The sequence below is a fragment of the Neophocaena asiaeorientalis genome, unplaced genomic scaffold (assembly GCF_003031525.2).
Source record: "Neophocaena asiaeorientalis asiaeorientalis breed wild unplaced genomic scaffold, Neophocaena_asiaeorientalis_V1.1 scaffold62, whole genome shotgun sequence".
In the NCBI taxonomy this organism is placed as follows: domain Eukaryota; kingdom Metazoa; phylum Chordata; class Mammalia; order Artiodactyla; family Phocoenidae; genus Neophocaena; species Neophocaena asiaeorientalis.
The window spans coordinates 8,120,521-8,192,609 of record NW_020175191.1 but is presented as its reverse complement, the minus strand read 5'-3'; the positions used below and the strand labels follow the sequence as shown (position 1 = coordinate 8,192,609).

At 37.8% G+C, this 72,089-nt stretch overlaps 1 protein-coding gene across 1 annotated transcript; it reads right to left on the bottom strand.

The window, feature by feature from the left end:
- Positions 1-31,101: 31,101 nt before the first annotated feature.
- On the bottom strand, positions 31,102-59,845 carry LOC112413003 (dimethylaniline monooxygenase [N-oxide-forming] 5-like). The gene is made up of 7 exons (XM_024764807.1): positions 58,983-59,845; positions 48,043-48,247; positions 45,166-45,308; positions 42,065-42,264; positions 38,004-38,356; positions 32,313-32,385; positions 31,102-31,177 (listed from the first exon to the last, which is right to left on the bottom strand). Exons 1-7 carry the CDS (start codon positions 59,115-59,117, stop codon positions 31,102-31,104), a joined length of 1,185 nt encoding a protein of 394 aa, XP_024620575.1. The 5' UTR covers positions 59,118-59,845.
- Positions 59,846-72,089: the final 12,244 nt, after the last annotated feature.

Here is a 72,089-nt window from a genome sequence, read left to right as displayed (position 1 = left end):
GCCTGTGCTTGCAGGCTTCTTGGTGGTGGCAGCAGCAGCCTTAGCGTCCCATGTCCATCTCTGGGGTCCGCACTTTTAGCTGCGGCTCGTTCCCGTCTCTGGAGCTCCTTTAAGCAGCGCTCTTAATCCCCTCTCCTTGCGCACCAGGAAACAAAGAGGGAAGAAAAAGTCTCTTGCCTCTTCGGCAGGTCCAGACTTTTCCCCGGACTCCCTCCCGGCTAGCTGTGGTGCACTAACCCCCTGCAGGCTGTGTTCACGCTGCCAACCCTAGTCCTCTCCCTGTTCTCCCATCTAAGCCGGAGCCTCAGCTCCTAACCCCGCCCGCCCTGACGGGTGAGTAGACAAGCCTCTCGGCCTGGTGAGTGCTGGTCGGCACTGATCCTCTGTGCGGGAATCTCTCCGCTTTGCCCTCCACACCCCTGTTGCTGTGCTCTCCTCCGCGGATCCGAAGCTCCCCTCCTCCGCCACCCGCAGTCTTCGCCCTCGAAAGGGCTTCCTAGTGTGTGGAAACCTTTCCTCCTTCACAGCTCCCTCCCACTGGTGCAGGTCCCGTCCCTATCCTTTTGTCTCTGTTTATTCTTTTTTGCCCTATCCAGGTACGTGGGGACTTTCTTGCCTTTTGGGAGGTCTGAGGTTTTCTGCCAGCGTTCAGTAGGTGTTCTGTAGTTGTTCCACGTGTAGACGTATTTCTGGTGTATCTGTGGGGAGGCAGGTGATCTCCGCATCTTACTCTTCCACCATCTTCCCAGAAGCCTCCCTGTGCCATCTTTTGAACTGCAGCCTATCCCAAAGATTTACAACAAATGTCTTTAGCAGCAGGCAGGATCAACTCTTCACCAACAGTAAAGGGCTTCTTAGCTTTAGCAATGCAGTTAGCCACTAAGAATGATGTTCTTAGTGCAGACACTTTTGTTGAAGTGGTGGCCTTCAATAATTGCTTCTGTTCTTCGTGTTCATGGTTTTTTTTCTTTTGAAAAACTCTAAAGGCTTGTCTTTTAATGCAGGGCGCTTGGTCTCCATGTGGTGAAGCAGTTTTGAAGGTTTCATGGTTTCGTTGGATAGCCAGTCACCACATAATTATACAAAGCGGGCTTGGAGAATGTGAATCACCTGTTGCAATGAAACCATAGTTTAAGTAGGACTCGGTATTTTCTTTTAAATGCAGCTTTCTTTTTGTTGGCAGTCTTAGAGTATTCTGCTGTCTCATCATTGGTCTTTCCCCCTTTCAAAGATGCTCTCCAGCAATGTTTGTTTTTACTCATTTTGGCTAGGGTTAGCTGTGGCTTACCAAAACTGTGACTGAGACAAGTGTGCAGTGCAGGAAAGAGGCGCAAATGGAAGTGGTAAATAAAATAATGTGTGGGCCACATGTGGACTAAAATGTGTCGGATTCTGACTTGAAGCCTGCCACCAGATGCAGCTGTACAATTGAAGTACATCAACTCACTTGCCACTATAAAGCCTGCCTCCAGATGCAGCTTAATTGTCATTTGTCCCTCACTGATAGGGTTTTGATATGAGTGTGCAAGCAGTTGATGTATTATGGTCTCTGTGCAGTCAAACCTCTCTGCTAATGATAATCTGTATTTGCAGCCGCTCCCCAGTGCTAGCATCACCACCCCAGCTCCACCTCAGATCATCAGGCAGTAGATTCTCATAAGGAGCACGCAGCCTACATCCCCCACACGTGTAGTTCACAGTAGGGTTCACACTCCTATGAGAACCTAATGCTGCCACTGATCTGACAGGAGGCAGAGCTCAGGTGGTAATGTGAGCAATGGGGAGTGGCTGTAAATACAGATGAAGCTTCATTCGCTCACCCACTGCTCACCTCCTGCTGTGCAGCCCGGTTCCTAACAGGCCACGGACCAGTATCAGTCCCTGGCCCAGGGGTTGGGGACCCCTGCTCTAAGGTACAAAAACAAGCAATGGAAGACCCTGCCCTTCGTGAATTTCAAAGATGATTGGAAATACAGAATATAAACCCATTAAAAATATTTAAAGATACTTAAAAACACCATAAAAAACAAGAGGAAAATCTCCAATGAAGAAATGACTGGGTTCTAAAAAGTTTAATCAATTACTGAAAATCAGAATACATTTTCCCATAGGAAAAATGTCATTTTCCATGGTTAATGCACTGGAAATGTAAAAACCAATTGAAGCACAAAAGAAAATCAGTTAAAATTCTGGATCAGTAGGAATGGAAGTTTTGTGGTAATGGCTCATTCACATTAAGAACAGCACTCATATCTGATGAGTCTCTGGGGGCTCTTGTCCTCCCATTCAGTCTTCAGGCACAGGGTCCTTCTTGTGGCCTGCACATCAGAGACAGTTGAGACTTGTCCTAGGGTGAGGACAGGGGAGATCATGAGAAGGAGATGATTCTAGGTATGGTTCAGAGGTAGGATGACTGCAATGATGGATGTGGAGCAGAGGTGTCATACAGAGGGTTTTCTTGTGCACTTTCCCAGCCAATATCCACCTCCAGAGGTAAGCATTGTTTTTATTTCTATCACCATAAATTCCTTTGTTTTTGTTTTTTATTACTGAGATATAATTGACATGTAACATATTAGTTTCAGGTGTATAACGCTTGTATATATGAATATGCTGTTCATATATTGTGAGATGACCACCACAATAAATCTAGTTAACATTTGATGATTTTATTTGTTCTCAAACTTCATATAAATAGAATTATATAGTACGTACTCTATGCTTGGAATCACTATACAATATAGTATTTTTAAGATTTATCCAAGTAGTTACATGATCAGTAGGCTGCTCTTTTTAATTATATGAATATATAATTTGTTTATCCATTCTCCTATTGATGAACATTTGGGTTATTTCCACTTTTTTGTGTTATGAAGAAGATGTTTTATTCTTGAACAAGTCTTTTTCTGGACATCTGCTCTCATTTTTCTTTTGTGCCTAAGAGTAGAATTGCTGGGTCATAGGGTAGGTATATGTTTAACTTTAGTTGAAACTGCCAGAGGTTGTGCCATTTTATAAAATCACCAGTTATATATATAAATTCCTGTAGCTCCATAGCCTCTCAACACTTGGTACTGTTAGCCATTCTTGTAGGTGTGTGGTATTATCTCACGGTGTTTTTAACTTGAATTTCCCTGATGACTAATGATGTTGAACCTCTTTCTATTTAATTTCTTGGCCATTTGTACATCTGCTTCGCAAAGTGTTTGTGAAAATGTTTTGCCTGATTTTTAAAAGCTGAGTGGTTTTATTATTAAGTTGTAAGAGTTCTTGTACAGTCTGGTTACAAATCCTTTGCAAATATATGTATTTCAAATATTTTCTCCCAGTGTGTGACTTAACTGATCACTTTCTTAATGGTGTTTTTTGATGAGCAGAAGTTTTAAATTTGGATGAAATCTACTTTATCATTTTTTCCTTTATGGTTAATACCTTTTGCTCTTATTTAAGAAATCGTTGCCTACTCCGAGCTCATATAGTCTCCTGTGTTTCCAGCTAGAAGATTTATATTTTAGATTCCACATGTAGATCTGCAATCCATTTAAAATTATTTTTTTGTGAATGGTATGAGTGTAAGAGTCAAGGTTTTTTTTTTTTCTATTTGAATGCTGTGTTCTTCCAACACCATTTATTCTAAGACCTTTCTTTTCCCCTAGAATTGCATTGGTGTCTTTTTCATTGGTCAAGTAACAATATATGTGTGAGCTTATATCTGGACTGTATTCTGTTCCACTGATCGATTTGTTTATCCTTATGCCTATACCATAGTGTATTAATTACTTACCTTGAGAGTAAAATTTGAAAATTGGTAGTATAAATCCTCCATCTTTATGCTTATTTTAAAGATGATTTTGATGAGTCTAGGTTTCTTTGCAATTACATTTAAATTTTTAAATTAGCCTATCAATTTCTACAAAAAAAAGCCTGCTGGGATTTTGATTAGGATTGCATTGAATGTATAGACCAACTGGAAAGAAGTGACATTGTAACAGTTAAATCTTCCTCTGTGAAATAGGCTTTTTCTTCTTTCATTAGGTCTTCTTCGATTTCTCCTGTCTTACAATTTTCACTGTAGAACCCTATGCATTTTATTTAGTCCTGTGTACTTTATTATTTTTTAAATCCAATTGCAAATGGTATTATTTTTACATTTTCATATTTCAATTGTTTGCTGCAAGTATAAAGAAATACAGCTGATATTTGTGTATTGACTTTGTATCACATGGCCTTGCTTAATTCACCTATTACTTCTAGTAGTTTATAGGTTCCTTGGATATTCTATGTATACAATCGTGTCATTTATGGATAAAGATTGTTCTATTTTCTTTGCAATTAAAAAATTTTTTTTCCTCTTCTTATTGTACTGACAGGAACTCCAATACAATGTTGAATAGAAGTGGTGATAACAGATACCTTTGTCTTGTTAGGGTGAAGCATTCACTATTTCACCATCAAGTGTGATATTATTTGTATGTTTTAGGTAAATAATCTTATCAAATTGAGGAAATTTCTCTCTGTTCTTAGCCAACTAATAGTTTTTATTATGAAATAGTTTTTAGTATGGGTTTTGAATTTTATAAAATGTTGTTTCTGTATCTTTTAAGATGATCACATTGTTAAAATTATATTGTATGACTTTTTAAGTGTTAAGGCAGCTATGTCTTTTTGGAATAAACTCCCAAGACCATGATGTGTATGGTTCTTACATAATACTGTATTTGATTGTTAGTGTTTCATTAGGAATTTTTTTTTCCATCTGTATTTTTAAGGGATATTATTCTGTAATTTTTTTTTCTTGTAATGCCCTTGATGGATTTTGGTATCAAGGTTATGCTGGCCTCTCTGAAAGATTTTGTGTACAATTGTTAATATTTTCCTCTAATAGTTTGGTAGCATTTACCAGGGTAGCCATCTGGATCTGGTGCTTTTGTTGTTGGAATGTTATAAATTATGGATTTAATTTCATTAAAAGATACAGGATTATTCAAAATTTCTGTAAGTTGTGTTTTTATTGACATAAAGTTATTTATGAATCCTCATTTTATTTTTTTAACATGTGTAGCATCTATGGTGATGTTGCCTCTGTCATTCTTGATATTAGGTATATCTGTTTTCTCTCTCACTCTTTTCCTTGAACAATTCTGTCAATTTTATTAATCTTTATAAAGAACCGTCTTTTGGCTTCATTGACTTTCTCTGTTTTTTGTTTTTTAAAAATTATTTATTTATTTATTTGGCTGCACCAGGTCTTAGTTGCAGCACACGGGATCTAGTTCCCTGACCAAGGATCAAACCCAGGCCCCCTGCATTGGGACCACTGAGTATTAACTGCTGGACCACCAGGGAAGTCCTGACTTTCTCTGTTTTATATCTGTTTTCTATTTCATTAATTTCTGATTTTATTTCTTTCTACCTTCTCTTTTTTGTAGCTTGTTGATGTAGATACTTAATTCATCAAATTTCCATCTAAGAGCTACTATAGCTGCATTTCACAAATTTTGATATGCTGTATTTTCATTACTGTTACTTTTAAAACATTTTTAATTTCTATTGTAATTTTGTCTTTGATGAAGGATTATTTAGAAATAAGTTACTTAATTTCCAGATAATTTGGGATTTTCTAGATATGTAACCAAGCAGGCCCCTATGGGTCCTTCCCCTGACAGACCCCTCCCCCATAACCTCTGCTTTAGCTCCTCTGAAGTACTTAGATGATAGTATCCAAAGCACAGTTCCTGAGTTGTTTTACAGATGCTAAATCCCCCACCAAATGGAAGAAATTCAGTACTTGATGACCATGAGCACTAGCCTGCAGACTTACTGGAGCCTAAGGACTGATAATGTTAACCTCTGTGACATCAACCTGTTACCTCACCATCAACGAGAGAATTCTGCAGGAGCTCATCACATACCCTGGGATGCCCCTCCCTCATCTTGCCTTTAAAAATGTCTTGCTGAAACCCATTGGGGAGTTCAGGCTTTTTGAGCACTAGTTGTCCCATGTTCATTATATGGTGCCTTAAAATAAATGCTGCACTTTCCTTCACCACAACCTGGTGTCAGTAGATTGGCTTTACTGCTCGCAGGTGAGTGAACCCAAGTGTTGGTTCCATGAAAGATCTTATTGCTGTTGATTTCCAGTTTAATTTTTCTGTGGTTAAAGAACATATTTTGTATAATTGTAATCCTTTGAAATTGATTACTAGTTTTATGGTTCAGCATATATTTTGTTGAATGTTCCATATGCATTTGAAAAGATGGTGTAACCTACAGTTCTTGAGTATAGTTTTCTATAAGTGTGAATTAAGTTGCTTGGTATTGTTGCTCAAATGTTCTATATCCTTACTAATATTTTGTCTGCCTGTTCTATTGATTACTGAGGAGGTATGTTAAAATCTCTAACTCTGATTCTAGATTGGTCTTTCCCATACAGTTCTGTCAATTGTTTACTTCATAAATTTTGACGTTATTATATTATTAGGTGCATACACATTTAGGATTATGTATTTCTTCTATGGAATTAATCTTCTAATTATTATTAATTTCCTTTTTTTCTCTGTTACTTCTTCCTTAACATATACTTTGACCATTAATAATATAGCCACATTAGTTTTCATATGGTTACTGTTTTCACAGACTATCATTTCCCATGTTTTATTTCCAATTGCTTATATTTAAATCAATTATATTTAAGTGTGTCTCTTGTAGGCAAGATATTGTTGAGTCTTTTTAAAAAAAATAGTCTGACAATCTTTTTCTTTTAAAGAGTGATTAGTCAGTTAAATTTATTGTGATTACTGATATGGTTAGCTTTAAGTATACCATATTTGTTTTTTAATTTTTACCATCTGTTACTTGTTTCTTTGTTCCTCCTTTCCAGCTTTCTTTAGCTTATTCAAGCATGTTTTAGTTCTCCATTTTTCCTCTTTTATTGTCTTTTTACATATATTTCCTATATATTTACTAATTACTCTAATGATTACAATATACATCTTTAATTTATTAGTATCTGTCTTGAATTAGCACTCAATAGCTCCACAAACAACGTAAGAGCCTTACAACAGTATAATTTTATTTATCTTTTATGAATTTTGTTATCATTGTCATATATGTTACCTTAACATGTTATGCACCCCATAATACATTGACAGTATTATTGTTTTAGACAGCAAATAGTGTTTTAAAAAGAATATGAAGTGAAAATTTAAAAAATACCATTTACACCATATCAAAGTATTAAACTCCTGGGAATAAACCTAACAAAAATATACAAGTCCTCTATGCAGAAAGTGGGAAAAAATATTGGAAAAAATTAAAGAGACCTAAATTAATGGAGTGAGATACCATGTTTATGAGTTATGAATCAATATTACAAGTATGTCAGGTCACTGCAATTTAGTCTTCAGATTCAATGCAATGCCAATCAAAATCTCAATGTGTAGAACTGTGTGTGTGTGTCTGTGTTTGTGTGTGTCTATATGTGTGTAGCTGATTTTAAAATCTTAGCCAAGACACCTGAAAAAGAACAAAGCTCACCAAAGAAGATACACAGATGGCAAATAAGCATATGAAAAGATGTTCCACATCATATGTCATCAGGCAAATGCAAATTAAAGTGACAATGAGGTAACGCTACACACCTATGAGAATGGCCAGAAACCAAGAACACTGATGACACCAAATGCTGACAAGGCTATGGTGCAACAGATACTCTTTCATTGCTGGTGGGAATGCAAAATGGTACAGACACTTTGGAGGTTTCTTACAAACTATACATACTGTTACCATGCATCCAACCCTCCAGCAATCGTGAGTCTTGGTATTTACCCAAAGGAGTTGAAAACTTATGTGCATACATAAACTTGCACTCAGATTTCCATACCCCTACCACAGCTTAACTGAGGTATAATTGACAAGTAAAATTATATATATTTAAAGTGTACACCACGATGATTTGCTACATTTATCTTATATTTATATCAATTATGTTTAAGGTGTATCTATTGTAGTCAGGATATTGTTGGTTCTCTTTTAAAATAAAGTCTGACAATCATTTTCTTTTAAGGAGTCATTAGCCCCTTTAAATTTTTTGTGATTACTGATATGGTTAGCTTTAAGTATATCATACTTGTGTTTTTAGGTTGTTCCATCTGTTACTTGTCTCTTTGTTCCTCTTCTCCACCTTTCTTTCAGGTTAGTCAAGTATGTTTTAGTTCTTCATTTTTCCTCTTTTGTTGTCTTTTTACATATAGTTCTGATAGATTTAGTAGTTACCCTAATGATTACAATATACATATTTAATTTATTACTAGCTTGAATTAGTACTTAATTGCTTCACAAACAACGTAGGAGCCTTACAACCATATAATTTTATTTATCTTTCCTGAATTTTGTTATCATTGTCGTATATGTTACTTCAACATGTTATGAACCCCATAATACATTGACAGTATTATTGTTTTAAACAGCAAATAGTCTTTTAAAAAGAGTATGAAGTGAACATTTTTAAATTTTAAATTTCTACCATTTATACCATATCAAGATATCAAATTCCTGGGAATAAACCTAACCAAAGATATACAAGTCCTCTATGCAGAAAGTGGGAAAAAAAATATTGGAAGAAATTAAAGAGACCTAAATTAATGGAGTGAGATACCATGTTTATGAGTTATGAATCAATATTACAAGTATGTCAGGTCACTGCAATTTAGTCTTCAGATTCAATGCAATGCCAATCAAAATCTCAATGTGTAGAACTGTGTGTGTGTGTCTGTGTTTGTGTGTGTCTATATGTGTGTAGCTGATTTTAAAATCTTAGCCAAGACACCTGAAAAAGAACAAAGCTCACCAAAGAAGATACACAGATGGCAAATAAGCATATGAAAAGATGTTCCACATCATATGTCATCAGGCAAATGCAAATTAAAGTGACAATGAGGTAACGCTACACACCTATGAGAATGGCCAGAAACCAAGAACACTGATGACACCAAATGCTGACAAGGCTATGGTGCAACAGATACTCTTTCATTGCTGGTGGGAATGCAAAATGGTACAGACACTTTGGAGGTTTCTTACAAACTATACATACTGTTACCATGCATCCAACCCTCCAGCAATCGTGAGTCTTGGTATTTACCCAAAGGAGTTGAAAACTTATGTGCATACATAAACTTGCACTCAGATTTCCATACCCCTACCACAGCTTAACTGAGGTATAATTGACAAGTAAAATTATATATATTTAAAGTGTACACCACGATGATTTGCTACATTTATACATTGTGAAATGATTATCACAATCAAGTTAATTAACAGATCCATCACCTAACACAGTTAGTTACCTTTTGTGTGTGTGTGGTGAGAATGCTTAACATTTACTTCCTTAGCAAATTTCAAGTATCCAATACAGCTTTATTAACTATAGTTACCATGCTGTACATTAGATCCTCAGAACTTATTCATCTTATAACTGAAAGTTTATACCCTTTGACCAACATCTTTTCATTTCCCCTACCTTCTAGCCCCTGGTAACCACCATTCTACTGTTTACATGAGCTCAGGTTTTTTTTTTCCAGATTCCACATAAAATAATTCCACATCATACTGTATGTGATAGCATACAGTATTTGTTTTTCCCTTCTGATTTATTTCACCTTGCATAATGGCTTCTAGGTTCATCTATGTTGTCACAAATGACAGGATTTCCTTTTTATGGTTGAGTAATATTCTATTGTATGTATGTATAATGCAGTTTCTTTATCCATGCATCTGTTGGCAGACATTTAGGCTATTTTCATATCTTGACTATCGTGAATAATGCTGTAATGAATATGGAAGTGCACATATCTCTTCCAGATACTGATTTTGCTTCCATCAGATACATACTCAGAAGTGGGATCTCTGGATCTTATCACAGTTCTATTTTTAATTTCTTGAGGAACCTTCATACTGTTTTCCACAATAGCAGTACACATTTACATTCCCACCAACAATGTACAAGAGTTTCCCCTTTTCAACATCGTTGCCAACATTTGTTATTTCTTACATATATTTCTTTTGATAATAGCCATTCTAACAGGTGTGAGGTGATATCTCATTGTGGTTTGGATTTGCATTTCCCTGATGATTATTGATGTTGAGCACCTTTTTATGTACCTGTTGGCCATTTGTATATTTTCTTTGGAAAGATGTCTATTCGGGTCCTTTGCCCATTTTTAAAATCAGATTATTTGTTTTCTTGCTAGTGAGCTGCCTGAGTTTCTCATATATTTTAGATATTAACCCCTTATCAGATATATGATGCAAATATTTTCTCCCATTCTATAGGTTGTCTTTTCATTTTCTTGATTGTTTCCTTTTCTATACAGAAGCTTTTGGGTTGGATGTAGTCCCTCTTGTTTATTTTTGCTTTTGTTGCTTGTGCTTTTGAATCATCTAAAAAACATCATTGCCAATACCAATGTCAAGGAGTTTTCCCTATGTTTTCTCTTCTAAGAGTTTTATGGTTTCAGGTCTTACATTTCAGTCTTGAATCCATTTCAAGTTAGTTCTGTGAGTGGTATAAGATATGGGTCTAATTTCATTCTTTTGCAATGTGGATATCTAGTTTTCCCAACACCATTTGTTGAAGATACTATCCTTTTCCCATTTTATGTTCTTGGCACCCATGTCAAAGATTAGTTAACTGTATATGTATGGGTTTATTTCTAGCTCTCGACCCTCTTCCTTTGGTCTATGTGTCTGTTTTTATGCTAATATCATACTGTTTTGATTACTATAGGTTTTTAATGTAGTTTGAAATCAGGATACATAATGCCTCCAGCTCTGTTCTTTTTTCTCAAAGTTGTTTTGGGTCTTTGGAGTCTTTTGTGGACACAGACATTTACAGCAGTTTTATTTGTAATTTCCAGAACTTGGAAGCTACTTGGATGTCTTTCAGTAGGCGAATGGTACATCTGGACAGCAAAGTATTATTCAGTGTTAAGAAGAAATCAGCTACCAAGCCATGAAAAGGTATGGAGGAAACTCAAATGCAGCTTACTAAGTGATAGAAACTAAAATGAAAAGGCTACTGTGATGGTTAATTTTATGTGTCAACTTGACTGGAGTAAGGTATGCCCAGATAGTTGAGTGTGTCTGTGAGGGTGTTGCTAGATGAGATTTAGCATTTGAATTGGCAGACTGAGTAAAGAAGATCACCTTCACCAATGTGGGTGGGCATTATCCAATCCATTGAGGTCCTGAATAGAACAAAAAGGTGAAGGAAGGGCAAATTTGGTCTCTACTTGAGCTGGGACATCCATCTTCTCTTGCCCTCACACATGGTTGCTCCTGGTTCTTGGGCTTTTGGACTGGACTATGACTTAAGCCATTGGCTTCCCTTGTTCTCAGGCTTTCAAATTTTGCATTGGAACTATGCCACTGGCCTTCCTGTGCTCCATCTTGCAGATGGCAGGTCATGGGATTTCTCAGATTCTGTAATCAGTGAACTAATCCCTCATAATAATTCTCTTAATATATCTATATATCCTATTAGTTCCATTTCTCTGGGGAACCCTGACTAATACAGCGACATATATATGATTCCAGCTATATAACATTCTGGGAAATGCAAAACTATGAAGATAGTAAAATGATCAGTGGTTGCCAGGGGTTTGAGGGGAGGGAGGGATGAATAGGTGAAACATAGAGGATTTTTAGGGCAGTGAAAATACTCTGTATCATACTTTAATGGTGGATTCATGTCATTATATTTGTTCAAGCCCATAGAATATACAACACCAAGAGTGAGCCCTAATGTAAACTATGGACTTTGGGTGATAATGATGTTTCAGTGTAGGTTCTTTGATTGTAACAGATGTACCACTCTGGTGGGGGATGTTGATGATTTGGTAGGCTATGCACGTGTAGGGGCTGGGAGTACATGGGAAATCTCTGTACCTCTCAATTTAGCTGTGAAGCTAAAACTGCTCTAAAAAAATAAAGTCTAAAAAAAATGGAATCTTAAAAAACATTTTTTTCAATAATTCTCTTCATTAAAAAAAACAAGATGGAAGACTAACTGTACTAAGCTACAATTGTGTTGTGTTGGTATAAGAATAATCAAATGGGGACTTTCCTGGTGGTCTAGCAGTTACGACTCTGTGCTCCCAATGCAGGGGGCCTGGGTTAGATCCCTTGTCAGGGAACTAGATCCCACATGCCTCAACGAAGATTCTGTGTGCTGCAACTAAGACTGTGTGCAGCCAAGTAAATAAATAAAAAATTTTTAAGTAATAAAAAAAATAGTCAAATGGATTAATAGGACACCATAGAGAATCCAGAAACTGGAATCTACACAGAAGCTACTAGAACTTACAAGTGATTAGCACGGTCACAGTATAAAAAAGGTCAACATACAAAAATCAACTTCCATTTCCGTATACTTGTAATAAACAATTGGAATCCAAAAGTTAAAAGCAGTACCAATAGCTCATCATAAATGAAACACTAGGTATAATTATAATAGGATATGCAGGATCTTTATTTTTAAAATCAAAAAATGTTGATGAAAGAAATCAGAGAAGACTTAAATGAATGGTGAGATATACCCTTTTCATTGATGGAAAAATTCAATATAGTTAAGATGTCAATTCTCCCTAAGTTGATATAAAGATTTAATGCAATCCCAATTAAAATCCCAGCAGAATTTTTTGCAAATATAGAAAAGATGATTCTAAAATTCATATGGAAATGTGAAGAAGCTAAAGTAGAGAAAACAATTTTGAAGGGCAAGAACCAGTTCGAAGACTCACATTACACATTAAGACATTAAGATATATCATAAAGTGACAGTAAAGAAGACGGTGGTATTGGTGAAAGGATAGACACATAGATCAGTGGAACAGACTCCAGAAATAGACCTTCATAAATTCAGTCTATTGATTTTTAATGAAGGTACAGAGGCAATTCAATGGAGAAAGGACAGTCTTTTGCACAAATACTCCTGGAAAAATTAGACATCCATATGCAAAAAAAAAAAAAAAAAGTGAAACTTGACCTACATCTCACACTGTATAGAAAATGAATTCAAAATAGATAATAAACCGAAGTGTGAGATGTAAAACTATAAAACTCTTAGAAGAAAATATAGGAGAAAATCTTCATGACCTTGTGTAAGGCAAAGATTTCTTGGATACAAAACCAAAAGCATAATCCATAGAACAAATTGATAAATCAGACTTTGTTAAAACTTCAAACTTTTCTCCTCAAAAGACATTAAGAGAATGAAAAGACAAGCCATGGACTGGGAGAAAAGTTTACTAATCATACATCTGACAAAGTTTACTAATCATACATGACATACATCATGTTTACCTAGAATATATAAAGAACTCTTAAAACATGAAAAAAATACAATTTAAAAAAAGGGGGCAAAAGATCTGAACAGACACTTCACTTCAGGAGACATATGGATGGCAAAAAACACATGACGAACCCATTAGTCATTATGGAAATGAAAATGAAAACCAAATGGGAAACTCTTGGACACCTATTATAATGGTTAAAATTAAAAATAATGACAATACCCAGTGCTGGTAAGGATCTAAAGCAACTGGAACTCTCCTACATAGATTGTGAGAATGCAAATGTAATGATCATTCAGGAAAATATTTTGATAGTTTCTAATAAAGTTAAACACATTCCTACAATGTGACCCAGCAATTCTACTTTCTATGTATTTAGCCTAGAGAAATGAAAACACATGTCCACACAAAAACTTGTACACAAATGTTCATAGCAGTACTATTCATAACTGTCAAAAACTGAAGACAACCCAAAATGGTCCTTCAACAGATGGATAAACAACTGTGGTGTATTCATACAATGGAGTGCTACTCCTCAGTAAAAAGGAGTAAACTATTACTACACAAACAACATGGATGAATCTGAAATGCATTATGCTAAGTGAAAGAAGCCAGTCTCAAAAAGGTACATACCATATATTTTCATTTATGTGACATTCTGGAAAATATAAAACTAAAGTGATGGTGAAGAGATCAATGGTTTCTAGGAGTTAGGGGTGGGTTGAGAGACTGATTAAGGAGTATTAAAATTGTTCTTTACCCTGCTTGTGGTGGTAGTTATAGGAATCTGTGCATTATTAAAACTCATAAAACAGTAAACCAAAAAAAAGAGTGAATTTGCTGTATGTAAACTTTAAAATAATTAATAGATAAATAAGTTGAGATATATTAGAAGTTGGACTCATCGTCTTGGGGAAAACTGGAAGTATGCATAGCCTACAATTTTATGGCTGGTAGTGCCAAAAATAAGATGGTTGGTATTTATCCTCTCTGACCCCATATATGCCAGTATCTTTTAATGGTTTTCCACGGTTCTGTTATGCATAACCGACTCATTCTCACTCTGAAAACACATTTATTTTACCTTTTAAACCATATACTAAAGGTCACAGTAACATGCAGTAACATTTTTACAGTTGGAAATTTTAAAAATCTAGAAGAATCAACAGAATAACTATTTGTACTAAAAACAGAGTTCAAAGAAGGGGCAGAATATAAGATCAACACATGCAAATTGATGTTTTTCCCATATACCAATTTAAAAAAGTAATAGAATAAAAGATCCCATTAACAATAGCAGGAAAAGCTAAACAGTTCCTAAGAATAAACAAAACAGTAGTATATAAGACCTATTTGAAGAAAACAATAAAAACTGACTAAAAGACATAAAACATGAATTGGATAAATATCTTGTTCCCAGATAGGGAATCTTAGTATTGTACAAATTATTGTTTGCCAGTCTCCCAACATTAATTGGCAATCCAATCAAAATTTCAGTTGAATTTTTTATAGACCTTGATAAGTTGATTCTCAATTTTATATTGAATACTGAAAAAGAAAATGTGTCAAAAAATTAAAAGGAAGACAAAAATTGAAAAGAAAAATTTAAAAACAAACATTATGTTGATTGAAACAGTGTGGTATTGTGTAAAATGATAGCCTCATTTATATAAAATAATTCAGTGTGCAATTAAGATGCTGTTTCAAATCATTATAAGAAAGGATGAATTATCAATAAATGATGTCTATTATCTATTTGGGGAAAAAGTTAAAGTTATGTTCTGCCTTTGTACTGCATCAAATTCCAGAGATGGATATAAAAAACAAAACTAGAGAACTACTAGGAGAAAATATAAGAAAATATTTGTATAATCTGTGAGAAAAGGAAGACATTTATAAGTAAGAGACAAATACAAGAACAGAGAAGGAAAAGTTTTACACATGTAAATTCAAAACTTCTGAATATAAATAATACTAAAAAAGGAATTCAACAAAAGATTAAAATTCAAAATATGTGAAGAGCTTCACACAACTATTTTAAAAATACAAGACAATAGAAAAATAAGAAAGGATATGAACAGGCCATTCAAAAAAGAAGGACCTAAAAATGGCCAATTAGTTTATAAAATGATCTTTAGTCAGACATGTAACCAAAGAAATTTTAGGTAATGTGATATCTGTTTTTCTCATCAGATTGGAAACAAAATGAAACAAAAAGATTGGTCATATTCAGAATTGGAAAAGTGATGGAAGTGGGCATGCTCATCTACTGTGGGTGGAAGATAAATTGATTAAGCTTTCATGTGGAACAAGTTTATCAAAACTGTGAGTTCCTTTTACTACCAATTCCCTTTCAGGATTTCCTACAGAAATAGTTACACATGTGTATAAACAAAGATGTTTATTGTAGCATTGTTTGGGGTATAGCTTAGGTGCTGGAGCCGGACTATGTGGACTCTACCACTAACTACTATTCTGACCTCAGGCAACTTAATATTTTTGTGACTCAATTTTCTCATCTGTAAAATGAGGAATAGAATATTACCTACCCTGTGTCATTGTTGTAAGGAACAGAGAAAATAATATACATGTAAAGTGCTCAGCACATGGCCTGGCACAATGAGTTCAAGTTATCAGGTGGCATTAATAGTGAAAAATTTGAAATAACTTCATAAATGTTCATCAAGATGGGGAAGGACTCTATTACAGGACACCATACTATAGACCTATATATGTGTATATATATATATATAGGTATATACATATATGTATATATATATGTATATTTTTTAAAATTTATTTTGAATGAGGTGAATTTATTGTACTGACATGAAAAGATTAGCAAAGAGTTTAACCAGCACAGCCCCTGTTTGGTTTCTGTAGCTCTCTTGGCAAAGGGTAGGGACAATCTAAGCAAGCACAGTTAAAGCTTTAGCTCACATTGAGTACATCACATCCACTTGCATTCCACTGACCAAAGCAAATCATATGGACCCGGCCTATTGGGAGGCACTGAAGTCATATTAGTTAAGGGCATGGATGTACAATCATCTTACAGGGGACAAAGTGAATAGTTGGGAACAGTAATACCATCTACCAAAACTGGCTATCCACAGCCCCATGACCCCACCATTGAGTAGACATCCCACACTCTATGTGTGAGTGTGTGTTTTCTATTTAGCTTCAGAATCCGTATCTATGACCACACATATGAGAAAAACACTATGGAACATTTGCCTGTGGATTCCCCGAGCAAATGAGGTTACAATGGGACCTCAACAATGAGAGATAATTCCTGATTTCTTGTGTCTCCACTGGTAAGATGTAGATACTTAGGTGATCACCAGGCTCATTCCCAATTTAACTTTTTTGTTCCTTCACAATATCCTGGACATTCAAATTTGTGTTTTGTTCCTTGTAAAAAACTATTTCATTTAATTTTAACAACACCATTATAGGGTAGCTATTTTATCCTCATTATAAATTATTGTGTATCATAGGCCTTCCAGAAGCACTCTCTTATTGTTAAAACTCTGATTATGAGTATTAATTGTGCATGACAATTCTGAGTAGTTTGGGAGGATGGAGTTGGGAGACCTTCCTTGTATCAATGTTATAACAGTGTCTCAGGAATACATATCTATAACAGGTGTGCTCATTTTTCAAACCTAAGACCCAGCTTTGTGGGGTTAGGGTATGAGATGGCTTTGGGCTCTTGTCAACCACAGCAGAAGGGGGTTCTTGGGATTGTAGCCTCTGGTAACAAGATCACATTGTCTAAATTTATCTCAATGTAGGCTGAGTCATGAGAAATATTTGGCTTCATGATTTTATTATTGAGATGTCCTGTTACTTCTGTGGAAATATGTCATGAAGGTTAAATTCCAGAATTGGAAAACTCAAAAGGCTTTGGGGATTAGCTAGGTGGACTGCATAAACACTATACTACTGCTGGGTGGAGAACAGAAAGAGTGAAATTACATGTGACTAATTTGATGGTAAGGCATGACAGTCAAAAAGCATTTAATTAAGAAGGAAAACAAACACAGTCCTGTCAACAAAAGACCTATGGGCAAATTTTGGTTCATGGGTCAAGTTTACAATCTCTGAAATTATGCCCTTACCTTTGCCAGTAAGGGCTAGTAGCAAATAGTAAAACACATGAGGAAGTCCAATGCCATGATCTTTAATCAGAAGACTCTTCAAATGAGAGAATTTGCACCCAAAGAAATAGAGAAAAAGAATTCTCTGAAGAGAGTTTAAAATAAATTTATTTAAAGTCCTCAGGACTTCCCTGGTGGTGCAGTGGTTACGACTCCGCACTCCCAATGCAGGGGGCCCAGGTTCAATCCCTGGTCAGGCAGCTGGATCCCACATACATGCCACAACTAAGAGTTTGCAGGCTGCAAATAAGGAGAATGCCTGCTGCAACTAAGACCCAGTGCAACCAAATAAAGAAATATTTTAAAAAAATAAAAATAAAATTCTCAAGGAAGGGAAGATCCTAGTTTGAATACACCCCAGCTCCACACCAGTCTCATCCCAACTCAGTTTTCATAAGTCCACATCTGTAGGTTCCGGCAGATAGTGGAGACCTCAGGATCAGTTTGAGGGCTGACTGAAAGAGCAGGTATGGGTCTTCCTCACCTTCTGGCTAAATCAATGTTTCTCAAACTTTACTATGCATCAGAATTACTTGGAGGGCTTACTAAAACATACATGACTGGTGACCGGAACTTCTGATTCAGTAAGTCTGGGATGGGGTCTGAGAATTTCTATCAAGTTCCAGATGATGCTGGTGTTTCTGGATCAAGAACCAAATTTTGAAAAACACTGGGGCAGGCAACAGTCTGGAGACCAGTATTGGAGATCCCTAATAAAAGGCAGTGTGAGGAAAGAGTTAGCTGACTCTTGGAACCATAATAGTGCTTCCCATATCTCCAAAAATAAAGAATTAAAACCAACCAGAATATGGGCAACAAATCTCCTATACAGAAAAATTCCACATTTATGTATATATTGCCTTGTAAAGGAGGTGGAGCATAACTCCAGGCCTGAGATTGCTTATCCTTCAGAAGGCCACCTTGCATCTTTGGCTGATGGCTGGTGTCTGGGAATTTGGATTTGGGGAGGGTTCTTACCACCCTAACTGATAAGAGTTTGCTGTGCCTACCCTGTGCCTACACTGTGTTACCGTGTGGTTTATACTGAACACCTGCTCTCCTTCTGGGAGTCTGGAATTTGATATGTGCTGACAGAGGGTGCCTGTGTGACTAGCCCTCATTACAGACCTTGGGCACAGAGTGGAAAGATGTGAAAGTCTTCTGACTACTTCTACTTTCTTAGAGAAAAAAGAAGCAAGGTTTAGTGGTCATGAATTTAAGATGTCAAATGAGCACAGTGATATTTTTCTCTTGCCATATTTAAGTGTTTTAGTGTAGGCACATAACCAAAGGTAATGTTTAGCCAAGCAAGTACGGAGGAAAGGGCGAAGGAATTGAGAGTGCATGGTAGGGTATGATTATAATGTTGGCCCATGGCTTATAGACCAGGTGGGCTAGGAACTGAAGATAGAGCAGGTTGATGGAGGGCATGAAGTGGAGTCAAAAAACTGTGGAGGGGCTTCCCTGGTGGCACAGTGGTTGAGAGTCCACCTGCTGATGCAGGGGACACGGGTTCGTGCCCCGGTCTGGGAAGATCCAACATGCCGCAGAGTGGCTTGGTCTGTGAGCCATGGCCGCTGAGCCTGCGCCTCCGGAGCCTGTGCGCCGCAATGGGAGAGGCCACAACAGTGAGAGGCCCGCATACCGCAAAAAAGAAAAAAAATAACAAAAAAACTGTGGAGTTAGAGTAATGGAGTGAATGTGCTGAAAAGATAAGAGACGGTTTTGGAGAGTGGGTTGCTTGAAATCGAGATTTTGGTGGTAATGACATAGGTAGATTATAAAATCATTGGAATGAGAAGGTTACTGAAGTGAGAGGCCAGGTGATAAAGGCCTACCTCAACACTCATACTTATTCTCCCGTCCTCCTTAATAACAAGAGCCTTGATTTTACCTGGACACACTGCCTCTCTGTATAAAGACACATTTCCTAGGCTCCCTGGTAGCTAGATATATGTGACTAAATACTTCCAATGAGATATAAGTGGAAATGTTATATGGGACTTCTCGTAATTTTCCTTAAAAGGGTTGTGGCCTTCTTCTATATTTCTTTTTCCTTCTGTGTAGAATGTCCATATATTGGCTGGAGCTCCAGCAGCCATCTTGGACCATAAGGTAGAAGCCATATGCTGATAGTGGAGCAGAAAGAGATGCTGTGGAACTGTTATACCACTTCAGGACTATCTTCCTCTAGAGTTTTTCATATGAGAGGGAAATAAACTTAAACCTTGTTTAATCCATTGTTACTTTGGGTTTTTCTATTATATGCAGTGGAATCTAATCCTAACTAGTACATTGGATTGGTGAAAGTATTACCTACACAGATGTGAACTACAGAATAATGCTGCACATCCATGTTCATGGCAGCATTATTCACAATAGCCAAAACATGGAAACAACCGAAGTGTCTATCAGTGGAGAAATAGATAAAGAATATGTGGTGTATATACCAAATGGTATATTATTCAGCAAAGAAATGAAGGAAATCCTGCCTTTGCAGCAACATGGATGGACCTTGAAGTCATTATGCTAAGTGAAATAAGTAAGACAGAGAAAGAGAAATATTGTATGATCTCACTTCTATGTGGAATCTAAAAAACAGAACAAAGTACCTGAATTCATAGATGCACAGAACAGATTGGTGGTCGGCAGAGGCGGGGGGTGGGCAAAATGGGTGAAGGGGGTCAAAAGGTAAATACTTCCAGTTATAAGATAAACAAGTCCTGGGGATATAATGTACAGCATGGTGACTACAGTTAACAATACTGTACTGTATATTTGAAAGTTGCTAAGAGAGTAGATCTTTAAAGTTCTCATCATAAGAAAAAAATTTGTTAACTATTTGTGGCCATAGATGTAAACTAGATTTACTGTGGTGATCATTTCATAATATATATAGAAATCATTATATTGTACACCTGAAACTAATATAATGTTATATGTCAATTACATATCAATAAAAAATTGAGATTTACAAAACTGCTGGAAAAATTAAGTACAGGAGTAGTTATATATATAGAGAGGGGGAAAACTTGGTGCTAAAATCTTCACTGAATGAAGAGGAGTAAACAGGAGGTCCGTAAATAATTTCAAACAGGAGAGGTAGTGGGTGCTTTAAAGAAGCTGGGGAATTTGAGAAAGCAGGGAGAAACAGCAGTGAGGACCAAGGCAGCAAGGAGGATCGAGGAAGACACGCACCCCACCTTTGTTCCCGCGCTAAGATATTGCCTTTTAAAATCCTGTGTTTGATTGAGGAAATAAGATATGGATAGGACATGTCACTTGTGTTTCAAACCAAACAATATTAGAGATGGCATACTAACTCAGAGCAATGATCTATCCCAGATTATTTTCTGGAAGAACATGCTTGCCCCACAGACATTTCAAAATGTTAAGCACCCCATAATCTTCTTAATCACTTTTTAATAAAATAGTGAAGTATTATTCACTATTTTATTTACTCCTTTAAAAACTCATCCATACTTTTATCTCCCATGTTTAACTTATTCATGTAATTAATCATTAATTTACTGAGGTCTTACTGTGTTTCAGGTACTATATTAGGCACTAGGAACATACAAATTACAAAGTATCTTCATCAAAAGAGTTTACTGTTTCAAGGAGGAACTAGGTGAGAGAAACAATTGATATTCTATAGTGTGACAATGATTGTCACCAAATATAATTGAGCAATATACCAGGTGCAGTGTGAAGCATAAAGATAGGTCACCTATTTCATCCTGGAGATTTCTGAAATAGGTAACAGATTATGTGAATCTTGAAGGTGAAATAGGTTGGGCAAGTGGAAAATGTAACAAGAGGAGGGTACAGCATGAGAATGTGTGTAGAAGCATGGAAAAACAGCACTTTGGGAAATTCCAAGTAGACAGCCTGGAGGATGTTTGTATAGTATTATACATTATATTACTACTGACAAAAGTAACCATGCACAGATCCAGTATTGAGTAAAAGTATCTCATTTATGAATGTACTTGTTATTAATATACAAGTTTTTTTTTTTTTTGCTAGTGGAGACTATTGGCTTAATGTGCTCAGCTATAAGAAACAACTTACCTAAGTATTTCAAGAAAATGTGTCTTTTGACGTCATATTACTATTTTCTCCTCTCTACAACTGTAGTCTATACTTACTCAACAAAGGAACAAAATTGCTATAGTACGTAATAGTATGCTTTATTAGAAGAACGTAATTTGTAGAGTAATCAAGGGAAAAGATAGCAATTTAAATGAATGGTACTATCCAATATTCTTCCTCCTCTGAGAAAATTCCACCAGACTATGACTCTGGGTCAAATCCTGAACCAAAAGAATAAATTTCTTTTTTAAAAAAAAATTTTTTAAATTTTAGAATAGTTTTAGATTTAAGAAAAACTTGGGAAGTTAGTACAGAGTTCCTGTGTATCCCACACACAATTTATTTTATTGGTAACATCTTACGTTACAGTGCTACATTTGTCACAACCAATAAACCAATCAGTACCTTGTTATTAACCATAATCCATACTTTATTAATATTTCTTCCATTTTTACTTAATGTCTTTCTATGTTCCAAGATCCCATCCAAAATACATTACATTTAGACATCAGGTCTCCTTAGGCTCCTCTGTATTATGACAATTTCTCAGACCTTCCTTTTTTTTTGATGAGCTTCAGTTTTGAGATGGTCAGGTATTTTGTAAGATATTCCTGAATCTAGGTTTGTCAGATTTTTTCCTCATGGTTAGACTGGGTCATGGTTTTAGGGAGGAAGACCACAGAAGCAAAGTACCCTTCTCATCACATCATATCAAGAGTACATACTATCCACATGACTTTACTATTGATGTTAATTTTGATCACCCAGCTGAGGTAGTGTTTGTCAGATTTCTCCACTGTAAAGTTATTTTTCTCCCTTTACTGCTCTTTGGAAGGAAGTCACTCTATGCAGCCTACACTTAAGGAATGGGGAGTTATGCTCCAACTCCTGGAGGGCAGAGTATTCAGGTAAATTGTTTGAAATTCTTCCATATGGGATTTTTCTCTATTCTACCCCACTTATTATTCAATCACTTATTTATACCATTATGGACTGATGGGTATTTTTTATACTTTATATTATAATCCAATGCTAGGCTATTTATATTGCTGTTCAAATTGTTCCAGCTTTGGCCATTGGGACCACTTTCTGTTGGTTCCTGTGTCCCTGTGACATACCCCACCATCAGTTTGCTTTTTGAGCCCTTCCTTACTTTCTGGCACTACAAGAAAGCATTTTTCTGTATAATAAAATTGGGAAAATGATACAACCTTTTAATATAATTACAAAAGCAAGATATGGTAAATTGATGAATATTAATACATATTCACCAGTAGCTAGGGCTTTGTATCTTGAATTCTTTTGATTTCACTTTCCTATTCACATCCTACTTTTAGCTTGGATTAGAATTTAACCAATGATTTTTTTTTTTTTTTGGTAACCTTTCATATTATAAGTAAAATGAGAGCATCAGTGAATTTAGAATTACATGTTTTTTTTTTAAAGAGGAAACTGGGGTACTTTTTGCTGATAACTAGGAATTACATTATCAAAGGACTAATTCAACGACTTAAATGCTGAAAGAGGCAAATTTATTTGTTAAAAGAAGGAAATGAAAAAGAAGCAGCTTTCAATTTACCTTTGAATTGGAAGAGTCTGCAGATTAAAAGATACTAGGTCCATTTCAATAGAGGATAAATCCCCAGTATCGCAAGGATTATGGAAGAAAAAAGACCTTCTAATTCTCAAAAAGCATTTCCACAGGTGAAATTAGGTGAAATAGCAGGGAATTGTACACATAGTTACATGATTAGGAGGAAGTTGTAGTTCTCACATTTCTGGTTCTCTTATTTATTGTACATTGGGAAAGATAATGATTTCTAATGTTGTTCTTCCAGTTGTTCAAATTTATTTTTTGGTTAAGCAATAGGTAGCAATCCCAAATGTATTACACCACAGCTTATTTATGAACACAGTTGGCTGGTACATCCAGTTCCTTTCTTCATGAAATTAGGTGTGCCAGACATCTAACATTTAGTTAACTACTCTGACAGACAAGAAGAGAGCAAAACTTCTAGGGATGGGAAAACAGAATCAACAGCAGCACTTGGACATAAACTGGAGGCCCTGGTTTTCATTTCATTTGCTTTGTTTTTCATAACTACAGTGTGTGACATAAGAAGAACTATTATAAGCAGAATACCCCTATATGTAGTTGTTATCAATCCTAATTTATTACATAACTGACTTCTTTGAATACTTATTACTTAGACTCTCTGTGTGGGAGGGTGAGGAGGGGAGAAAGTAGGAGTTGGGAGGAGAAAATCCAATCGCATTTGTAGGCCACACCAGCAGTTGATGACTACTTATCACAGTTCTAAGATAAAGTCTTGTAGCCTAATATGGGAACTAAGAGATCAAAAAAGACTGGACAGCTCATTTAAAATCCCAAGTTTTCCAGCTAAGTTGAACATGTTGGCAGCTGGTAGATTTTAGAATGATCCATGAGCCTAGAAATTTGAAGGTAGTTTCTTCATTGAGAAAATAGAGATGTTTTGCTTAGAGGAAAAGAGTGAAAATGACAAGGTATCAGACACCCTAGTGAACAGCTAATGAAACAAAGTGTTTAAGTATCTGTATATCTTATCCTAGATATATACAACTGTTATAAATCCATTATTTCCCTTATCTCTCAGGAAAAATACATTTAGTTACAATATTAAAAACAAATAAAAGATTAAACTTCCAGTAAAAAACCAAATACTGTCAGAAGCACAGTTACATGGAGTCACCCATTTCTTATGTAGATATTGGCTTATGCTCCCCACCATATTATTTGATAAATGACAGCAAACATTTATTAAGCACCTACCACAAGGGAAGAGTCAAGATGACAGACTAGGAGGACGCAGAATTCGCGTCTCTGCACAACTAAGGCACCTACCAGGTACTGGTGGGGGACCATGGACACCTAAGGGGATGGGAGGAACCCCCAGCCACCGGGTAGGATGTGGGGCATGTGGCCTGTGAGGGGGGAGGAGAAGTGGAGGCGGGACGGGACTGGCACTCCTGAGGGGCGGCTGGGGGAAGGGAAGGGATCCCACTCCTGCAGGGGAAAATTGGTCATTGGGAGGGCAGAGGAGCAAAAGGAAGCGTGCCCAGGTTTCCCCTGCCCACTTGGGCTCCCGGGAGCCTGCTGAGATCCTCTGCACACTGAGGCCCCCTCCAGCCATGTGGGTCCTGAGGGAGTGGGAGGGAGGGAAAGGGGAGGAAAAGTAAAGGCCAGACCTACAGAACCGGCACCCCTAAGGGGTGGCTGGGGGAGGGGAGGAGTCCTATACCCAGTGGGACCCACCCACGGTTAGGGGTCAAGTGGGGATGGGGGAGAGCCTGGGGGAGACCCAGGGAGGGGGGGTGTGGAGGAATGGAAGGGAACCTGGCCAGTGTTTTCCCTGTGCACTTGGGTACCGGGGAGCTCCCTGGCCTAATTCTCTTCCCTCGGAGCCTCCCTCCTGCCGCACAGAGCCCGAGCCCCGCCCCTACACCCCACACAGGGCCCTACCTCTACACTTGGAGAGCCCCTCTGAGAGCCCCTCCAACCACGCTGGGCCTAAACCCCATCCACACACCCTCACCCACGGCTGTACCTCCGAACTCCAGAACTCCACATTCCAAGGGCCCTCCTTTGGAGGTGCTACCTCTCCCATTTCATGGGCACGTCCTAAGCAGGGCTCCGCCCCACGCTTGAACGTAACCCTGACTAGGCCCTGCCCCATGCTCAAAAGTCACCCCCACCACTGCCTAAGTTACACCCCTGCCTAAACTCTGACCCCCATAGCCAAGGCTTTTTTTTTCTTTTTCTTTTTCCTCTGTTAGATTGGAGTTCTGTTTTACCTTGTTGTTGATTCATTTATATTTTTATTTTTTCTAATAAATCTTTTATTTTTCTTATTTTATTTTATTGTTTATACTTTGTTATTGTTCTGCTCCTTTTGGCTTGTTCCCCCCCTTTATTTTCTTTCTTTTTTCTGTTGTGGTTTTGTTTTACCTTGTTGCAGTTGTTTCAATTATATTTTTATTTTTCCTAATACATTTTTTATCTTTCTAATTTTATTTTGTTTTTTATTCATTGTTACTCTACTGTTCCTTCTTTTCTCTCTCTTTTTTTTTTTTTTAACCATGCCACATGTTTTGCGGGATCTTGGTTCCCAGGCTGGAGGTTGGGCCTGAGCTCCTGTGGTGGGAGCTCTGAATCCAAACCACTGGACTAACAAGGATCCTCAGACCCCAGGGAATATTAATCAGAGTGAGACCTTCCAAAGGTCCTCATCTTGGCACCAAGACCCAGCTCTATCCAACTGCCTGCAAACTCCAATGCTGGATGCTGCAGGCCAAACAACCAGTGAGACTGGAATACACCCCACCCATAAAAAAAAAATACAACAAAAGATATGTTGCAGACAAAGTAGCAAGGTAAAAACCTACAAGACCAAATAAATGAAGATGAAATAGGCAACCTACCTGAAAAAGAGTTCAGAGCAATGATAGTTAAGATGATCCAAAATCTCAGAAACATAATGGAGAAAATACAAGAAACATTTAACAAGGATCTAGAAGAACTATAGAGCAAACAAACAGTGATGAACAATACAATAACTGAAATTAAAAATACTCTAGAAGGAATCAATAGCAGAATAACTGAGGCAGAAGAACGGATAAGTGAGCTGGAAGATAAAATGGTGGAAATAACAGCAGGGAGCAGAAAAAAGAATGAAAAGAACTGACAACAGTCTCAGAGACCTCTGGGACCATATTAAACACACCAACATTTGAATTAGAGGGGTCCCAGAAGAAGAAGAGAAAAATAATGTGAGAAAATATTTGAATAGATTATAGTCAAAAACTTCCATAACAGAGGAAAGGAAATAGTCAATCAAGTCCAGGAAGTGCAGAGAGTCCCGTACAGGATGAACCCAAAAAGAAACACGCGGACACACATATTAATCAAACTATTAAAAATTAAATACAAAGAAAAAATATTAAAAGCAACATGGGAAAATCAACAAATAACATACAAAGGAATCCCCATAAGATTAACAGATGATCTTTCAGCAGAAACTCTGCAAGCCAAAAGGGAGTGGTAGGACATATTTAAAGTGATGAAAGAGAAAAACTGACAACCAAGATTAGTCTACCTGGCAAGGATCTCATTCAGATATGACAGAGAAATCAAAAGCTTTACAGACAAGCAAAAGCTAAGGGAATTCAGCACCATCAAACCACCTTTACAACAAAATGCTAAAGGAACTTCTCTAAGCGGAGACACTGGAGAAGAAAAAGACCCACAAAAACAAACCCAAATCAATTAAGAAAATGGTAATAGGAACATACGTATTGATAATAACCCTGGATGTAAATAGATTAAGTGCTCCAACCAAAAGACAGACTGGCTGAATGGATACAAAAACAAGACCCTTATATATGCTGTCTACAAGAAACCCACTTCAGATCTAGGGACACATATAGACTGAAAGTGAGGGGATGGAAAAATATATTGCATGCCAATGGAAATCAAAAGAAAGCTGGAGTAGCAATACTTATATAAGATAAAATAGTTTTAAAATAAAGACTGTTACAAGAGATAAGGAAGGATACTACATCATGATCAAGGGATCAATCCAAGAAAAAAATGTAACAACTATAAATATTTATGCACCCAACATAGGAGTACCTCAATACATAAGGCAAATATTAACAGCCATAAAGGGAAATCAACAGTAACACAATAGTAGTGGGGGATTTTAACACCCACTTACACCAATAGGCAGATCATCCAGAGAGAAAATAAATAAGGAAACACAAGTTTTAAAAGACACAATAGACCAAAGAGACCTAATTGATATTTTTAGGACATTCCACCTGAAAGTGGAAAAATACACTTTCTTCTGAGGTGCACATGGAATGATCTCCAGAATAGATCACTAATCAAGCCTTGGAAAATTTAAGAAAATTGAGATCATATCAAGCATGTTTTCTGACCACAATGCTATGAGATTAGAAATCAATTACAGGAAAAAGAACAGTAAAACACAAATACATGGAGGCTAAACAGTGTGCTGCTAAATAACCAAGAGATCAATGAAGAAATCAAAGAAGAAATAAAAAAATACTTAGAAACAAATGACAACGAAAACACAATGATCCAAAACCTATGGGACACAGCTTAAGCAGTTGTAAGAGGGAAGTTCATAGCAATTCAAGCTCACCTCAAGAAACAAGAAAAATCTCAAATAAACAATCTAACCTTACACCTAAAGCAACTAGAAAAAGAACAAAGAAAACCCAAAATTAGCAGAAGGAAAGAAATCATAAGATCAGAGCAAAAATAAATGAAATAGAAACAAAGAAAACAATAGCAAAGATCAATAAAACTAAAAACTGGTTCTTTGAGAAGATAAACAAAACTGTTAAACCTTTAGCCAGACTTATCAAGAAAAAAAGGGAGAGGACTCAAATCAATAAAATTAGAAATGAAAAGGGAGAGATTACAACTGACACCACAGAAATATAAAAGATTATAAGAGACTACTACAAGCAACTCTATGCCAATAAAATGGACAACCTGGAAGAAATGGACAAATTCCTGGAAAAGTACAACTTCCCAAGATTGAACCAGGAAGAATAAGAAAACATAAACAGACAAAATACAGGTTATGAAATTGAAACTGTAATTAAAAATATTCCAACAAACAAAAGTCTAGGAACAGATGGCTTCACAGGCGAATTCTCTAAAACACTTAGAGAAGAGTTAACACCTATCCTTTTCAAACTCTTCCAAAAAATTGTGGAGGGAGGAACACTCCCAAATTATTCTATGAGGGCCGCCATCACCCTGATACCAAAACCAAACAAACATATCACAAAAAAAGAAAATTAGAGACCAATATCACTGATGAACATAGATGCAAAAATCCTCAACAAAATATTAACAAACAGAATCCAACAGCACATTAAAAGAATCATACACCATGATCAAGTGGGATTTATCCCAGGGATGTAAGGATTCTTCAATATACACAAAACAATCAATGTGATACACCATATTAACAAATTAAGGAATAAAAACCATATGATTATCTCAATAAACGCAGAAAAAGCTTTTGGCAGAATTCAACACCCATTTATGATAAAAACTCCAGAAAGTGGGCATGGAGGGAACCTACCTCAACATAATAAAGGCCATATATGACAAACCCACAGAAGACATCATTCTCAATGGTGAAAAACTGAAAGCATTTCCTCTAAGATCAGGAACAAGACAAGGAAGTCCACTCTTGCCACTATTATTCAACATAGTATTGGGAGTCCTAGCCACAGCAATCAGAGAAGAAAAAGAAATAAAAGGCATACAAATTGGAAAAGAAGTAAAACTGTGACTGTTTGCTGATGACATGATACTATATATAGAAAATTCTAAGGATGTCACCTGAAAACTACAAGAGCTAATCAATGAATTTGGTAAGGTTGCAGGATACAAAATTAATGCACAGAAATCTCTTACACTCCTATACACTAACAACAAAAGATCAGAAAGAGAAATTGAGGAAACAATCTGATTTACCATCGCAGCAAAAAAAATAAAATACCAGGAATAAACCTACCTCAGGAGGCAAAAGTCCTGTACTCAGAAAACTATAAAACACTGATGAAAGAAATCAAAGATAACATAAACAGATGGAGAGGTATACCATGCTCCTGGATTGGAAGAATCAATATTGTGAAAATGACTATACTACCCAAAGCAATCTACAGATTCAATGCAATCCTTATCAAATTACCAGTGGCATTTTTCATAGAACTAGAACAAAAAATTCCACAATTTTGTATGGAAACACAAAATAACCCAAATAGCCAAAGCAATCTTGAGAAAGAAAAACGGACCTGGAGGAATCAGGCTCCCTGACTTCAGACTATACTACAAAGCTACAGTAATCAAGATAGTATGGTACTGGCACCAAAACAGAAATATAGATCAATAGAACAGGATAGAAAGCCCAGAGATAGACCCATGCACATAGGGTCACCTTGTCTTTGATAAAGGAGACAAGAATATACAATGGAGAAAACACAGCCTCTTCAATAAGGGGTGCTGGGAAAACTGGACAGCTACATGTAAAAGAATGAAATTAGAACACACCCTAACTCCAGATACAAAAATAAACTGAAAATGAATTAAAGACCTAAATGTAAGGCCAGACACTATAAAATGCATAGAGGAAAACATAGGGAGAACACTCTGACATAAATCACAGCAAGATCCTTTTTGACCCACCTCCTAGAATAAGGGAAATAAAAACAAAAATAAACAAATGGGACCTAATGAAACTTAAAAGCTTTTGCACAGCAAAGAAAACCGTAAACAAGATGAAAAGACAACCTCAGAATGGGAGAAAATATTTGCAAACGAAGCAACTGACAAAGGATTAATCTCCAAAATATACAATCAGCTCATGCAGCTCAATATCATAAAAACAAACAACCGAATCCAAAAATGGGCAGAAGACCCAGATAGATATTTCTCCAAAGAAGACATACAGATAGCTAACAAATACATGAAAATATGCTCAATGTTACTAATAATTAGAGAAATGCAAATCAAAACCAAAATGAGGTATCACCTCACACTGGTCAGAATGGCCATCAGCAAAAAATCTATTAACAATAAATGCTGGAGAGGGTGTGGAGAAAAGGGAACCCTCTTGCACTGTTGGTGGGAATGTAAATTGATAGATCCACTATTGAGAACAGTATGGAGGTTCCTTAAAAAAACTACAGATAGAGCTACCATATGACCCAGCAATCCCACTACTGGACATATACCCTGAGAAAACCGTAATTCAAAAAGAGTCATGTACCACAATGTTCATTGCAGCACTATTTGCAATAGCCAGGACATGGAACCAACCTAAGTGTCCATTAACAGATGAATGGATAAAGAAGATGTGGTACATGTATATATATTGGAATATTACTCAGCCATAAAAGGGAATGAAATTGAGTTATTTGTACTGAGGTGCATGGACCTAGAATCTGTCATACAGAGTGAAGTAAGTCAGAAAGAGAAAAACAAATACTGTATGCTAATGCATATATATGCGATTTAAAAAAGCGGTACAGATGAACCTAGGGGCAGGGCAGGAATAAAGATGCAGACTTAGAGAATGGACTTGAGGACACAGCAGGGAAGAGGAAGCTGGGATGAAGTGAGAGAGTAGCATTGACGTATATACACTACCAAATGTAAAATGGATGGCTAGTGGGAAGCTGCTGCATAGCACAGGGGGATCAGCTCAATGCTTTGTGATGACCTAGAGGAATGGGATAGGGAGGGTGGGAGGGAAGCTGAAGAGGGAGGGGATATGGGGATATATGTATACATATAGCTGACTCACTTTGTCGTACAGCAGAAATTAACACAATATTGTAAAGCATTTATACTCCAATAAACATGTCAAAAAAAAAAAGAAAGCACCTACCACATGTCAGGAACTCTACTAAGGACTATCAGCAAGCTCATCCATGGTATCTATATAGTCTCCCTGAATGGTATGGCGTTGACTGTCCACATACCTGAAGCAGAGAAGACAGAAGCCATGCTTATTAACAATTCAGTCACTCCATCAATTAATCAATGCTTCCTATCTGCTCTTGGCTCAATATTGAGCTAGGAGCTGTAGAAAATAGTGAAGAAAGACACTGTCTCTATCCTTAAGGGCCTTATAGTCCACTGGACTAGATAAGATAGATACACATGAAACAGAGAAGAATGTAAGACTTTTGGTAAATCATGTGGTATTAGACTCCTAAATAGAAATGTAGAAGAGGGTAGTTAAAATCGAGCTATGATAAGTCCTTGAAGGATGTGGAAGAAATAGATAAGCTGAGAACAAAGAGGAAAGAATTACAAGTCAATATATATAATGTAGATTATATATTGTAGAAGTTTGGCAGTGAAAGGAAGGAGGAAAATAGGAAAGCACCTAGAAAGGGTATCAGGGTTAAATAAAAAAGTTCTTTCTCCTCCTTGCAGAAGGGAGAGTTATGCTGGTATAATCAATTGAAGAAAACCATGTCTTTGGGCATGGGATGATTGTGCCTCTGACTTTTCCACAAAAATTTAGGAACATCATCAACATCAACTTTGTTCAAATAAAGATCACCAAGTGAATAAGCACAAGTTCTGAAATTCAGATTGCTAAATGTGTCCACCCAAGCACTAAAATACTGGCTGGTGGTACCACCTTCCCAGATCCTATAGATTACTCATACCAAAAGCCACTGTGACCTGAGTATGTTGTCACATGACAGCCAGCAAAGTGGCCTCTGCAGATTTGTAATTTAACTATATCTACCTCTCATAAATTCATCACTGCCTTTCCTTTCTCTGGCAGCTCTAATAGCCCTTCAAGTAATCCTTGCCAAAATAATATGCCTGGTTTTCTCTCCATGTGCTTTTTCCTACTTGACTTTTCTTTTAGGCCCTAAACATAGACTTTTCTTAAGCTTTTCTCTCCTTTCCCATCCATATTCAAACCCCTTGGTGGTATTTCTCTATTCTATTGTCACAAACTATGATTTCCTTTTCCTTCAAAATATACTCTAAATCCTTAAACAGACACGAGGACAATAAATACAGTACAACATTGCTCTTATTAAGAAAGAAGTGGGAAAAAATAACCACCTATCTTCCTAGGAGAATTCTTACCTTTTGGCCATATCCTCTCGAGCCTTAGCTATTTCTTTTATCATTTCATTTTGTGAGGGCAATGTCTTTATCCCTAAAGAGAAAAATCAAAATTTTAAGTGTAAAATTAAAATTACCTCAGTATGAACACCAACCCTATTAACAATTACCATTTGATGGAGAATTCAAAGGAATACAGGCTAGTTGTCTGTACCAAGGAGGTTACACCTTCGCTTGATCACCTTACCCTACCACCACCAGAATATAATCATATTAACCTCAGTAGTTTACTCTTTTCTGCTTTGTCTTTGGAAGATATTTCTCCTAATCTGCTTTCCAACCAATACCTGCCTCCTCCCTAACATAGTCTTTCAATTGGGAAATGAAATATGGACATGAGGAAATGATAAATGGCCTTAAAAGTATACGGAAAATGAGGTACAAAGTAAAAGGGCGGGGGGAATATGGGAAACACACCTATACTTGTACTCTTAATAACAAAGAGGCTTTATACCACAGGGAGAAGGAAGTAAAAGTAAACTCTCAGTCCTGTTGTATGCCTACAGTTCCATGGAAGATAAGCCTTACCTTCTAAAATTTTTATTTACTGAGAGTGAGGGGTAAGGTCAAGGGCAACTCATAATACCCAATCTTAACAGATAAATTTAAGCACCAATGAACAGTTCCAGTAGCAGGAATTTAACACCAAGGACATGGCTAGACAAAGGTAGAATAGTATTTAAGTTGACATAGACAACTCTCAATTTAAATGATTAGCTTTATGCCTGGATTTACAGGCACTATGCTATGTAGAAAACTTTAGCCACACCCAACTCTAAAGTGTTATTCCACAAAATTCTGGAATGTGTAATTTTAGAATGGGAATATATCTTACCTAATACAATCCTTCTCTCTACAAATACTCTCAAGGGGTTATCTCATTCCTCCTTAAATATCTCTGGTGATGGGGATCTCATCACCTGAGGAGATGATTTAATTGTTTGGCTGCTCTACTTGCTGGAACATTATTCTTTTCATTGACCCCAGAACCTGGCTCCATGCAACTGGCACCAGTGGACTTAGCTCTGCCTTCTAGGGCCAAGGAGTCTAGTATTAACAAATGACAGCGTTTGAACCATTTGAGAACAACCGTCATAACTTCTTTAAGTCTTCTCATTATCATCCTTAAAGCCTTAACAGTTCCCCATATAACAGGTTTCACATTTTCTGCCACATTGGTTACCCTTCTCTGGGCACACTCTAGTAACTATCCTGGTGTGTCCCTCTTAAAACATGAGACAAATTCAACACTCAAGAAATAACCTTTTGTGTTTTGCCATGTGTTCTTTTCATTTTAGCCTTGGGAATTATTACGTATGTTCATAAGTCAATGAGGAATCACTGAAATGCTTCATTTGAAGTTAATCACAGGTCTTAAGATGCTCATGAAACACAGTTTGAGAGTTGATTTCCAAATTATTTCTTGTAGAACCACCGTAATTTTTACTTCTCTTAAGTAGAAACATTATGGAGGAGGAGGTCATTTCTTGCCTGTGACACAGCCAATTCATCCAAAAAACAAAACAAAACAAAAACCCAACCAAAGAAAAAATCACTATAAATTAGATAGGTAAATAGATAGGAATATATAAAGATGTGTACTGTATCTGGTGGTGCAGTTCTTAATTCATTGATACTGTTGTTGCAGTGTTTCCTCATTCAGGCACATGTCATTTTTACCATATGTATTTCCCTCCTTCCTATCTTGCTCCTCCTCTTATATTACCAGTTTACATCAATGGCCACAGCCCTGAGCAGATTCTTTTTCTCGCTTTCATCTCCAACATACATTCCATCCAAATCTTTTCAAATTCACCAATGAAATTTCATTCAAATTTGTCTCCTTGTATTCCTTTACCTTAGTTTAAAGCCCTCATTACGCCTTTCTTGGACTTTTGTCACAGGCTCGCAACTGACCTATTTCCCATTTCATTTCCCTCTAACACATCTTCTGAATTGCAAATCTGATTTGACTCTGCCTCTGCCAGTTAATCCTTCAATTGTTCTCTATTGCCTACATTGAATGTAAACTTCTTGCATGGCACCTAAGGAATTTTCTTGGTTTTGCCTCTATAAATATCTCCAGCTTCATTTTCTTTAATTCCTGTAATACTTTATTCTCCAGAATTCTGAACTCCTTGTAGTTCTCAGGACTTGGTTTATTTTGTCATTTTCTCTAACTTTGCATAAATATTACTAATTGTTTTCTTCTCTGGTCAAGATGGTCAAGATGGTCTTGTCCTTTTAGTAAACTCTTCTTTTTTACAGTGTATTTGCAGTTGTAGGGAGAATTGGGTATTTATTCCTTTCTGCTCCCATAGCCAGCTCCTCTACATTGTTATTGGACACTTGTTTAGGATATAGTAAATACCTGCTGAATGAATGAACACATTAAATGTCTGTTTACTTGTCTCCCTTGCTTGACTCTGAGTTCCGTAAAGATAGGAATTTTCTGTTTGGTCATATTTGCATCTCCAGCACCTAGCAGAGGGTCTGGCATACACTAAGAGGCCAGTAAATGTTAGCTGACGAATGTTGTTGAAGAACAGTGTGGAACTGAAGTTCAGAGATTTCCTAAGGGTTCAAAGACAAGGTTCAAACGGGGTGAGCCTGAATTGTAACTCTGTGGAACTAAGTCTTTCAGTCGGCTCTCAGGCCTAAGTCAGATTGTATTTATGTAGTCCTCACTAGTCCCTGCACTTTAAATGTAAAGACTATGTTACAAGAGAAAGGAGGTGTGGCTGCCATTCTGCTCTTTCAGTCCAGTCCAGCCTTTTACCATGACTGGAAATTGAGAAGATAGTTCATAAGCTGAGATCCTCAGATAAGAACTTTCTACTATAGAGTTTAGAAAACGTCCAAAACTAAACTTGCAGTCACTGAATAGAGATGTATTAGCTACCTCCCATGTGCTAGGCACTGGTCTAGACTTGGAAGACAAAGGCAAGTAAACATGATTCTTTTATTTAAAGAGCTTTCAATATACTACAGAGAGGGAGGAAATAAACAGGCTTTTTCCACACAAATAACGAGTAAAGGGGAGGCATACCAGGCAGAGAGAGCAACAGAAGCAAAGACATAAGGTACAAGAGTACCTGCTGTGTTTGCTGCATAGTGGGTAAGTCATTCAGTGCATCTAGAAGATTGTAGGATGGATGGTAAAGAGCTGCAAAAGATGGGCCTGAGAAAGCAGCCTGTATCCAATTTGTGGAGGAACTTGAATGCCATGCTATGACATAATGCTTCCTTGTGATCCAGAGAATTGGTATCATTTCATATGGTTTTCAAGGGAAGAAAGTTACTAAATGAAAGTGGAACACTTGCAAGGGCTCTTGAGAGGGCTACAAATGAGACAAAAGAATACTAGATTTCTGTCAAGGTAAGCAAGTGGGTTCAGTGTTCTATAAAAGCGTGGAATATTTTATTGACAAGAGAATAGTAATTCTAGAGAACAAAGGAAGAAGGGAAATGTGGCTTGGTGGTAAAGGACAGGCCAGGGAAGAAGACAGGCAGAGTTGGGCAGGTTTGAAAGAATGGGAGAAACTAGCTGATTCTAAGGTCTTAAAATTGGCACAGTGAAAGCAGAATTCAGAGATGAGAAAGCAAGGATTTGGTAAGCAGAGAGTAGAACAAAAACCTCAGGGTTCCTTTTGGAAACTTGATAAAGTTATAGGGATTCTCTGATGATTCCTTCCTTCCAAGTGTTAGAAGAAAGCTAGAGGGATTAGCACTAAGATTTGCTAGCAGAGGAAACTGGGCTTTTTGTGCATTTCCCCTAAGATCCCCTAATCCCATAGCCATAATGCAGAATCTTCCAAATACTCATTTTCCCTAATCCTCTCAATGGTTCACTTGGTCCTGGAAAAGAGTCTCAGTTGTTCAAAGTATACAAGATGCTGTGGCCTATTTTAATGCAACTTTTTCCTCTTACATAATTGACCCAGTTAAAAGATTCACTTTATATGACTGGAATTAAGCCAACTTAACGGGTTACTTGCATTGGATTGCTGGTCCAGTGCTCAAGGAGTACATGATCTACTGGATAGAATTAAAAGGAATTAAGAAATGAAAGAACTTTGGGACTTCTCTGGCAGTCCAGTGGTTAAGACTCCATGCTTCCACTGCAGGGGGCATGGGTTCGATCCCTAGTTGGGGAACTATGACTCCCACATGCCCCAGGGCACAGCCAAAAAATTAAAAAAAAAAAAAGAAATGAAAGAACTTTGGGGAAATTTGGAAAAAATTTTTATCTATCAACTCTAACATCATTGCTTCTTTTTTCTCTGCTACCATGAGGATCTTCACGAGGGAAGAAGAATCTGTAATTTCAATAATAACTCTTTTAAAACATATTTATTTATTTACTTGGCTGTGCCAGGTCTTAGATGTGGCACGCAGGATCCTCTTTGCAGCATGCTGGATCTTTAGTTGCGGCATGTGGGATCTAGTTCCCTGACCAGGGATCAAACCCAGGCCCCCTGCATTGGGGATGTGGAGTCTTAGCCACTGGACCACCAGGGAAGTCCCTCAATAAGAACTTTGAATAGTTTTAATTAAACATTAGTAATGGTACAAAGAACTTCTTTGTTAGAAGGAACCTTAAAAGTCATTTGATTTCTCCCTATTCTGAGGCTTGAATCTACTTCCTATTGGCCTGACCAAAGTTTATTTTTAATGTTAAGCTAATATTGTGCAAACCCTCAAAATTTCACTCCTTGGTTCTGGTTCAACGCTTTGAAGTGTTACTAAGCAAATATATAAAACCTTCTGCCATGGGGCATCTCTTCAGGTATCTGAGGGGAACTTTCATATCTCCCCTAAATCTTATCCTCTCCAGGCCAAACCTCTCCAGCTCCTTTAGTTGTACTTCAAATGGCACATTTTCAAACCCCTTAACCACTCTTGTCTCTCCCCTTTTAATGTACTCCAGTTTCACTTTTAAAATGTCTGTGGGTGTGGTCTCACCAGTTCAGGGAAGAACAGTTGTAAATTCCAGCACATTATAGTTTTTAATGATGCCAAATATAGTTAAGTCTTTTGGAAGCCACATCATTCTGCTGATTCATATTGAGCCTGCTATCCCAAACCCCAAAGTTTTTTCTCGTGTTTTCCTAGCCAAAACTTTCTGAAAGAGGGAACATAAAGAGCAGAAAGTAAGACTTTGAGTGGCTGAATCTTCTTCATTCTGGACTAGTCTTTAACCAGCTCTTAATTTTTGTCTGAAATGAAATCACAGCACTTCTATATGTGACTTTCTCTAAGTATAATGAAAGAAGATTAAATTCTTTTGCTTCACAAATATGTATCAGTTGTCTAAAATCTAGATGAGTGGATTTTAATCTGGAGTGCATATTGGAATCACCTGGGGAACATTTTCTCAGCAATCTTATGTCAGTCCCACACAGACTTATTAAATAAACACCATCAGGAAAAACATGTCTCTTTTGGGGAAACTTCCTAGGAGATTCTGCTATATGTCCATGATTGTAAGTTACTACTTTATATTCCCTCAAAAATTAATTTTTGAGCACTAATTTTGTGCCAGGCACTGTTACAATCATACATGCTGTCTCAGCTATTTATAAGCAAGAACATAAACATAATTAAACAAACCACTAAGTAATTTGGTAGTCATCTTGCATGGTCACTTACCTTTAAATACTTGAGTGACCCAGCGTCCTTGGAGCTCTGAAATGGGCATAATGGCACCCAAGGGCTGGATCAAGCCTATGATTGCAAGAGTTGGCTTTTCTAGGTTAGGAGGGAAGACCTTTTTATACAGGGATATCTTGTTTTTGACTACTTTGACAGAATCTTCAACAAAAGGAAAGGCAAAGCTATAGCCTGTAGCAAAGATAACAGCATCAATGTCATCCTCTCTGGAGCCATCCTCAAATATGGCCGCTGTCTCTGTGAATTCCTTCACATTTGTTTTCACCTTCACCAAGCCAGAAATTATACAGTTTGGCAGATCATCATTTATGGTTGGTTGCTGACTCAGAGCTCTGTGAAAGATGATAAAGAAGGAAAAATGAGAGAGATCATGAGAGAGAGAGATCATTGCCATGTAAATAAAATTCTATTTTGATTGAGGTGGTTAATCAATTTGCCAATAGTGTCCCTTTATTCATGAAGTTTGGGAAAGGTCTAATGTATACCAGCTTGATAAAGGTAAGGATCTCAGAGTACAAGTTGGACCCTGGGGCTTCCCTGATGGCGCAGTGGTTGAGAGTCCGCCTGCCGATGCAGGGCACACGGGTTTGTGGCCCAGTCTGGGAAGATCCCACATGCCGCGGAGCGGCTGGGCCCGTGAGCCATGGCCGCTGGGCCTGCGTGTCCAGAGCCTGTGCTCTGCAACGGGAGAGGCCACAACAGTGAGAGGCCCGCGTACCGGAAAAAAAGAAAAAAAGTTTGAGCCTGGATGGCATTGAAAGAGAAGCTGTTGGAGAAGTGAGGGAAGGATTGTTTTATTTGAAGAGTACGTGCATGGTTTCTCAAGGACTAATAATGCTCTCAGTGATATGATAAGTCCACAGTCTAGTAGCTTCTATCCATATATCAAGAAATCTGCAGAACTGGACTATCAGCATTCTGTTGAGTCTCTTCCTCTTCAAAGGCCCAAGAGCCAGGCTTGGACCATCATTTTCCAAAAGGTATAATAAATTGCATGTGTATAGTGACTTACAGTTATAAACTGTTTTTACATACATTAACGTATTTGAGTCTCACGCAAACCCAACGAAGGAGGCAGGACAGTTTTCATTATCCAGGTCCTATAGAGGAGGAAACTGAGGCCTAAAGAAGTTAAGTGGCTTGCTTAAGGTCACACAGCCTAGGATTTTAGGATTTATATCAAATGCTTTTTTATGAATTCCCTTGAGATACTCTAGGCATGGTAAGTAGTGTTTCCTCGAAATAACATAGGATAAGGTGCAGAATCTTGGACCTTTCTAAAAGCAGTGCGAATCCTTGGATCCTGTGTTAACAACTCTGGGAATCCTCAGCCCATGATGTTCAGACAGAGCTGGCCTCTCCTTAGGAACAAGATATGTTTATACAGTATTACTGGTTTGCTGCATTTAGTAATTCTTTGATGCAAACCTTTAGGTACAGATTCTGTTCTCATTCCAACCTCATCATTTCATCTTTCTCTCCAGACTTACTCCTGTTCACTAACAGTACCACCATCCACATTTTGTGGCCCAAGCCACATAACTGTGAGTCTTACATCTGGTCACCAAGGCCACACTTTCTCCTCTTAACACCCCCAGAATAGTTTTACTTATGGTGTTTCACCTGGGCCATTACAGCTGTCTCTAGGGCTTCCTGCTCCATCCCCTTTCAATCTATCTTCTACATCATTTTTGGAGTGATTGTTCCACAATGTATTTATTATTATGTGACTCACCTGCTTAGAATCTTTCAGTGGCTCTGGGCTGTCTTCATTCTAAACTTTTTATTTAGCAGAGCATACAAATATTTTCATATATCTGCCCAGTGAACCAGGAGATGTACTCAGTCACTCTTCATCTTTGCCTGTAGTCCAGCGAAACCAAACTATGTGCAGTTCTCAGAGCATAATGTATTTTTTGCTATTCCAAGACCTTGTATTTATAATTAGAATGCTACTTCCTTACCCTATTTGTTTGACTCTCTTCTATTATTCCATATAACCTCAATATATTTTGTGATCACCAAAGTTATGGATGCTACAGTTTCCATAATTGGGTGAAATAAATTCCTGAAATGTTGTTGGCAGGCACAGTCTCAAAATATCACCCCCACTGATTAATTTCAAAGGAAAAATATCTTTACAGTAAAGAAACCTAGTAGATACCACCTAATCCAAGTGATCGAATTTTACATCATTAATATGCAATAAGCTGCTATCATACAGCTCTTGATGTGATCCACCAAGAAGGCACAACATAACATATGAGTATTCACACCAAAATTGTTTAACCTAAATATAATAGAGGAAGAACTACTATGAAAGTCCAAATTTAGAGACTTTCTGCAAAACAAATGGCTTCAATTCTTTAAAAAAAATCCATGTCAAAAAAAGAGATTTATTTCAGACTGAGAGATTAAAGAAATATGACAACTAAATGCAATGGTGTAATACCTGACAGGATCTTGGATTTAAAAATAAAAAAGCTACAGGAAATTCCCTGGCAGCCCAATGGTTAGGATTCTGCACTTTAAGCCACATGGCATGGCTAAAAATTTTAAAAAGCTACAATATTATTGAAACAGTTTGGGAAATTTGAATATGCAATATATTAGGTAATGGTATTTTTATCAATGTTAACTTTACTAAGTGTGATAATTATGTTTATGTAGAAGAATGCCCTTTTTCTTAGGCAATATATGCTAAAGAATGTAGGGTAAAATGTCTTACTGACTGCAGCTTACTCTCGAATGGTTCAGAAAAAAAAATGTATGAATATATGTATGTATATATAGATGCCATATATGTATGGATCTATCTATCTCCAGAGAGAGGGAGAGAGAGAAAGCAAATATAGTAAACTGCGAATAATAGGCGAATCTAAGTGAAGGATATATGAGTGCTTATCGTACTTACTATTCTATAGCAAGTAAACCTAAACATTGGACTCCCTGTTGGCGCAGTGGTTAAGAATCCACCTGCCAATACAGGGGACACAGGTCCGGGAAGATCCCATATGCTGCAGAGCAACTAAGCACGTGCACCACAACTACTGAGCCTGCGCTCTGGAGCCCGTGAGCCACAACTGCTGAACCTGCATGCCACAACTACTGAAGCCTGAGCACCTAGAACCCATGCTCTGCAGCAAGAGAAGCCACCGCGAGAAGCCCAAGTACCATACCAAAGAGTAGCACCTGTTCACCACAGGTAGAGAAAGCCCACGTGCAGCAACAAAGACCCAATGCAGCCAAAAATAAATAAATAAATTTATGAAAAATAAAATAAAAGTCAGAAGGGAAAACAGCATTTAAAATCAGCCTTTGGAAATGCTATCACAGTCTACCTTGTAGGCTGTGTGAGGACTTCTATCCTTCATACTCTCATAGGACTCCATGCATTTCTTTATCATATTCTATTGTCTGTCTTCTTCTTAGAGTATTAAAGGAAACATCCATTCCTCCAGTTTGTCATTTATTACTTGTGTGATCTTGGGCAAATTAGGTTCTCTAAGTGTCAGTTTTTATATCTGCAAAATGGAGATCAAAATAGTACCAACCTATAGGGCTGTTGTGAGGATTAAATGAGATAATGCGCGTAACTCATTTAGCACTGTGCTTGTCTTATATTAAGTCCTCAAATAGGTAGGGTGTTATTATTACTATTAGTATTACTATTAGGTCTTTACTCTCGGTATTCTCATGCCAGTATAATGCTTGGCTCATAACAAATGCTCAGTTTGTTGGATGAATGAATGAATGATGCCCTGCCCGCTACTACCATTTTGTTGTTGCTATTGGGCATCACGTAAAAAGAACTGGTACCTCGGGGAATGATAAAAATGGTTAATGCCAAGGAGAATTACAGCCTGAAAATTACAGACCAGTAGATCTTGGACTTCTGTGGGGGAAAGGTAGAAATCTAATCTCAGATTCTGTGGACTTGCTTAATGTAAACATAGAGGTAACCCTACTATTAGCCTATGTGAACAGTCCTTATTCTTTGCCTTGGCTGTTACTGCCCACCTCCCAGCCTGGGAACATACCTGTGTTTAGGCTTCAGGCCAAACATTTCATGATCAAACCTTTGGTTCATCTTTTTTTCCAAAAATGTATTTGCTATTGATTGACCACAAATCTTCTTCATAAAATATTGAAATCGAGAAGTCAACAACACATCAAAAGGATATCCATAGTCTCCGACACGATTGAAGATCCAAGCCCCTCTTCTTGTGCTGAGGAAAACCTGAGGCATGGGGGAAAAAATGTTTGTTTTTGCCATTCTCTGACTCATTTCTCTGAAGGAATGGGAACCCAGTTTCTTCAAGATGAGTTCAGACTCATTAGTCTGGCTTTTTATTCCCTGGTAATATATTTATTTTTAAATTTCCTGCCATTTTCTTGTCAAACACTAAGCTTACAATTATATTGGTGTAGTCACTGACCAAGACTATGTCTTGCTCTGAACTACCAGTGCATTTCTGTTTAATGTCATTACGCCTCCCTGAAAAGCTTAATTCTCCAAAGCCTATTCATTTTTCAGATCCAGATCAAGTCTCCCTCCTCCATGAAGATACCACTGACTGTTCTGGCTGATAATTTTCTCTCCATCTTCTGAACTTCTCTAGCACTTGTCACCTGTCCAACTCATTTAAAATCGTGGAACAGTAAAGCTGAAAGCAACTGGACATCATTAATCCAAAACTTTCAGTCTTTATTTTGCCTTTCACATTGTTTACATTATTACAAAAAACGTATTTATATTGATATTTAACATTATGTATTCTTATTTTTTATCTTTCCAAATGTGTTTTCTCCAAGGCGGGAGGTAGAGCATATACATCCTTTAGTCCCCAACCTATCATCAGCATCACTTCCTTTTATTGAGAATTGTAACCTATAAGTCACTGTACTAGGTCCTTTATCTATATTTTTATTGAATTAATACAACAACCTCTTGAGGTAGGTATTGTTATGTCCTTTTTATGGGTGAGAAGAATGGAGAGGATAAATAACTTGCCTGAGATCATATAGCACTAAGTGGTAGAGCTGAATTTCCGACCTAAGTCTGACACCAAAGCCTGTGCTTAAGTAATGTTTCATCGATTATTTAAGGGAAATACTGAAGATTGCAAGTAGCACAAAGGGAGCTGGTCCGTTTTTCTGTTATCTGCTGGCTAAAGTCCACATTCAGAGCTGATAAAAGTTTGGTATTCAACTACCTGGCAAAAGCATCACTTTCTCTATATTTTAAAACTCTCTGGAGATAGTTTTCCAGGTTGTAAGCTATATAAGTACATTGTTTTATGGTGTTTTGTCTAACATTTCATGTTAAACGGTGACCTGTCTATAGAGGGCTAATTATGTACTTCATACATATATTCTCACTGATGGTGACCATAACCGCTATCATAAATAAGCACTTTTACATGTCACAATTGAAAGAGCCTGTGTGGTCTTAGAAATCAAATGGTTTTATATGCAGTCTATATAACTTTTTAAATATAGGTTATGAGTAATGTAAATGCTCAGAGTTTCAGTTAAAAAGTTCTCTATGTGTAAAGTAGTGACAAAAATACATAGGTCACAAATCTTTCTCAGACACAACCACCTTACCTCCACCTGCTCTTGCTGCCTTGTACTTTGGCAATTTACAATTCCTCAATGCTTGTAAGGCCCAGCTCCTCTATAACTGACCATTTAACAAGCCAATGGTGTTAAAGAAAGCTCATGCCTTCGGTCCCCACCACATACCTGGTACATTCTTTTATCATAGCACCCATACCTTTTATTGTTTACATACCTATTTCCTAATAAATGCTTGCTGAATTAATTCATGGAGTAATGTATGAAATCAGTTTTGTGGGGATAGATGGGGATAGACCTGGGAAGTGTTATTGAATGGAGTTTGTGGGTAAAGTTCATTTAACAAAGTTGTGGCATTAAACTTCTATTTTTAAAAATAATTTAAAAACAATTTGTGGAGAAGCACAGCTTAATTAAAGTTACTGAAGAACAACCAGGCATTTACCTATTGCCAACAAAATTATGATTCAATAAAGACATGCATAACAAAATATATTAATGATGTCTGTTTCTAGGAATTTATAATGAAGATACTTTTTTCCCAGTTCAAAAGTTATGATACAGGGCTTCCCTGGTGGCCCAGTGTTTAAGAATCTGCCTGCCAGTGTAGGGGACACGGGTTCGAGCCCTAGTCCAGGAATATCCCACATGCCACGGAGCAACCAAGCCCGTGGGCCAAAACTACTGAGCCCACGTGCCACAACTACTGAAGCCCATGCGGCTAGAGCCCGTGCTCCGCAACAAGAGAAGACACCGAAATGAGAAGCCTGCACACTGCAACGAAGAGTAGCCCCCGCTCACTACAACTAGAGAGAAAGCCCGTGCGCAGCAACAAAGACCCAACACAGCCAAAATAAATAAATAAATAAATACTAAAATAAATAAATTTATTTTTTTAAAAAAGCTATGATACAAAAAACAAACTAGGAAGCCAAAAAACGTCAAGGACATAGAAATTCCTTTAGAGTAAATGTTATTCTGTGTTACCTAATTGTATGCAAAGGCTGGGGAGAGCTGCTTGCATGTGCTACAATGTGGATGCTTTTCATACTGATACCCATGTTGTCTTTAGGAGGATTAGGCTGCTTCCTTTTTCCATTTGGGGAGTGAAGAAGAATGAAGAGGAAAATTCCCCAAACATCCTATGAGTTAAAAGCTTTCCATGACTGAGTACATTTTCCTTCAGATAAGAGCATAGCACTTCTGCTGGCCAACAGTTGATCCACACTCTGAATGCTGCATTCTAACAAGCTCTCCCAGCAATCACCTGGTCTTCTTAAAAGCCAGAGGCACACTCTGAAGAGACAGCTGAGTGAGATTATGAGCACAGTTTGTGGTCATGACCAAATTCCTTAGTGTGAGGCCAAGTGAATGATGGGAATCTAACTTGTAACCTTGGCTCCATCACATCATCAGTCAAAATGTTGCCAACTGAGGCAGTGAAACCAAGCCCTGCATTTGCCATTGGCACTGATGGGCTGTGTGCAGGTATCCACACGCTCTGCTGGGTCCACCTGCAGCTTCCTTGGTGAAGCAAAGTAAATAATTTACTAATTCAAACCTGCTTGGCTGTGTGGCTAACTTCCACAGCCAGATCGCTTCCAGAATTCCCAATGCCAATTATAATGACTCTCTTTCCAGTGAAACTCTCTGGATTCTTATAATCTCGACTATGGAAGTACTGTCCTTTGAACTTCTCAATTCCTGCAAGAGAAGGGAAAATTATTACTGGGTGATGGTTTATCTGATATCATTTGTTAAATCATTCATTTTTTCTGCAGTGTGTAGAGTTTATGCATATATTCTCTGTATGTTCTCCTTTTACTCAGGTGCATTCTTGCCTTTCTGAATATTTTTGCCTGTTTTCTTTTCCCATCACCTCAGAGTGGAACCTTGTGATTTCCTTATTATAAGTAGTCTGCTGAACTCAGGATCTGTTAGTGTTTTAGACCTGTGGACTCACAAATCCAAACTGCTTCAGAAAACCTCCATTCTTTTTTGTCTCTTCACCCTCTTTATTTTTTTTTTAATTGAAGTGTAGTTGACTTATAATATTATATCAGTTTCTGATGTACAACATAGTAACTTGATAATTATATAGATTATGCAACATACAAAGTTATTATGATATTACAGTCTTTTGATTATATTCCTTGTGCTGCATATTACAGCCCTGTGACTGATTTATTTTATAACTGGTAGCTTCTGTCTCTTAATCCCCTTCACCTATTTTGCCCATCCCTCACCCCCTCTTTTCATCATCTGTAAATACCTACTTCCATTCTAATTGGAGTATATATGTTCTTATATACACTAAACTATACACAGAGTGCTTTTTTCCTCTCAGAATGAAAATCCAGGCCAAAGACTGTAATTAAACTCGTTCTTTAAGCTTTCTTTTCTTCCTTAGAAACTCAATATTTCTGTTTATTTCCTCGATTGCTAAAAAAGCCCTCATTCAGGTTAAAGAAGATGTGGTAAATATATACAATGGAATATTACTCAGCCATAAAAAAGAATGAAATAATGTCATTTGCAGCAACATGGATGGACCTAGAGATTGTCATACTGAGTGAAGTAAGTCAGAGAAAGACAAATATCATTTGATATCGCTTATATGTGGAATCTAAAAAAAATGGCACAAATGAACTTATTTAAAAAACAGAAATAGACTCACAGATGTAGAAAACAAACTTATGGTTACCAGGGGGGAAAGGTGTGGGGGAGGGATTAACTGGTAGACTGGGATTGACATATATACAGTACTATATATAAAATAGGTAACTGATAAATACCTACTGTATAGCACAGGGAACTCTTCTCAGTACTCTGTAATGACCTATATGAGAAGAGAATCTAAAAACGAGTGGATATATTTATATGAATAACTGACTCACTTTGCTGTACAGCAGAAACTAACACAACATTATAAATCAACTATACTCCAATAAAAATTAAAAAAGAAAAATTCCCTCATTCAATCTAATGCAGATCAACTTTTATCCTTAAAAAACTAAAATTATTGTAAAACTAAATATAGAGCCTTGTAATTTTCCTGTAGTCCCCCCAATTACTGGTATCTCTACCTCCTAAATAGCGTTAATACAAGTTACCCCATCACCTTTCAGAAGAATATGCAGAATCAGGATAAGCTTTATTTCATCCCAAGATGTTGACTAATATAGATACCACTCTTGTATACCCGAGCCATCCTATACTATTTATTGTTCTTCTCGGTCATGTTCTTACTTTTATACAGTTCTTCTATACTATTTATTGTTCTTCTATACTATTACTTATCTTCTATAAGTATCATGTTCTTACTTTTATCCAGTGCTTCTGCCTGGATCATCCTTTTATTCTTTCTTCATTTGGAGATACTCACCCTTCAACATTTAGCTTGGGATTATCTCCTCTAAGAAAACCTTCCTGGTGCCTGATGCCCTGATGGGTTAAGCAACCCTCCTCTGAGCTGCAATGTATAGATTTCTGTGGCATTTATCACTAACTCTTCATTTTTAATAATTATATTTACAATGAAATTTCTCTTCATTTTTCTATCTCTATAACTAGACTGTGAATTCACTAATTTTTTTTGTTTTTGTGTCTTCACTGTTTAGTATGGTAAAAAATCTCCTCAATAAGTGTTTAAAGAAGTGAAGGACCACTAGGCTGTAAATGATTGACTTTGGAAGTCGTCACTGGATATTGCCATTTTAATTTTGTTGTTAAAGAGAAAGAGTCATGATTTAGTAGAATGCTCAGAAGGTAGAAGATTTGGGCTTTTTGCCAGCTGTCAGAAGTATTGATTCTTTTATGGTCATGGTTTAGAATGATAGGAGTATCACAGAAGACTTTACAGCAGGAAGGAACCAGTGAAGTGATCTAGTACAGTCATCTTGTTTTACAAATAAACTGAAGACACATCAGCGTTGAGGAACTTACTTGTCTGAAGTCACAAGTTGGTTAGTGGTAGAGCAAAGACTAGAACTCAAGGTTTTGCTTCCCAATTCAGTGTTCCTCGCTCTACGCCAGACTTAACTTATTTGTTCCCTCATAAGTTTTCAAAACCTACTTCACTGGGTTGTTGTGGTCACATAAATAATGCACTGGAAAGTACTTCAGAGTATAAAAGGGCTAAGCAGCAAGTTGTGAAAACAGAAGGTTTTAAAGTTCCCATACCTGTCAGTTCCCCTCATTGTTTTATTGTAATCAAATGATATAGAATGAAGGCAATGAAATGAAGGGGGCTTCCTGGATCTGCAGTCAAAATACATAGAAGAGGGACCTTTCCATGTATATTTTCAGACATAGAGAAGACATAGAGTAGAATCTGTCTGGATAGGATAGATACATGAGCATATCAAACCAATCTAAGCACTGGGAAATAAGACCAGTTATTCATTTACTTGACAAACAACTCAGAACACAGAGATACCCACGAAATTCCCTACCTTAAATCGAATGTACTTTAGAAGGTCAAATTCTTTGGCATACATCCTGAAATACTCCAGGACCTGGGAGTTGTGCATGAAGTTAGGATAGTGATCTGGGATGGGATAGTCACTGAAGCACATCATCTCCTTAGAAGTGTTGATGACCACTGACTTGTAAATACTGGCCCTTCCTTCTTCAGGTTCTTCCTGCAGTAAATAAGAAGCATTCATAGCAACTTGAGAATTAAGGTCATGGTTTATAAACAGCCAACAAACATTTGAAAATGTTTTCTGAAAGAAATGCCAATTTAAAAAGTCCCGGGCTTCCCTGGTGGCGCAATGGTTGAGAGTCCGCCTGCCGATGCAGGGGACACGGGTTCGTGCCCCGGTCCGGGAAGATCCCACATGCCGCGGAGCAGCTGGGCCCATGAGCCATGGCCACTGGGCCTCCATGTCCGGAGCCTGTGCTCCGCAACAGGAGAGACCACAACAGTGAGAGGCCCGCGTACAGCGAAAGAAAAAAGAAAAAAGTCCCCTCCCCACAGCCCTTCACATCTCCCAGTATTTGTGCCCTCGTGCAGTCTCTTCCCCTTGAATCTAAGTTGTCTTTATGACTTGCTTTTGACCAACAGCATGCAGTTGGGATGATACTGAATGGCTTCCAAGACTAAGTGATAAGTAGTCTTGCAGTTTCTGCTTGAGTCTCTTAGATTCTAGCTTGCTGTGGTGGAAGTCAGCAGCCACGTAAGAAGTCCAGCTACCCTGAGACCACCATCCTGTGAGGAAGCCTGAGCTAGCCACATGAAGAGCATGTTTGGGATAGAGAGATGTGCAGCCAGCCCCCAGAAGGTCTAGTTATCCCAGCTGACGTTCTAAATATGTGAGCAGGGAGGTCATAGCACACATCCAGTCTCAGCTGTCACCTTATTGCTATGACATAAGACTCCAAGTGAGAACTGCCCATCTGAGTAATAGTCTTTTAAATAGTATGTATATTTCAAAGCCTTGGGAAGTTTCAAGGGTTTCATGCACTTGCCACATTGTCCTCCAGGAAACACTGTACTAACTTACATCCTGTCCACTATGTGTTCCCATTTTACCTCGTTTTTACTAAATACAATTACTCAGTGTTAGCAAAAATGAGGTGAAATGAGATCTTAGTACAGTGTTTTCTGGACAGCAATGTGACAAGTATATGAAACCCTTGCAACTTAGCCTTTTAAAGAAAGATTCAGCATTGTAGACAAAGATTTATGTTAAAGGATGTGAATGACAGCATTATTTATAACATAAAAATGAAATAAACTAAATGCTGCAATATTGTGATTTATAAGAAATATATATTTGGTTATCCTGATGGTCAAAATATATTCTCATATATGGTCTTTTTCCACAGTTCCTGGCTCAGAGCTCCCAATACTCTCCTAATTTCCTAACTGTTGAGAGTGATACAAAGTGTCTTTTGTTATGTTAATATGGTGACCTTTAGAAAGCAACTAAGGTTGTGGGCTGGTTACCAATGGAGCAAACACTGTGATTAGAGGGTTGTAACTTTCAGTTGCCTATCCCCTGACCTCTGGGGAGGCGACAGGGGCTAGAAGTTGAATCAATAGCCAATGCCCAATGATTTCATCAATCATGCCTATGTCATAAAGTCTCCATAAAAACCCAAAAGAGTGGGGTTCAGGGAGCTCCCAGGATGGTGAACCGAAGAGACTAGGGGAGAGTGGTGTGCCTGGAGAGGGCATGGAAGCTCAGTGTCCTTTTCCCTATGTATCTCTTTCATTTGCCTGTTCCTAAATTATATTCTTTTATAACAAACCAGTTGCCTAGTGAGTAAATGGGTTTCCTGTATTCTGTAGCTGCTCTAGCAAATTAATCAAACCCAATGGGGAAGGGGTTCATGGGAATTTCTGATTTATACTCAGTTGGTCAGAAGTATAGGTAACAACCTGGACTTGAGAATGGCAACTGAAGTCCAAATCCCAGCAGGGGGTCATTGGAACCTCCAATCTGTAGGTGGTTGTTCAGAAGCCCAGGTAATAACCAGGGCTTATGACTGGTGTCTGAAGTAGGTTCGAGGGGGCAGTCCTGTAGGACTGAGCCCTCAATTCGTGGAATCTGATGTTATATCTGGGTAGGTAAGCATCAGAACTGAGTTGAATTCTTGAACATCCTGCTAGTGTTTGAGAATTGTTTGCTGGTATCTGTGCACCACCCCCTGCCCACGCACATACACACACATTGGCATTGGTCTCAGAACCATTTAATGCCCCACAAAATACACTTTAATTTGAGAACCACTGCTCTAGATCCTTGCTACCTAAAGTATGATCTGTGGACTAGCTGTAGGGACATCACTTGGGAGACTGGTAGAAATGCAGACTCTCAGGCCCCATCCCAGACCTACTGAATCAGAATCTGACTTTTAGCAAAACCCTCAAGTGATTCAGATGCATCTGAAAACAGAGAAGCATTGCTCTAGCTGATACCAAACCCCAGTTCACTGTTCCTTCCCCATCAAGGTTATCTTCTTTGCTTCCTCAAAAACTTCTATTAACTACCTCATGGGGGTGTTGTAGTGATCACATAAAATAGCGCCATAGCTACCCAGATTGTTATGTTAGCCTCTCACTGAGATATCATAAATGATGACTTTTCAACTCTACTAGAATTTTTAAAAATTGTTTTGATTATGGAAAATTACCTTAACCAATTTGGACCCCCTCTTCTCTTTGTATTCCAGAAAAAGATGTATGGATGTTACTGAACATTAAATGGCCACAAAGGAGAGTGTTCATTGGTTTTGCCCACATTAGAGATGATTTTCCTCCCATTTTTAGAGAAGAATTTTTCAATTTCAGAATCCTGAATAGATCATTCCCATTTCTCTGCCCCATACTTCAAGATCTCATTCCCTTTGGCTGCTAATAATGTTTCCACAGGTCTCTTCTAATCTATCCTACCTATTTCAACCAAAATATTCTTTCTAGGGTATGGTTGTATCTCTGCCCTAATTAAAATTTTAGATGCTGCCCCATTTTCTCTAGTTTATATTTTTCAGCTTAGGATTCAAAGACCTCCATAATGTCTTGGAGTCTATTCTTTATCTCCCCGACTAGATTGTAGGCCCCTTGACTTGTATTCATGATCTTTCCCACAGCATATAAAATTATAAATAGCACTTAGTAGATATTTAATAGATGTACATTGAATTATACTGAGAAAGGTACATATAGAAAAAGGAAATAATTTTCACAAAATGCAAAACAAACTAATGAAATACATCAAAATTTATTGCAAAAACAGTCGAATAAGATATTTTTATCTTATTCACAAAAATTTGCTGTAAGGAAAATTGCAAAATAATATAAAATCAAATGCATAGATATATTCATTTTATAGTATTTAAAATATCTATTAATTAGAAACCACTTAAAATGCCCCCCTCCCCCAATAGGAAAAGGGTTTAGTAAATTATGGTATCTCAATATGATGCAGAATTTACCTTCCACACCACTCCTTAAGTATCCTGCTAAATTCAAAGCAGATCCTGTCAACCCACTGCTTAATGGGCTCTACTGATTCCATTTGGAAAAGCAAATTTCTTATTTTGAAACTCAGCATATTTCACAATCTATCCCAGTCTATCTTTATCTTCATTGAGTGCTCTCCTCAGTTAATTTCAAGCTTCTGAGTCATTAAATTGTTGTTGAAACATTCCAGACTCTTTCACAACTTTAAACTTTTGTAACAGTATAGTACTGCTTCTTCATTTGGAAAATTCCTATCTATAATTCAAGAGTCACATCAAATGTCATTTCTTTGATGAAGTATTTCTTGTTCTCTCCACTGAGTCAAATGCCGCATTCAACCTCCAAGCTGCCAAAACTCTCTGCTCAGATTGCCATCAAGGCAAATTAGAACACACAATATTCTGCATTTGTTTCTATGACTGTGAGGTACCCGAAAGTAGGATTTGTGTCTAATTTTTTGCATCTCTGTCATCAAAACAGTACCTCATATATACTGGATGCTTAATAAATGCTTTGAAATGAATTAATGAGTGAATTATAGAGACTGAATTTGGAGATACTTAAAACTATGATTTTGAAATCTGTAGAGGAACACTGAAAATGGTCTATGATATAACTTTAAGTGGAAAAAGTAATATTATAAAATTAAGGTCAATTCTAATCACCAAATATATAATATTATGTATGCCTAGGGCAATTGTATACCTATGTCTATCCATGTCTATATAATTATACATTGTATAATCTCTCCCCTGTTATATGAGTATATTTTATTTATTTTAAATCAATAAAACTTCAAAGTAGGAAAAACAAATTGATTTATTAAGGAGGTAGAAGTTTTTCTTTTATTTTTGTAGAAGTGTTGTTTATACTACACCTTGATGATAAAAAACTTCAACAAACTAGGAATAGAGGGAAACATCTTCAATTTAATAATGAACATCTGCAAAATACCTGCAGCTAACAGCATACTTAATAGTGAGAAAATGGACAATTTCCCTCCCATAAAATTGAGAACAAGGTAAAGAATACTCTTACAACTTCTATTCAACACTGCACTAGAAATCCTAACTCATGTAATAAGATAAGAAATGGAAATAAAAGTATACAGATTGGGAAGGAATAAATAAAATGATTTTTCTTCACAGATTATATGACTGTGTAGAAAATCTCAAAGATTTAAAAATAAAAATTCCTGGAACTAATAAGCAATTATAGCAGGGTTGAAAGATACAAGGTTAATATACAAAAGTCACTTACTTTCCTATATACCAGAAATGAAAAATTGGACTTTGAAATTAAAAAACCAGTACCATTTATAATAACACTCCCCCCAAATGAAGTGCTTAGGTAAAAATCTAACAAAATATGTATGAAACTTATATGCAGATACCATAAAACACAGAAGAAGAAAAACATAAATAAATAAATGGAAAGATATGCTGTGCTCATAGATTGGAAGACAGTATTGTTAAGATGTCAGTTTTCCCAACTTGATCTGTAGATTCAACACAATCCCAATCAACATCCCAGCTAGCTATTTTGTAGATATTGACAAACTGATTCTAAAATTTATGTGGAAAGAAAAAAGGCCTAGAATAGCCAACTTTGTCCTTACGTGTGGACTGTGACTAGTGACTTTCTTGCAAAGAGTATAGTATGACAAGGGAGAAAAAAAGGAGCAACTTTAAAGTGGCAAACCCTGATAAACACCATCTCAAGCCAGGTCATCAAGGTTAACATCAATCGGTGTGATAAGTTTGATAGTGTGTACCATTGATACGATGTGATGAGGACAGCACCCTACCTCTAAGGCCTTCCTCCCCAAAATTCATAACCCCAGTCTAACCATGATGAAAACATCAGACAAATCCCAGTTGAGGGACGTTTTATAAAATACCTAACCAGTAATCCTCAAAACTGTCAGGGTCATCAAAAACAAGGAAAGTCTGAGAAATTGTCACATCCAAGAGGAGCCTAAGGAGACATGACAACTACATGCATTGTGGTGCTCTGGATGGGAACACCTGGAACAGGAAATGGCCGTTAGGAAAAAACCTAAGTAAATCTGAATAAAGCATGGACTTCAACTAGTAATAATGTATCAATACTGGTTCATTAATTAGGACAAATGTATCATACTAATGTAAGATGTTAATAATATCTGGGCATGGGGTATATGGGAACTCTGTACTATCTTCCTAATGATTCTGTAAATCTAACACAGTTCTAAAATTCAAAGTTTATTTAAACATGTTGTTTGTACATAGAACGTTTTTTTTTTTTTAAATTAAATTAATGCGTGGTAGGGTCCTTTTGGAACCAAGATGTTTGAGGGGACAGGGGTAGACACATTCCTAACTATCAAATTTGACTTCATTCAGTAGATATTTCTAAAGTCTCTCTGTAATAAAAACACTATATTAATGCTAAAAAATACAAGTCTGTCCCTGTTTTCCAAGGGTTCAAAGTTTAGTACAAGGAGTAGAGTCATGCTTTCCACCCCAGGTGTGTTGGGTTCACTGAGCTAAATGAATCACAGATCTTACCCCTGTGACAATAATCATATATTTGTATTCTTTTTCAAGTAACTAAGACAACAAAGTGTTATTGTGTGTCAACAAAAACCTTCAAGCCCTTCTAAACACCTGATTGGACCCTACGTAGGGTTCATTACTGTCAACTCACCGCTTTACAAAAGAGAGTGAGGGCAGAGCAGTACTGGGTCAGTGAGTATTAAAAGAAGCTTCTGCTCCTGCATTTTAGTATTTCCTACCATCGGCGAATAATCTGCCCTCTAGAGATGTATCTTGATTCTATTTCCTGCCTAAGCACATGACTCGCATTGAGTAGGAAGTTCATATGAGAAAAGAGAGAACAAGGGACGTAGGGTAGTGTAATTGGAACTGAAGGGACTGGAGGCAATAGTAAGGGCAGAAGAAAGGAGAAAAATGACTCCCCTTCAGTGGGAGGAGTGAGAACTGTTCCTTTGACAGACTCTCAGAATCCTGTGGGACAGAAGCTGTCTTAGGACTGTTGTACTCACACTGGACTCATCTGGGGAACGCTAAAATACTAATGCCTGGTCCTTACTCCCAGAGACCCTGTTTTTTTTTTTTTCCCCCCCCGGTATGCGGGCCTCTCACTGTTGTGGCCTCTCCCGCTGCGGAGCACAGGCTCCGGACGCGCAGGCTCAACGGCCATGGCTCACGGGCCCAGCCGCTCCGCGGCATGTGGGATCTTCCCAGACCGGGGCACGAACCCGTGTCCCCTGCATCGGCCGGCGGACTCTCAACCACTGCGCCACCAGGGAAGCCCAGGGACCCTGTTTTAATTGCTCCTTCTCTAATGTGTAGACAAGGTTGAGATCTGCTGGTAAGAGGTCGTGTGGTGGCCCCGGAAAGCTCAGGGCACCAGAGTTTATCCCATCCACCTCAGAAGTCTTTTCTCCACACATCCTTAGCTAAACTGCAGAATGCCTGAGGGCAGTGGCAGGAGGTTATATAACTCTGTGTCTCCACACCATCTAACAAAGTCTGAGCTTCAGAAATGTTTGTTCAATGAACTGTTATCGATTTTGTTTTCAACACGCAATGTGATCCTCATTTATCACCTGGGAAAGCTGGGGTAGAAGCTGAAGGGCAAAGGTTTCCATGTTGGCTGCGCATTAAAAATAACTAGTGGAGACCTTTATTGACACCCCAGGCCAATAAAACCAGAATCTGGATGGACTGATATCAGTATTTGTTAAAGTTTGTTAAAGTTCCCCAGGTGATTGTTCAGTGTTGCAGCGAAAGCTGACAGCCACTGCTCTACAGTTACCCTCTTTTAAGTATTTTTGTGTCCATTCAGTTGTCTTTTTGGGGGGAGGTGGTTGATATTTAAGAATTAAGAACGCCTATTCAACTAAGGGTGTTTATTACTTAATTTCATATTTTAAATTAAAATGTTATAAATATGCCCATTTTATATTATATTATATCCATATGGTACCTTTGTATCACATATACACTTTAGAACCTCACTACGTGAACTCTAGTTATCAGATCACCAGCATCAACATCACCTGGGGCTTTACCTGAAATATAGAATCTTGGCACCACCCCAGATTAATGAATCGGAATGTACACTTCAGCAAAAGCTCCAGGGATTCATGTGCACATTAAAGTTGGAGAAGCACTGCTTTGGTATGCTTTAAGGATTTTTAAAATTCAGATTGACTAAAGAATATTAAAAATTATTTCCCCTCAGCATTTCATAAGGGATTTATCATTTTAAGCTATTTCGTTCATAAAGTAATATTGCAGTATGAAAATTAAAGTGATATGTCTCACATTTCTACCGACTTTTCACCATCAGTCTGGTCTAACTTTAATGAGGAGATCAAGAAGAAAGAAATTTATATTGAGTCCCTGAGACCTGTTACAAGAAAGAGAAAATGGAAGCCCTGAGTTGCCAGCGGCTTACTGGACACCCGGTAGCAATGGTGGAATTCCAAAGTGCTTGGGACGATCCTATATATGAAACCCCCAATGAATTACAGAAAATTTAGGGGGGGTAGAATGGGGGAGAGGAAGGCTCCAAATAACAAGCAAGGGGGTCACAGAAAAGCAGATCTGAGGCAATTCTTGAGGAAACCAGCATCAGCATGTAAAACATGTTTAATCTGCAATTAATGGATGTTTATAATACCTCAGGCTCCACAACTGTGTAACTGTGGAATATGTGAGAATGAAGGTCTCTATTTCTACAAGCATTCTAAGCAGCCACCCAAGATATTTTGCTTCTATAGGATTCATTTATAAAACATAAATATATTTGGTGCCTAATATATGCCAGGCATCCCCCGTGGCTCTAGAAATATAGTGGTGTTTGTGTGTGCATTTATAATATATGTAAAATATATGTATGTTGTATATAATGTAATAGACACAGATGTGGTCCGTCTTAACAGTAGTCAGAGCATTATGATGAAATATAGCTTATTTATTTTCAAGAAAGCAATTTATAAGGTGCTGAAATTTTGCCAAGAGTATAATCAGAAAACACTCCAAATTGGGTCTTTAACAGAGAAGAAGTTTAAACCACTTTGGAAATAAAACCTGATAATCAGGTAGGACGGTGGACCCTTCACTAATTTCATGCCTGGTCAGTAATTGCCAGACCTGGCTAGGATGCTTACGAGACACCAAATGTGTGGGCCACACTCTAGGCCTACTGAATAATAACTGATGTTTAGCAATTATTGTGCCACTGTTATTAGTGATGACATAAGTATTCATTCACTTAATCCCCACAGTAACTCTATGAAGTGGGTGCCAGTATTATCTCCTTCTTAAAGATGACAACACAGAGGTACAGAGAGGGTTAATGGTTTTCCCCAAGGTCACAGTAGGATTTGAACCCAGATGTGCTCTTAACGTCTACACCATGCTGTGGCTGGATTTCAAAAGTAAAATTTCCTATTGATTACAAAATATTTATTAACAGTCTTTTCAGCCATGCCCAAGACTGACTATGACCGAGGCATGCATGGTGTGCTAAGGAGTATCCACCCAGATCCGAATAGGGACGATTGTCAAATAGAGTTAGTCCCCAAGACGGAGCCCAGATGCAAAACAACTGTACTGCTGTTCTACTAAGGAATGCTATGAACGAATGGAACCACTTCTACGTAGCTGGCCAGCACCGTGTTCGTTTTGCGAAATATGAAACAAATCTGGACATCTTAATACACTTAAAACACTGGATTAAAAAGTGAGTTGAGAAGCAAACCCAATGGATATTGCTTTGGAGATCAGTTAAGGAGGGTGATATTCTTTAACATATAATAAGCTTAACTATCATTTAAGTAAGAAGATACCTTAACTGTTAGTAACAAGTTGCAGGGCTCAGTGTGCATATTAAAGCAGCTCAACTTTAAAACTGAGTCTGTGCAAGGACAAGAAAACCCAGTTGCAGGTGCCCTCTGCCCTTCTCTGAAGACGGGACTACTGCTTTGATTTCTCAAGTGAAGGAAAAGTGCAAAGCAAGGAAGGCAGCCAGATTTTATATCCTATTCAAGCACTAGAATCATTAGAGAATTGTTTAAAGAAGGAAGGAAGCAACGAAGGAAGGAAGGTAAGAAAGAAAAGAAAAAAAACCAGTAAGGTTAGAAGAGATTGAAAAGGGGGATTCCTGGAAGGAGTTGTTAGCAGTATTCTAGATCACTTACCGATGAACGCAGACCTGCACCAGAGTTTATCCCATCCACCTCAGAAGTCTTTTCTCCACACATCCTTAGCTAAACTGCAGAATGCCTGAGGGCAGTGGCAGGAGGTTATATAACTCTGTGTCTCCACACCATCTAACAAAGTTTGAGCTTCAGAAATGTTTGTTCAATGAACTGTTATCGATTTTGTTTTCAACACGCAATGTGATCCTCATTTATCACCTGGGAAAGCTGGGGTAGAAGCTGAAGGGCAAAGGTTTCCATGTTGGCTGCGCATTAAAAATAACTAGTGGAGACCTTTATTGACACCCCAGGCCAATAAAACCAGAATCTGGATGGACTGATATCAGTACCGATGAACGCAGACCAAGAGCAACCACTTTACATGTCTGCCATTCTGCTACACCCCCCCATCAAGATTGTTACCCTTTCCTGGATAGCGGCAAAACTCATTACAGACAGTGCCCAACTTGTGATTTTTTGACTTTACAAATGGTTCAAAAGCAATACACATTCCATAGAAACCACACTTCGAATTTTGAATTTTGATCTTTTCCTGGGTTAGCGATATTTTGTAACATACTCTGGTGATGCTGGGCAGTGGCAGCTTCCAGTCAGCTGGAAGTATCAGGAGGGTAAACAACTGATAGACTTACAACCATTCTGTGCCCAAACAACCATTCTGTTTTTCATGTTCAATACAGCATTCAATAAATTGCATGAGCTATTCGACACTTTATTATAAAATAGGCTTTGTGTCAGATGATTTTGCCTGACTGTAGGCTAATGTAAGTGTTCTGAGCACGTTTAAGGTAGCCTAGGCTCAGCTATGGTGTTAGGTAGATTAGGTGTATTAAACACATTTGTAACAGGATATTTTCAATTTACGATGGGCTTATCAAGATGTAACCTCATTGTAAATCAAGGAAGATCTGTAAATGAAAATGATCTCTGTGCCATTTTCACAGACATCAGTGAAGGAAAAAATGCGTGATACCTGCGTCCCATTTTGCTGCCAGCATAGGGAAAGAGGGCCTGCAAAGAACCTGAGGTGATGGCTGCTGAGAGGAGGTCAGCAGGTTGAAGTCTGGCAGGTCTAATCACTGTGAAGCCCATTATACTTCCTGACACGAGGTAAAATATCTTATGCACCTAGTTACGGCGAGAGTTCCAAGTATTAAGGAACCAGATTTACCTGAAACCTCCACAGTCCTCCAATGTCATCAGTCCCTTCAAAGCAGACGGGCTCCAAGCCTTCTTCCAGGCAGCACTTGATAGACGTGAGCCCACTCGCTCCTCCCCCAATCACAGCGATTCTTTTCTTGGTCATGGTCTCCAGAGATCGTCACCGGGCTGTGTCAGTGTAACCTGTCCTAAAGAAAGGATGACAAAAGACAGAAAGCACACATCAGTTAACACCTTTCAAAGAAGAGCTTGAACGTGGCATTTAGATAAATTCTGCAGCAGCAGGTGCCTTTGGGGAACCCAGATTCCAGTGTCCTCGTGGACCACCGGGAACTACTACACCTTGGATGGGTGAGCCCTGTGCCTCGAAGACCCAGAGCTGAGAGCTCTGCTGCGGTGCCCGACCTCGCTGCCTTTGCCCCAACACTGGCAGATCCTTCAGCTGCGATCTGGAGGGCACTGCACTTTCAGCTCTTTGCAAAGAAATGTAAAGCAACAAAGTACAAACAGCAGCAATAGCCAATGTGGAGGGGCTGTTCAGCTCCACCTCCTTTCAGCCAACACACCACCCACTCCGCAGCACCCATTGCCCCACAGAGGGGAGAAAACGTGGGCCAAACCTGCTCTGGGCAGAAAAAATTAACCCTATGCCCTCTCTGTTTTTCACCTGCAGTTGCCCGCACTCTCAGCTACTCTCAGGGGAGACCCTAGGGGCCGGAATCTCCATCACCCGCCCTTCCCATTCACTTTTAACTTCCTGGTGTTGTCTTATAGTGACAGACTCCTACTGGTGAAGGGAAACTGTCACCAACAACCCCGAAGCAAGTCTTGCTCCAAAAGCTTAAGCGAAGAACATCTGTCTTTCAGAAGATCTGTCAGAACACATCCCGGCCCCTCGTCCACATCTCCAAGCCAAACCCCAACCCCACAAATCGGATCTTTGCTTCCGTGCTACGGGAAGAAATTTACTTTAAAATACCCATGCACTGAGCTGGGCGCTGGGGTACAGTGGGGAGTGAGGGGATTAAGTTTCCTGCTTAGAGGAGCTTATAGTTTAGTAGAGAAGACTGATACACAAACAGATAATTTCAAAAAAATAAAAATATTGTAAAAAAGAACTTCCCTCACACAGCTATCTGTGTGATTACAAACACACAGCTACCCGTGTGATTACACTTTTAAAATGTAACAAAAATTTCAAATTATTCGGAAAAGACCAATGTAATGGATATAGGATTTCATACACTGGGTCAGAATCGGGGCTTATTCAACCCAGGAGTCTATTTTGACAGGTGTAAGGGGTTCTGGGAGAGCTGGGTTGTGACAGATGCCATGCATCTTTGTGCACCTCATACTACTCCCTGAGTCAACCTTGCTGAAGATGATTTGATGCCAATAATTCCAGCACTGGGTTTTGACTTACTAACATCACCCCAAAAGTATCCTTCCCAGACCAATCACTATTTCTCAAGGGTTTACCTTATATGGTACAAAAGATACAATGGGAATGGATACATGTAATCCCAAGAATTACATCTCAGCAATCCCAAGAAGAACGTACTATCAACTACTTCTTTTGCAAGTAAGTGGAAAGGCAGGAAGTTACACCTGGCAGTCTGGCTTCAATCACTATATGTACTGCTCCTTTATGAGGATATTTTTACATCTTTTTTAGCCACAAGTCCTTTGTCCATTTCTCAGCTCTCTATTGCATCCCCTTTCTTTGCCTAACTCCTGCCTTTACAGTTCACACTTTAGTTGAACTGCTTTTAGCTTTTGCCTTATTTCAACTACTTTAAAATATATTTAAAAATAGATCATTTGTTTGGGAAATCATTTGGCTCCATCAGGAAGTCTCCTGTTCAAAATATGGTCTGAATTATATGAACACACACACACACACACGTAAACACACACACAGTGGGGAACACATGACATCAACATAGCCTAATGAGAGAATAAAGGGAAATTAGCTTAAGGATGGAGTTATATATATTTCCCAGTAATTAAAGTGTTTTTGTGTTTTGATGTGGTTCTGTCTTTTTGATATGGTTCTTATTATCAAAATGTCATTAATCTCTCAATAGTCATCTTAAGACAAGCTAATCAAAAAGTTTGTATTTTTCTTTAAAAAAAAAGCTACTATTTACTTTTGTTCTGGATTCTCTTCTCACTTTTCTCCAGAAATCCCTTATTTAACTAGTGTCCTCACCATCAAATACCATGAAATAGAATGTCTTTTGTCACCAAATATCTTTTCTTCTGTCTAATGCTACTTTCTCGTAGAAAGAAAAAGCAGGGTTTTTTTTTCCAGTTGATTAAATGCCTCTCCCTTAAGATTTCAAAAATATTAACCTCTTGTCTTATCTCTCCCCAAGATTTATGGCAGCAGAAGGGCCACTGAATACTAAAGAACAAGAAGTTCTCATATAATCATCCTGTTTCTATTAGACCATGGTTTATTGGCTGTTGGAGAAGTTAGTGACTTCCTTTGAGTTAATGAGCTGCTGGACCACAAAAAGCCAATTTGAGTCTGAGCGAGATGATTGCAAGTCACCCAGAGATCCCAGAATCTGAGCTGGATGTAGCACCTGGATGGAATTTGGAGTTGTCTCCCTTGGGGTGGGGATGAGCATATCAGGAGAAGGATGAACACAGAATTCTTGTGGCTAGAGGGGTGTCAGACAATGCTAACTCTTCATTAAAATCTGTTTTCCTCCTATTACAGAATTATAGGACTGTAGCTGGGATGGGGCTGCTCAAATAGCAACAGTATTTCCCAGTTTCTCTTGCAGCTGCACGTGGCCATATGATTAAGTTCTCACTAAGTTCTGTCTAACCCATTTAAAAGGCAATGGTTTTCCCTGGACTTCTGCCCACTCTTGTTTCCTGTAGCCTAGAATAATGATAACAGAGAGATGTTTGGGAACTATGTATTGAAGTAGGTCCACTATCAGATTGGGGCCCTAAATGACTGGATCTTCTAATCTGGATCTATTAATCTTGGACTGTTACATGAGAGATAAGTCAATTGCTATTTTGTTTATGCTATAGGATTTTTAATTTTGCTTTTTACAGCAGTTAAGACAACCCTAATTAATATTAGTATCAATATTCTTTGGACCTGTAACTTTTTAGACTGATAACTTTCATAAAAGTTTTCAGTTATAAATGTGAACTTATAGTATAATAGTACTTTTAAAAATAAAATTCTGAAAAGTGTTTTAATGCAACCATTTTACCTATTGGAAGTTTAACTTATAAATGAATTACTTGTAAACTGGATAATTCTGAATGTACTAGAGATGCCTAGTTATAGGAAAACTGATGAATACTTTTATAAACTGAATATTAATGTCTCCCTACTGAATCGGTTTTAGAATTTCAGAACAATACAAGAAGTACTTTTAAAACTTAGTATTTTAAAATGTAATTTTAATGCTCTACTACTTTTTTTTTAATAAACTTATTTATTTTATTTATTTATTTTTGGCTGTGTTGGGTCTTTGTCTCTGCACATGGGCTTTCTCTAGCTGCCATGAGTTGGGGCTACTCCTTGTTGCGGTGCACAGGGTTCTCATTGCGGTGGCTTCCCTTGTAGTGGAGCACTGGCTCTAGGCACGTTGGCTTCAGGAGTTGCAGCACATGGGCTCAGTAGATGTGGCTTGCGGGCTCTAGAGCACAGGCTCAGTGGTTGTAGCACACAGGGCTTAGTTGCTCCGCGGCCTGTGGGATCTTCCGAGACCAGGGATCAAACCCGTGTCCCCTGTATTGGCAGGCAGCTTCTCATCCACTGTGCCACCAGGGAAGCCCTGCTCCACTACTTTAATTGTGTTTTGTAATTAATTACTTTTAAACTTGGCAAATATGTTTTATGTTGTTTTAAAATTACTTGTAAAGTGTTTTAAACCTTGACTCAAATTTTCTCTCTGTTTAGGCTAACTGCAAATTTGCAAGTGAGTATATACAGGCTCAACTTTGACTAAAGTTCTTCTACGGACAAAAGGCAGGCAGAGGACATGGGGGGTGGGGGGAGGACCATAGGGTCCTGCTCCATTTCAGCTGTGCTTCCTGTGCATCCAGTGCTGCATGCCATGCTCTAACACACAAACACAAGTAATGGAAGAGCCTGTCCCTCGTGATTTTCAAAGATGATTGGAAATACAGAATATAAACCCATTAAAAAGCTTTAGAGATACTTAAAAATACCATAAAAACAAGAGGAAAATCTCCAATGAAGAAATGACTGGGTTCTAAAAAGTTAATCAATTTTAACAATTGTTGAAAATCAGAATACATTTTCCCATAGAACCAATGTCATTTTTTATGGTTAAGGCACTGGAAATATTGTAAAAACCAAATGAAGCTCAAAAGAAAATCAGTTAAAATTCTGGATCATTCGAATGGAAGTTTTGTGGTAACGGCTCATTCACATTGAGAAGAACAGCACTCATATCTGATGAGTCTCTGGGGGCTCTTGTCCTCCCATTCAGTCTTCAGGCACAGGGTCCTTCTTGTGGCCTGCACATCAGAGACAGTTGAGACTTGTCCTAGGGTGAGGACAGGGGAGATCATGAGAAGGAGATGCTTCTAGGTATGGTTCAGAGCTAGGATGACTGTAATGATGGATGTGGAGCAGAGGTGTCATACAGAGGGTTTTCTTGTGCACTTTCCCAGCCAATATCCACCTCCAGAGGTAAGCATTGTTTCCTTTTGTTTTTGTTTGTTTTTTATTACTGAGGTATAATTGACATGTAACATATTAGTTTCAGGTGTACAACACCTGTGCATCTGAATATTTGTATATTGTGAAATGAAAACCAAAATAAGTCTACTTAACATCTGATGCTTTTATTTGTTCTCAAACTTCATATAAATAGAATTACATAGTATATACTCTCTGTGCTTGGAATCGTTACACAATGTAGTGATTTTAAGATTTATCCAGGTAGTGCGTGTATCAGTAGGTTGCTCTTTTTATTTGTATGAATCTATAATTTGTTTATCCATTCTCCTATTGATGAATATTTGGGTTATTTCCACTTTTTGGTGTAATGAAGGTGTTTTATTCTTGAACAAGTCTTTTTTTGTGGACGTCTGCTCTCATTTTTCTTGTGTGCCTAAGAGTGCAATTGCTTGGTCATAGGGTAGGTTTATGTTTAACTTTAGTTGCAACTGCCAAAAAGTTTTCAAAAGAGGTGCCATTTTATACACTCACCTGCAATATATAAAAGCTCCAGTAGCTTCATAGCCTCTCAGCACTTGGTACTGTTCGTCATTCTTGTGGGTGTGTGGTATTATCTCATGGTGTTTTTTTTTTTTTTTTCGGTACGCAGGCCTCTCACTGCTATGGCCTCTCCCGCTGCGGAGCACAGGCTCTGGACGCGCAGGCTCAGCGGCCATGGCTCACGGGTCCAGCTGCTCCGCGGCATGTGGGATCTTACCGGACCAGGGCACGAACCCGTGTACCCTGCATCGGCAGGCGGACTCTCAACCACTGCGCCACCAGGGAAGCCCCTCTCATGGTGTTTTTGCTTTGAATTTTCCTGATGACTAATGATGCTGAACGTCTTTCCATTTAATTTCTTGGCCATTTGTATATTTTCTTTGCAAAGTGTTTGTGAAAATGTTTTGCCCGTTTTTGAAAGCTGAGTGGTCTTATTATTGAGTTTTAAGAGTTCTTTGTACTATCTGGTTACAAATTCATTGCAGATGTATTTCAAAATGTATATTTATTTATTTTTGGCTGTGTTTGGTCTTCGTTGCTGTGCGTGGGCTTTTTCTAGTTGCAGCGAGCAGGGGCTTCTCTTCATTGCAGTGTGTGGGCTTCTTATTGCGGTGGCTTCTCTTGTTGAGGAGCACAGGCTCTAGGCATGTAGCCTCAGTAGTTGTGGCACATAGGCTCAGTGATTGTGGCTTGCGGCCTCTAGAGCACAGGCTCAGTAGTTGTGGCGCACGGGCTTAGCTGCTCTGCAGCATGTGGGATCTTCCCAGACCAGGGCAGGAACCTGTGTCCTCTGCATTGGCAGGCGGATTCTTAACCACTGCACAACCATGGAAGTCCCTCACTTTCTTAATTGTGTTTTTTGATGAGCAGAAGTTTTAAATTTGGATGAAATCTATTTTATCTTTTCTTCCTTTATGGTTAGTACTTTTTGCTCTTTTATAAGAAATCTTTGCCACGCCATGCTCATATAGTCTCCTGTGTTTCCAGCTAGAAGATTTATAACTTAGATTTCACATTTAGATCTGCAATCCATTTTTTAAAATTTTATTTTCTTTATTTTTTGGCTGCATCTGGTCTTAGCTGTGGCATGCGGGATCTTCATTGAGGCATGTGGGATCTTTTCCTTGCAGCACAGGCTGTTTGTTGTGGCATGCGAGCTTCTCTTTAGTTGTGGCGTGTGGGTTTTCTCTCTCCAGTTGTGGTGCTTGGGCTCCAGGGTGTGTGGACTCTGTAGTCTGAGGCACGCAGGCTCTCTCATTGAGGCCTGCGAGCACAGTAGTTGTGGCATTCGAGTGTAGTTGCTCCACAGCATGTGGGATCTTAGTTCCCTGACCAGGGATCAAACCCGCATCCCCTGAATTGGAAGGCCATTCCTTACCACTGGACCACCAGGGAAGTCCCCTGCAATCCATTTGAAATTAACTTTTGTGAGTGGTATGAGTGTAAGAGTCAAGGTTTATTTTTTTTCTATCTGGATGCTGTGTTCTTCCAACACCATTTATTCTAAGGTCTTTCTTTCCCGTAGAATTGCACTGGTGTCTTTTCCATTGGTCAAGTAACAGTATATGTGTGAGCCTATATCTGGACTCTATTCTGTTCCATTGGTCTATTTGTTTATCCTTATGCCTATACCATAGTGTATTAATTACTTACCTTGATAGTAAAATCAATTTGAAAATTTGTAGCATAAATCTTCCATCTTTATGCTTATTTTAAAGATGATTTTGATGATTCTAGGTTTTTTTGCAATTACATTTAAATTTTTAAATTAGCCTATCAATTTCTACCAAAAAAGCCTGCTGGGATTTTGATTTGGATTGCATTGAATGTATAGACCATCTGGGGAGAAGTGACATCATAACAATTAAATCTTCCTCTGTGAAATAGGCTCTTTCTTCTTTCATTAGGTCTTCTTTGATTTCTCCTTGTTTTATGATTTTCACTGTAGAATCTTATGCATTTTATTTAGTCCTGTGTACTTTATTATGTTTTAAATCCTATTGTAAGTGGTATTATTTTTACATTTTCATATTTCAATTGTTTGCTGCAAGTATAAAGAAATACAGCTGATACTTGTATATTGACTTTGTATCACATGGCCTTGCTTAATTCACTTATTACTTCTAGTAGTTTGTACATTCCTTGGATATTCTATGTACACAATCATGTCATTTATGAATAAAGACAGTTTTACTATTTCCTTTCCAATTTTTACATTTTTTGTTCTCTCCTTATTGCACTGGCAGGAACTCCAATACAATGTTGAAAATACAATGTTGAATAGAAGTGGTGATAACAGATCTCCTTGTCTTGTTAGGGCAAAGCATACACTATGTCACCATTAAGTGTGATATTATTTGTATGTTTTTCCGTTGCAGAGCACAGGCTCCAGACGCGCAGGGTCAGCGGCCATGGCTCATGGGCCTAGCCGCTCCGCGGCATGTGGGATCTTCCCGGACCGGGGCACAAACCCATGTCCCCTGCATCGGCAGGTGGACTCTCAGCCACTGCACCACCAGGGAAGCCCTAGGTAAATAATCTTATCAAATTGACGAAGTTTCTCTCTATTCTTAGTCAACTAAGTTTTTATTATGAATGGGTTTTGAATTTTATAAAATGCTTTTTCTGTATCTTTTAAAATGATCACATTGTTAAAATTATATTGAATGAATTTTTAAGTGTTAAGCCAGCTATGTCATTTGGATTTTTTTTCCACCTGTATTCTTAAGGGATACTACTCTGTAATTTTTTTTTTCTTGTAATGTCCTTGATAGATTTTTGTATCAAGGTTATGCTGGCCTCTCTGAAAGATTTTGTGTAGAATTGTTTATATTTTTCCTTAAAAGTTTGGTAGAATTTACCAGGGTAGCCATCTGGATCTGGTGTTTTTGTTGTTGCAATGTTATAAATTATGGATTTAATTTCATTAAAAATACAGGATTATTCAAAATTTCTGTTAAGTTGTGTTTTCCTAAAAAGTTGCCCATTTCTTCTAGGTTGTCAACTTTATTGACATAAAGTTGTTCATGAATCCTCATATTATTTTTTTCATGTATGTGGCATCTATAGTGATGTTGCCTCTGTCATCCTTGATATTAGGTATATCTGTTTTCTCTCTTACTCTTTTCCTTGATCAATTCTGTCAATTTTATTAATCTTTTCAAAGAACCATCTTTTGGCTTCATTGACTTTCTCTGTTTTTTTTTAAATTTATTTATTTTTGGCTGCATTGGGTCTTTCTTGCTGTGCACGGGCTTTCTCTAGTTGTGGAGAGTGGGGGCTCCTCTTCATTGTGGTGCACTTGCTTCTCATTGTGGTGGCTTCTCGTGTTGCAGAGCATGGGCTCTAGGCATGAGGGCTTCAGTAGTTGTGACTCGCGGGCTCTAGAGTGCAGGCTCAATAGTTGTGGCACACTGGCTTAGTTGCTCCGCACCATGTGGGATCTTCCCGGACCAGGGATCCAACCTCTGTCCCCGGCACTGGCAGGCAGATTCTTAACCACTGTGCCACCAGGGAAGTCCCTGGCTTTCTCTGTTTATCTCTTTTCTATTTCATAAATCTCTAATTTTATTTCTTTCTTTCTACCTTCTCTTTTTTGTACCTTGTTGAGATATATACTTAATTCATCAAATTTCCATCTAAGAGCTGCTATAGCTGCCTCTCACAAATTTTGATATGCTGTATTTTCATTACTGTTACTTTCAAAATAGTTTCTAATTTCTATTGTAATTTCATCCTTGATGAATCAGTTACTTAGAAGTAAGTTACTTAATTTCCAGATGATTTGGGATTTTCTAGATATGTAACCAACAGGATCCTATGGGTCCTTCCCCTAACAGACCTCTTCCCTATATCCTCTGCTTTAGCTCCTCTGAAGTATTGTACTTAGATGATTGTATCTGACACACAGTTCCTGAGTTGTTTTATAAATGCTAAACCCCCCACCAAATGGATGAAATTAACTACTTGATGACTGTGAGCACATAGCCTGCAGACCTACTGGAGCCTGAGGATTGAAAATGTTAACCTCTGTGACACCGCCCTGTTACCTCACCATCAACCAATCAGAGAATTCGGCAGGAGCTCATAGTAAGTTACTTAATTTCCAGATGATTTGGGATTTTCTAGATATGTAACCAACAGGATCCTATGGGTCCTTCCCCTAACAGACCTCTTCCCTATATCCTCTGCTTTAGCTCCTCTGAAGTATTGTACTTAGATGATTGTATCTGACACACAGTTCCTGAGTTGTTTTATAAATGCTAAACCCCCCACCAAATGGATGAAATTAACTACTTGATGACTGTGAGCACATAGCCTGCAGACCTACTGGAGCCTGAGGATTGAAAATGTTAACCTCTGTGACACCGCCCTGTTACCTCACCATCAACCAATCAGAGAATTCGGCAGGAGCTCATCACATACACTGGGATGCCCCTCCCTTACCTTACCTTTAAAAATGCCTTGCTGAAACCCATTGGGGAGGTCAGGCTTTTTGAGCACTAGTTGTCCCGGGTTCCTTATATGGTGCCTTACAATCAATGCTGCACTTTCCCTCACCACAACCCACCAGGCGAGTGGACCCACATTTTGGTTTGATAACAGATATCTTATTGTTATTGATTTCTGGTTTAATTTTTCTGTGGTTAAAGAACATATTTTGTATAATTTTAATCCTTTGAAATTGATTATTAGTTTTATGGCTCAGCATATATTTTGTTCATTGTTCCATAAGCACTTGAAAAGATGGAGCAACCTACAGCTGTTGAGTACAGTTTTCTACAAGTGTCAGTTAAGTGGCTTAGTATTGTTGCTCAAATGTTCTTTATCCTTACTAATATTTTGCCTGCTTGTCTATTGATTACTGAGGAAACATGTTAAAATCTCCAACTCTAATTCTATATTTGTCTTTCCCGTACAGTTCTGTCAACTTTTTGCTTCATAAATTTTGAAGTTATATTATTAGGTGCATATACATTTAGGATTATGTATTTCTCCTATGGAACTGATCTTCTAATTATTATGAATTTCCTTTTATTCTCTGTTACTTCTTCCTCAACACCTCCTTTGACCATTAATAATATAGCCATATCAGTTTTCATATGGTTACTGTTTTCACGGACTATCTTTTCCCATGTTTTATTTCCAGTTACTTATATTTAAATCAATTATGTTTAAGTGTATCTCTTGCAGGCAGGATATTGTTGGTTGTTTTATAAAAAACAGTCTGACAATCTTTTTCTTTTAAAGAGTTTTTAGTCCATTTAATTTTTTGTGATTACTGATATAGTTAGCTTTAAGTATACAATATTTGTTTTTTAATTTGTTCCATATGTTACTTCTTTCTTTGTTCCTGCTTTCCAGGTTTATTTCAGGTTAGTCAACTATGTTTTAGTTCTCCATTTTTCCTCTTTTATTGTCTTTTAACATATATTTCTTATATATTTAGTACTCTAATGATTACAATATACACATTTAATTTATTACTGTCTTTTTTTTTTTTTTGGCGGTACGCGGGCCTCTCACTGTTGTGGTCTCTCCCGTTGCGGAGCACAGGCTCTGGACACGCAGGCCCAGCGGCCATGGCTCACGGGCCCAGCCGCTCCACGACATGTGGGATCTTCCCAGACCGGGGCACGAACCCGTGTCCCCTGCATCTTGACCACTGTGCCACCAGGGAAGCCCTATCTTGAATTAGTACTTAATTGCTTCACATACAATGTAAGAGCCTTACAACAGTATAATTATAATTTTATTTATCTTTCCTGAAATTTGTGTTATCATTGTCATATATGTTACTTCAAATGTTATGAACCCCATAATACATTGACAGTATTATTGTTTTAGACAGCAAATAGTCTTTTAAAAAGAGTATGAAGTGAAAATTTTACCATTGATACCATATCAAGATATCAAATTCCTGGAAATAAACCTAAAAAAAGATATACAAGTCCTCTATGCAGAAAGTGAGAAATAATATTGGAAGAAATTAAAGAGACCTAAATTAATGGAGTGAAATACCATGTTTATGTGTTATGAGTCAATACGGCAAGGATGTCAGGTCACTGCAATTTAGTCTTGAGATTCAATGCAATGCCAATCAGAATCTCTATGTGTAGTGTGTGTACACGTGTGTCTGTGTGTGTGTAGCTGATTTTAAAATCTTAGCCAAGGCACCTGAAAAAGAACAAGGCTCACTAAAGAAGATATACAGATGGCAAATTCTAAGACTCACGACTGAAAAGCATATGAAAAGATGTTCCACATCATATGTCATCAGGTAAGTGCAAATTAAAGTGACAATGAGGTAACGCTACACACCTATGAGAATGGCCAGAAACCAAGAACACTGATGACACCAAATGCTGGCAAGGCTATGGTGCAACAGATACTCTTTCATTGCTGGTGGGAATGCAAAATGGTACAGACACTTTGGAGGTTGCTTACAAACTATACATACTCTTACCATACATCCAGCCATCCAGCAATCGTGAGTCTTGGTATTTACCCAAAGGAGTTGAAAACTTATGTCCATACATAAACGTGCACTCAGATTTCCACGCCCCACCACCCAGCTTGAGGTATAATTGATAAAGTTATATATATTTAAAGTGTACACCACAATGATTTGCTACATTTTTACATTGTGAAATGATTACCATAATCAAGTTAATTAACACACCCATCACCTAACACAGTTACCTTTTGTGTGTGTGTGGTGAGAAAGCTTAACATTTACTTCCTTAGCAAATTTCAAGTATCCAATACAGCATTATTAACTATAGTCACCATGCTGTACATTAGATTCTCAGAACTTATTCATCTTATAACTGAAATTTTATACCCTCTGACCAACATCTCCTCATTTTCCCTACCTTCTAGCCCTTGGTAACCACTGATCTACTCTGTTTTCATGAGTTCAGCTTTTTTCTTTTTTCAGATTCCACATATAATAATTCCACATCCTACTTTATGTGATAGCATACAGTACTTGTCTTTCCCTTCTGGTTTACTTCACCTAGCATAATGCCTTCTAGGTTCACCTATGTTGTCACAAATGACAGCATTCCCTTTTTATGGCTGAATAATATTCTATTGTATGTGCATATAACATAGTTTCATTATCCATTCATCTTTTGGTGGACACTTAGGCTGTTTTCATATCTTGACTATCATGAATAATGCTGTAATGAATATGGAAGTGCACATATCTCTTCCAGGTGCTGATTTTACTTCCTTCAGACACATACACAGAAGTGGGATTTCTGGATCTTACTGTAGTTCTATATTTAATTTCTTGAGGAACCTCCAATCTGTTTTCTATAATAGCGGTATGAAATTACATTCCCACCAACAATGTACAAGAGTTCTCTATATGCCACATTCTTGCCAACATTTCTTATTTCTTACATGTATTTCTTTTGATAATAGCCATTCTAGCAGGTATGAGGTGATATCTCATCATACTTTTGATTTGCATTTCCCTGATAATTATTGACGTTGAGCACCTTTTTATCTATCTGTTGGCCATTTGTATATTTTATTTGGAAAGATATCTATTCACGTCCTTTGCCCATTTTTTAATCAGATTATTTGTTTTATTCCTATTGAGTTACATGAGTTTATATTTTAGATATCAACCCCTTATCAGATATATGATTTGCAAATATTTTCTCCCATTCTTTGGGTTGTCTTCTCATTTCCTTGTTTCCTTTGCTGTACAGAAGCTTTTTGGTTTGATGTAGTCCCAGTTGTTTATTTTTGCTTTTGTTGCTTGTGATTTTGGATGACCTAAAAAAATCATTGCCAACACCAATGTCAAGGAGCTTTTCCCTATGTTTTTTCCAAAGAGTTTTATCATTTCTGGTCTTACATTTCAGTCTTGAATCC

Bases quoted from the DNA above. Each gene is read 5' to 3' on its own strand.
- LOC112413003 (XM_024764807.1), bottom strand. From the start codon at position 59,117: ATGACCAAGAAAAGAATCGCTGTGATTGGGGGAGGAGCGAGTGGGCTC. The intron at 48,248-58,982 runs GTAAATCTGGTT...TATTTACTGCAG, and splicing joins GAGGACTGTGGAGGTTTCAG to GAAGAACCTGAAGAAGGAAG. The intron at 45,309-48,042 runs GTATCTCTGTGT...CTTCTCTTGCAG, and splicing joins TAAGGTAGGGAATTTCGTGG to GAATTGAGAAGTTCAAAGGA.